This window comes from Cynocephalus volans, chromosome Y (assembly GCF_027409185.1).
Source record: "Cynocephalus volans isolate mCynVol1 chromosome Y, mCynVol1.pri, whole genome shotgun sequence".
NCBI classification, from domain to species: domain Eukaryota; kingdom Metazoa; phylum Chordata; class Mammalia; order Dermoptera; family Cynocephalidae; genus Cynocephalus; species Cynocephalus volans.
This window is the reverse complement of record NC_084479.1, coordinates 2,870,945-2,943,033: the sequence shown is the minus strand read 5'-3', so window position 1 is coordinate 2,943,033 and position 72,089 is coordinate 2,870,945. Positions and strand designations below refer to the sequence as shown.

Genomic DNA, 72,089 nt, shown 5'->3' with positions numbered 1-72,089 from the left:
CCAAATATACGTTCTACAGTCCTAGGACTGGAAACTTTAGACAAACAGAATATGTAAATAAAATTTTCATGCTCTGCATCTTTCTTATTTGAAAGTCTCTCTGCGCATGGTATTGTTTTTCTTCTTCCTTCGATTAGAATGGGCTGCACATCTTCCTGGTCTGTTCATGGGCCAATAATTTTATGACTGGATACGAACAGGGACATACTCTTCTGCTAAAATGTTTAGTTGTTCAAGCATATCCAGAATGTTAACATCACCCCTGAAGGTGCCCCAGGCCCATTGCTAATCAACCCCCACCCCAGAGACAAACACTATCTTGATGTTTCGTACCACACGTTGTTTGACCCATTCTAGAAGCCCACGTAGATGGAGCTGTGCAGCAGGTCTCGTGTGTGTCAGCCGCCTGTCACTCAGCATGATGCTCCTGAGATGCACATGTACTCCTGTGTGACTCGTAGTCCATGCCTTCCTACCCCCGAGTAGCATTCCACTGTATAAACAGACCACCGTCTGTTGCTTTATTCTCCTACTGATGAACCTTGGGGCTGTTTCCAGGTTTTGACTATGGAAATAATTAGATTGAATCACAGAACCTGCTCTCCTTTAGAGCCCAAAGTGTAAGAAGAGGCAAAACATACAAATTAAGATCTGCCCATCATAGACAGCATAGAGGGGAGGGAGTCAAAACTTATAAAACACACATATAAACCAAACCCTGTGGACAAAACCCCAGGAAAAACAACTGAAGAACTAAGAACAGCTCATCATTTTGAACAAATTGACCCAAAGGTCGTTACTGCTTCCTTCCTAGCCATGCCTGTTAAAGCACAGCAAAAGCCTCACGTCATGGTGTAGCTCACATCAAGGGCACACATCTCCGCTGAACACAGGTGGTTTCTCCATATGGGGACACCTGTGCCCCTAGCCGACAGAGGAAGATGAAGGCCGTTTCCAGGACATCTCTACGCCGGCTGTGGAGGTAGCCAGTCTTCCCACTCCTGCCATTATCTACAATGCCCCTCTATGATTCAGCTCTCTGTCATATTATCTATAATGCCCCTCTATGATTCCTCTCTCCATGATATTATCTATATTGCCCCTCTATTATTCCGCTCTCTATGATACTATCTATAATGCCCCACTCTCATACCCTCTCTATGATATTATCGAATAATGCTCCTCTATGATTCCTCTCTCTATGAAATTATGTGTAATGCTCCTCTATGATATTATGTGTAATGCTCCTCTATGAATCCTCTCTCTATGATATTATCTGTAATGCTCCTGTATGATTCTTCTCTTGATGATATTATATGTAATGCCCCTCTATGAATCCTCTGTATGGTTTTACAAATAATGCTCCTCTGTGATTCTTCTCTCTATGATAGTATGTGGAATGCCCCTCTATGATTCCACTCTCTGTGATATTATGTAAATGCCCCTCTATGATTCCGCTCTCTATGATAGTATGTAGAATGCCACTCCACCATTCCTCTCTCTATCATATTATCTATAATGCCCCTCTGTGATTCCGCTCCTTGTGATATTATCTGATAATGCCCCGCTATGATTCCTCTCTGTATGATACTATCTATAAAGCCCCTCTATGATTCCTCTCTCTATATTATCTATAACGCTCCTCTATGATTCTTGTCTCTATGATATTATCTATAATGCCCCTCTCTGATTCCTCTCTCAATGATACTATCTATTAACGCTCCTCTATGATTCCTCTACGATTTTATCTATAATGCTCCTCTATGATTCTTGTCTCTATGATATTATGTGTCATGCCCGTCTATGATTGGCTCTCTATGATATTATCTCTAATGCCCCTCTATGATTCAGCTCTCTATGATATTATCTATGATGCTTCTCTATGATACACCTCATGCTGGGTGAAGGCCCAGGTTTACCGGCTTCGTGCGGGGTGAGGCTGTGATGCCCGCGGGGGTCCTGCTCCGTGCGGGGTGAGTTCACGGGGATGAGGGGGGTGGGCGGCGGGACATGGTCCTGCAGGGTAAGAGTGTGCGGCCCTCGAAGGGGACCTGCTCAGTGCGGGGTGAGTGGGCGCAGGTCACGGGGAGTTCCTGCTCTGTGGGGGGACGGGCTCAAGAACTATCTTCTCGGGGTGAGGCGTGCGGCCTGCGTGGGAACCCGCTCCATGCGGGGTGAGGGCAGGCGACCATCGGGGGACCTGCTTTGTGCGCGGTGAGGGCTCCAGACATCGGTGTAAACGTGCGGGCTGCGGCTCGCGGCGGGGACTCGCTCCGTGCAGACTGAGCGTGCGGGTCCCGCTGGGGTGGGACATGCTCCATTTGGGGAGAGGACCGGCTGCCGAGGGGTGTCCTACTCTGTGTGGGATGAGGTCTCCAGACCTTGTCGCCTTCCGGGTGAGGGCTTGTGGCCCACGGAGGGGTAGTGCTCCACGCGGAGCGAGGGCAGGAGGCCCTCGGGGCGGGATCTGCTCCCGCGTGGTGAGGGCGTGCGGTTCACGGGGGTGACCTGGTCCGTGCGGAGTGAGGGCACGCGTCCAGAGGGGGTGGGACATGCTCCGTTCCGGAGGAGGACCCGCGGCCCGCGGAGTGTCCTGCCCTGTGTATGTTATCTATACTGTCCCTCCATGATCCCCCTCTCCACGTCATTATCTGTGATGTCCCGCTATGATACCCTCTCTCTGATGCTATTATCTATGATGCCCCTCTGTGATTCCTGTCTGTCTCTCTCTGATATTTTCTAGGATGCCCTCTATGATACCCCACTCTATGATGCTATTATCTACGATTTCCCTCTGATTCCCCTCTCCATGACATTATGTATGGTGTCCCTCTATGCCACCCCTCTCTATTGTATGATGTATAATGTCCCTTTATGACACCCTTTCTCTGCTATTATCAATGATATCCCTCTATGATGCTCCTCTCTATAATACCATCAATAATGTCCCTCTGTGAAATCCCTCTCTATGGTATTATTAATAATGTCCCTCTATGACACTTTTCTATGGTATTATAAACAGCGTCCCCCTATGATACTCCTCTCTATGATGTTATGAATGATGTTCTTCTATGACACGCCCCCATGGTAGGATCTGTGAAGTCCCTCTATAATACGGCCCTCTCAGATATTACCTATGATGTCCCTTGATGACACCCTCCTCTATGGCATTATGTATAAAGTCCCTCTATGATGCTCGTCTCTATGTTGTAACCCAGCATGTCCCTCTGTGAACCCTTCTCTGTGATGCTACTGTCTGTGATGTCCCTCTATGATACCCATCTCTGTGATGCTATGACGTCTGATGTTCCTCTTTAATTCGAGTCGTGTGGGTTGAAGGCGCGGTGGAAGGGTGCACGACCCTCGGGGTGGGAACCTGCTCTGTGCACGGTTAGGGCTCCACATCTTAGTGTCTGGGTGAGGTCGCACGGCCCGCTGTGGGCACCTTCTCCGTGAAGAGGGAGGTCGCACATCCCGTGGTGGGGGAACATGGTCCATTTTGGTGCAGGGCGTGGGGCCCGCGGGCGTTCCTGCTCTGTGCTGATGGACATGGCCACGAGGCAGGAAGAATTGCCACCTTGAGCCCTGACCAGGGGAGCTGAGGTCAGGCCAACAGGACCACTGGACAGTGAAAACAAAAGCACAACAGCCCACTGCCTCCAAAACTGAAGGTGACACTTAGAACACGCAGCCCACCATTTTTCTGAAATGCATTTGTTCTCCCAAACTTGTCAATGCACATCTCTAAGAGCGAGCCAGCAGCACTGGGCGCCTGAGGCCAGCTGAGCAGAGTTTGCCGCTGCCAGCAAAGAAAACCGTCAGGTAACTGGGACCTGTGTCATTATGTGCAGAACTGCCCGGCCACCCGTATCACTGGAACACTGCTTATCAGAACGCCACAGTGAGCTCCTTCTGCTGACGCAACCTCGAGTGCCCGAGGCCTGCTTCATGACATCAGAGGGGACAGGAGAGAAGTAAGGAATTACCCTCAAGTCCAGAAACCAGGGAAAGCCAAAGGGCCACACCTGCCTGACTTTAGGACATTGTAGCCCAGCAATCCAATCCAAGAGAAGGAGACTGCAAGGACCCAGGTCTTTCGGCTTTGCATCCTCCAAAACAGCAGCCCAGTGCCAAAGCCCGGAAACAACCTTAACTCAAAGGATCTTCTACCTCCAGGCACACATAGCCCCCTTTCCCTGGAGAGGCAGCCTCCCCACAAGCCCAGGCAATCCTGATCCCAAGACTGTGCTCTGAATCTTCACGGAAGGGCAAGTGTCTTCAGATGCCCACCCTAGACTCTGCACACCACGAAGTCAAGGATCACAGAGGTCTTGTCCCCCAGGACCTCGCACAGACCCTGGAGTGCACTTTGCTCAGATGCATGGAGGACTGGAGGAATGGGGGGAGGAAGGATGGATGGAGGGAGGGATGACAGGATGGACCGAAGGATGGATGGACTGAAGGATGGATGGAGGGATGGAGGATGAACAAAGAAACAGAGAGAGAGATGTGGAAAATGAGGAAGCTTGTTCTGGAGAGAACGCCAAGGGGGTGGCTGGACAGTCGCTCCATGAAGTGGTTCCCCATGATGTCAAGCAGCCATCTCAGCAGAAGCCAGGAATAGAGATGGGATCATACCAGCAGAGAGACTGCCAGTTTGAACTGCAGGGGACAGGGAAATTGAGACAGAATGAAAGAAGGCTGCTGGACTTCTGGGACTCTACAGGATGTGACCACAGAGATATTCAGATGAGAACATGCACTATTCTTTAGGAAAATGGAAGAATGACGCTGAAGGCGATTCAGTGACCACGGTGCTGCTACTCCTACCACAGGGCCAGGGAACAAGGCTGTTCCCTCCTCAGCTGCAGAGGGCAGGGCCCTCGCAGAGACAACGGGGGCACCCCCTAGAGCCATGAGGGTGATGCTGCGCCACCAGTGAGCCGGGAAATCTGGACATCAGGCCAGAGAGGCTTGTTCTCCAGCCTTAAGAGCTGACGGCATTTGCCTTGCTAGGTTTCGTACTCGCTTGAGACCCGCCACCCATTCCTTCTTTCCTATCCCTCCCTTTTGCAATGGGAGTGTCTATCCATGCCTGTCCCACCACTGTATTTTAAGAGCACATAATTTGTCTGGTTTTGCAGGTTCACGGAGGGAAAGGAATCTTGCCTCAGGATAAATCAAACCTCAAGTCTCACCCATATCTGATTCAGATGATATTTAGGTGAGGCTGTGGACTTTAGACTTCAGAGTTGATGCTGGAATGAGTTAAGAGTTTTGGGGCTGTCGGGATGAAATAAATACATTTTGCATGTGAGATGGTTATGAGTTGTGGCGGGCCAAAGGAGGAATGTGATGGACTGAATTGTGTCTCCCCAAAATTCATAAGCTGAAGCCCTAACCCCCAATGTGACCATACTTGGAGATAGGGCCTGTAAAGAGGTGATAAAAGTTAAATGAGGTCATAAGGGTGGGGGGCCCTAATCCAACAGGGCTAGTACCCTTATAAGAAGAGGAGGAGACACCAGAGCTCTCCTCTCCACCTTGTGAGGATGTAGCAGGGTGTGTCATCTGCAAGTCAGGAAGAGAGTCTCCATCAGAAACCAGTCCTGCCAGAACTGGACCTGGGACTTCTGGCCTCCAGAGCTGAGACAAAATAATTATCTGTTGTTGCAGCCCCAGCCTGTGGTACTATCATGGTACCCCAGGCACACACAGAAAGCACTGCAAGAGCTATGTGAGATGTTCAGTGCTAGGAGTTAATCTCAGGGGAGCCAATACATAAGAAATTGCCTCTCCCAGCAGACTCGCTCGCTGTTGGGACACAGACAGAAAGCTATGGAAACTGAGCGAAGGAAGCTATTGAACACAAATAGCAAGGATTTTTGGTCAGCAGAACATAAACCCTTACTCCCACCCCCACTCCCCACCCCACTCCAAAGGAATAACACAGGGGCATTTGTAGCTATTACACCTTTCTCTCCCCTTTACAAACCCCAACGTTTCTAGTTTGCAGGGTCAAGGTAAACTTGCCCAAGCTTCATAAAGAGGTTGAAATGATCAGCAAATATTCATTGGTTATTGTGAGCAAGATGGAGTTGTGTAAGCCAGTGTATCTCCATCCTGGCCGGGGACATCATGCAGGGATTCGGACTTAATTGGTCTATGGTGCAGCATTTCTTAAATGCTTGCTATGAGTTGAATGTATCCCCCCAAGTTTCATGTACTAGAAACTTAATCCCCACTTTGACAGTGCTAAGAGGGTAGGAAATTCAATCACGGTATTTGATAGGTGAGGCCTTTAAGAGGTGATTAGATTGTGAGGACTGTGCCCTCGTCAATAGATTGAGCCATCCGTGAGTAATGGGCTGGTTCTGATGGCTTTATCAGGAGAGTGACAGAGCAGGTTAGTTCTCTCTTGCACATGCCATGTCTCTCACCATGTGACACACTGCATTGCGCTCACCAGATGTGTTCCCTGGACTGGGGACTTCCCAGCCTCCAAAACTGTAAGAAATAAATTTTGTTTCTTTATAAATTACCTAGATTCAGGTATTTTGTTATAAGCAACAGAAAACAAACAAATGCAATGTTCTTTAGATAACATAAATTTGAAGTTGGGTTAAGAACCACTCTTATAAATGACGCTCAAAGGTAAATTTATTCATCTGTCTCCTGCATGCTGCGCATCTCATTGGAGAAGAAAGATTCAAGGTGAGCAGAGTCAGCAACTATGATATTGTGGTACATGGGGAAGTATGTATTTGGTTTCTTCCCAGATCCTGGCACAGAATTCCTTAAACCCTTGGAATTTCCCGAGCAATGGGGGTGCTAGGAGAATCTTTTGTTCTTATATTTGGTCTTTGGCCCTAGCTCCTGACACAGAGCTCCTAATCCCTTGGAAATTCCTGGCTGATGGGAGTGTCTTTTGTCCTAACAAGGCAACTCTTGGTGGGCTCCTAGATGGGGGATGGTCACCAGAAAGACGAAGCCTTGATTAGAAGCCTGGAGGGGGAGAGGGCTGGAGACTGAGATAACAAAATCATGCCTATGTGATGAAGCCCCCCTAAACATCCCCAAAGTACAGGATTCAGACAGCTTCTGCTTTGGCAAACACATCCACGTGCTGGCAGGGTGGCACACTCCAACTCCTTGTGGACAGAAGCCCCTGCACTCAGGACCCTTCCATAACTCACCTTACACATTTCTTCATCTGGCTGTTCATCCGTATTGTTCATAATATTTAATATAATCAAGTGGTAAAAGCGTTTTCTTGAGTTTTACAAGTAATTCTAACAAATTAATGAAAACTGAGAAGGGGCCATGGAGGCCCCAATTTAGAGCTGGTCGGTCAGAGGCAGAGTGACCTGGGTGACCAGGTGAGCTGGACCATGCAGCTTAACTTTTTAGCAGCAATGTTTTGCTGGGTCCAGGGTGTGCCCTTGGCTATCAAAGAAGCCTGGTCTGGTAGGGTCACATTGTAAGGTGTCATTACAGTGTCTCAAGATGGGGGATGTGGAGGCTGTCCTCACGTCCTGTAGCGCCTCGGTCACTGACAGCATTACTTTTGATGTGCAGCAGCTCGCAGGGACAGCAAAGGAGGTGGCCTGTAGGTCCAGCATATGACACCAGAGAGGCTCTCCTTGCAGTGTCCTGTCATGGATGAAGTCAGCTGAGTGTTCAGGCTACTGTTTGGCACCGGTGGTTCTTGCAGTACACCACACACATTCTTTCAGCAGCTTGCTTAAGACCACACAGCTAGTAAGCAGCAGAGTGTGAGATTTGAACCCAGGCTTTGCTGTCCCCGAGTCTGTGTTTTTAACCACTATGCAATATTGCCTCTCATGAGAAACACTCAAAATATAGAGGGAAAAAGCATAATATTTAAGAACCAGATGTATTATACCCCCAATTTGTTAAAAAATATATCTATGTAGAAAACATAGCAACAGGTTGTAGCAGTTCTCTATCTAGAGTGTGATGATGGGTAATCCTTATTTTCCTTTTGATACTTTTCTGTATTTGTCGAGATTTTTCGTAAGTTGAGTGGTTAGTTGTATTTTTCAAAAATAGCTACAAAAATATTTCTGATTTCTGGACGCTCTTCTAGAGGTTTGTCATTCTCCCATCAAGAGGTGGAGTCTACTTCCTCTCCCCTTGAACCTGGGTGAGCTTTTGTGACTGCCTCGTTGGACAGCATGTGGCAAAGAGACGCTGCCTGACTTCTGAGGCTCAGTCATGCAAGGTGACCCAGCTTCTGCCTGGTCTCTCTCTCAACGCTTGCTTTGGAGCCGAGAGCCTCCAGGTAAGAAGTCCTGCCACTCAAGGATGCCATGCTGGAGGGACCATGTGGGATGCCACATGGAGAGAGAGATGCCTGGGGAGCCCCAGCTATTCTAGTCTCTAGCTGTTGAATCTTCCAGCCCCAGCTCCTTTGAGCCCAGTCAAACCCTAGTACCAGGGGAGAGAGTGAAAAGACTATTGAAACTGTCTGAGCCATGGTGTTTTGGTGTTGGCAGCAGATAACCTGGACCTCGGTGTTATCAGCACCGTGCTCTAACCAACTGAGCTAACTGGCCAGCCCCAGGTTTCCTTTAAATGGTACAGACCCCTGCTCTGAAGGTGAGAGTTGCCTTCAGAATCAGTCACTAATTACATCATTGATGATGTCATAATAACACAGCCTTGTCATCACTGGTGCTGGCTGAAGTGGGTTTGACTGGACAGGTTCAGTCATTAGCAACTGCTGTTGAAGGCTGACCCTGGCCTCTTGGGGTCCTCGTGCTGGGAGACCAAACATACAGAGACTTTCTTGCCTTAAGGGATTGGATAAGGACCTAGGTGTCCTGCACGTCTTCCAGAATCCCTTTGTAGGCAAATGTAAATAATGGCTGTGGTAATAGAGATGTTATATTGTCAGGCAGGATGCCTCCGGTGTGGACTAGGGTGTGTTCTGGTCCATCCTATCTCTTTTGATAGCTTCGTCACCCCTTGCTACCCCACTCCTTCTACCCTGTCGTCCTTTCTCCTCTCCCAGAGCCCAAGTACGTTCTGTCTGTTGTCCATTGTTATGATGCTGCTATATAACAACTCCTTTGAAAGACTCAGTGGCTTAAAACAATAAACACTTTGTCCTCACAAGTCTGTGGGTCTGCTGTGTGGTTTGACTGGGTCAAAGCTGCGGATCTTGGCTGGGCTCACTTAGGAATCTGTGGTCAGATGGGCCGAGATGATCCGGGATGGTGTCAGGTGACGTGACCCAACTCAGATCCCTGTGGTCTCTCATCTTCCAGCCTTCTAGTGAGGCTTCTTCTCATGGTGGAGACAGAGGCCCCAGGAAAAGAGCAGAGGCTGCACCACCTGGTGGGTTCTAGGCTCAATGCATGTGTGCTGTCACTTCTATTGCATGACACGGGAGTAGAGAATAGACTCCCTCTTAATGAAGAGGAGCAGGAAAGTCGCATTGAAAAGGCAGTGGAGACAGGGAGGGCTAGAGAATATGGGCCACTTTTGTGGTCTGCTGCAGAGATCAGAAGTCAACAAACTTTTTCTGTAAAGGGCCAGGTGGTGAACATTCCAGGCTTTGTGGGTCATGTGGTCTTTGTCGTAACTACTCAACCCTGCTGTTGTAACGTGAAAGCTGCCATAGACAATATGTAAACAAGTAAAACTTTATTTACAAACCGGGCAGCAGGCTGGGTTTGGCCCACTGGCTGCAGTTTCCTGAGTCCTGACCTAGGTGATCCAGACCAAGTAGAAATCTAAGATCCAGGCTGTAGGATGCTGTTCTTCCTCGAACCCATGGCCTTGAGGACGTAAGTGGAGGTGTCATCTGCCAGCAGAAATATTCTTGTTGGAGAGAAGAAATAAAAACAGGTGGGAGGAGCAAGGGCTCCCTTGTAAGTTGCAAATGACTGTTTGCATCCATTTGGGGTTGTTCCTTGTACTTTACTGAACATACAGAGCTTCAGTTTATTTCTCATTTAGCAAATCCTTGGAGTTCCCTCCCTGTGGCTCCCCTGCCTGGATTGATTCTAGTTCCTCATCCATTTCACCTCCCAGGTGGATCCCGAATAGAGTCCTTCCCTTGTTCCCACCCGGGTGTTCTCTTCTTGCGCTGTCTCTGTTCTGGTCATCTCTTAACTCCAATTTCAGACATGACATCACCATTTCCTTCCTGGCCCCCAGGAAAGTCCCCCGAGGCTCTGCAGATTGTATCATGTTTACTTTCCTCTAGCAATTATGTGTCTAATCATCATGATCATAACATGCTCCATCAAAGTTTAAAGATGTAATTTTCTCTAGAGCGAATTTTTATCTCAAGCATTATTGCCTGGAGTAGTTGTTTGACCAGAGGTTTGGTTGAATTTCAGGCAGTAAGTAGAATATCCAGGTCTCTGCAACTATTCTATATGCCAGCTGGATTTTTCTGATGAGCGCTCCCACGGTGGGTCAATAGCCTGTCATCTTATTTTTCCCATCAGAGATTTTCTTTACCACATGTAATAGGTTATTACCATCTCGTTATTGTAGAACTGTGAATGAAATCTTTGCTCTCTAATTTGACCACTTCCCTTATATTACTGGTTCTGTTATTGGCTGCTCCTGACTTATGCAATGCGACTCTTCCCCAGATACTCATCCATGGGTGTGGTTTTGGACTTGGCACTGCTCAAACCTCAAACTTTTAAAGTTTTAAAGCAGCCGAGTTGCATGGACGGTCAATAAATCAATCACTGTGGCCATTTTATTGCTTGGAAGGTGATTACTTTGCCCATCGCGACTTTTCAATTTGATTAAAATCCAGTGTCATCAGGTCATGACTGAGTCCTCCAGATGTAGAAATACAAAAGCAATGAGAAGTCCGCACTCAGATATTTTTATAACCACCCTTCAACTTTTTAACCATCTATTTCGGCACTTTTGTGGCCTTCGTCCTATAATTCAAATTCCCGTGCTCTTTACCAAAGTAGATTTTATTTAGTGCATATTTCCAACCTCTGGTCTCTGTAAGAGCATATTATTCTTTCTGCTAACTGGTGGTGAGCACTGGCCTGCTCCAGATTAGCTCCCACGGGATCTGTAAATCAGGCTCTGAGGGCAGGAGAGCCTGAAAGATGTGTTGGTTCACTTGCAATTGTTTTCCAGGCAAGGGGAGCTGGAACAGTGCGAGTGGAATTGTGATCTCAGACAGGAAAGGAAGAGACATTCACCTTTGCTACTACCCTGGCAGCAAGAGCCCTTCTGACTGTATTTTAAGAAGAATTAAAAATAAGCATCTGTGCCTAGAGCTCCTTTCCCAGGGCAGTGTGCCTCCAGCCTTGCATGGCTCTTGGCTCGTGACGGGTTTCCCTACCTCCCTTATCCATGTCCGTGGTGGCGCCAGGGGTGCAGAGGGCCGCTGCCATCTGCAGATTGACTTGGCTCCCACCAGCGTCTTCACTCCACTGGTGCTGTGCATTATGAATATCTGCGATGATAACCACATAGACTGTCTGCCCGAGTGGTCCACTTATCTCCCAGGGGAACCGGTTACCAGTTTGGCTACAATTATTTGATTTTGAGTGGTATGTGTCAATCCTATTAGCCCTCGACCCTCTCATTTTGCTTTGCAGGATGTGTGACTTCTCAGAAATGTATCTAGTTGCTCCTCATTTTTGGATTTTGTATTTGCAAATTTGCCTGCTCTCTCAAATTTATTTGTAGCCTCCGAATCAATACTTGTAGTGCCTTCAAGGTCATTCACAGACATGTGCACGTCCACAGTGGCAAAAAATTGAGTTGCCAGAAGCACACATTCCTCGCTGAGGTCGAAGAAGGCAACACTCTACCTTCTTGTTTTCAGTCTCAAACTGTAAACAAGTGTCCTTTTTGTGTTCTACTTAGTGTCATATTTTTCACATTTTTGTGCTTTTTGCTTGGTAATCTTGCTGTTTAAAATTGCCCTGAGATTCATCCCAGGGATGCAAGGTTGGTTCAACATACGCAAATCAATAAGTGTGATGCACCATATTAATAAACTCAAACACAAGGACCATATGATCATATCTATAGATGCTGAAAAAGCATTTGATAAAGTTCAGCACTCATTCATGACAAAGACCCTCTATAAGTTAGGTATAGAGGGAAAGTATGTCAATATAATTAAACCCATATATGCCAAACCCACTGCCAATATCATCCTGAATGGGGAAAAGCTGAAAGCTTTTCCTTTAAGAACAGGAACTAGACAAGGATGCCCACTCTCACCACTCCTATTCAACATAGTGTTGGAAGTACTAGCCAGAGCAATCAGAGAAGAGAAGGAAATAAAGGGCATCCAGATTGGAAAAGATGAAGTCAAACTGTCCCTGTTTGCAGATGACATAATCCTATGTATCGAACAGCCTAAAACCTCTACAAAAAAACTGTTGGAATTGATAAATGATTTCAGCACAGTAGCAGGATACAAAATCAACACACAAAAATCAGTAGCATTTCTTTTCTCCAATAGTGAACATGCAGAAAGAGAAATCAAGAAAGCCTGCCCATTTACAATAGCCACCAAAAACATAAAATACTTAGGAATTGAGTTAACCAAGGAGGTGAAAAATCTCTATAATGAGAACTACAAACCGCTGCTGAGAGAAATTAGAGAGGATACAAGAAGATGGAGAGATATCCCATGCTCCTGGACTGGAAGAATCAACATAGTGAAAATGTCCATACTACCCAAAGTGATATACAAATTCAATGCAATCCCCCTCAAAATTCCAAAGACATTTTTATCAGAAATGGAAAAAACTATCCAGACATTTATATGGAACAATAAAAGAGCACGCATAGCCAAAGCAATGCTCAGCAAAAAAAAAAAATAAAGCTGGAGGCATAACACTACCTGACTTTAAGCTATACAACAAAGCTATAATAACCAAAACAGTATGGTACTGGCATAAAAACAGACACACTGACCAATGGAATAGAATAGAGAATCCAGAAATCAACCCACACACTTACTGCCAGCTGATCTTTGACAAAGGGCACCAAGCCTATTCACTGGCGAAGGGACTGCCTCTTCAGCAAATGGTGCTGGGATAACTGGATATCCATATGCAGGAGAATGAAACTAGATCCATACCTCTCGCCGTATACTAAAATCAACTCAAAATGGATTAAGGATTTAAATATACACCCTGAAACAATAAAACTTCTTAAAGAAAACATAGGAGAAACACTTCAGGAAATAGGACTGGGCACAGACTTCATGAATACGACCCCCAAAGCACGGGCAAACAAAGGAAAAATAAACAAATGGGATTATATCAAACTAAAAAGCTTCTGCACAGCAAAAGAAACAATTAAAAGAGTTAAGAGACAACCAACAGGGTGGGAGAAAATATTTGCAAAATATATATCTGACAAAGGATTAATATCCAGAATATATAAGGAACTCAAACAACTTTACAAGAAGAAAACAAGCAACCCAATTAAAAAATGGGCAAAAGAGCTAAATAGGAATTTCTCTAAGGAAGATATCCAAATGGCCAATAGACATATGAAAAAATGCTCAACATCACTCAGCATCCGGGAAATGCAAATCAAAACCACATTGAGATACCATCTAACCCCAGTTAGGATGGCTAAAATCCAAAAGACTCTGAACGATAAATGCTGGCGAGGCTGCGGAGAAAAAGGAACCCTCATACATGGTTGGTGGGACTGCAAAATGGTGCAGCCTCTATGGAAAATGGTATGGAGGTTCCTCAAAAAATTGCAGATAGATCTACCATACGACCCAGCTATCCCACTGTTGGGAATATACCCAGAGGAATGGAACTCATCAAGTTGAAGGTATACCTGTTTCCCAATGTTTATCGCAGCACTCTTTACAATAGCCAAGTGTTGGAACCAGCCCAAATGCCCATCATCAGATGAGTGGATACGGAAAATGTGGTACATCTACACAATGGAATACTACTCAGCTATAAAAACGAATGAAATACTGCCATTTGCAACAACATGGATGGACCTTGAAAGAATTATATTAAGTGAAACAAGTCAGGCAAAGAAAGAGAAATACCACATGTTCTCACTTATTGGTGGGAGCTAAAAATTAATATATAAATTGATACACACACACACACACACACACACAAAACGGGGGGGGAAGAAGATATAACAACCAAAATTATTTGAAGTTGATACGACAAGCAAACAGAAAGGACAGTGTTGGGGGGAGGAGGAAGGGAGGACGGAGGGAGGTTTTGGTGATGGGGAGCAATAATCAGCCACAATGTATATCGACAAAATAAAATTTAAAAAAATAAATAAATAAAAATAAAAATAAAAAAATAAAAAAATAATAAAATGGCCCTGAAACTGAGTGATGAAGTGCTGTCTAGTGTTCCCACATGCAGGAAGGCTGTGCTGTGTTTTGTGGAGAGAATACGTGTCAGAGAAGCTTCACCCAGACGTGAGTGGTAGTGCTGTTGGCCATGAGTTCAATGTTAATGACTGAGCACTATCTATTAACTACAGTGTCTGTAGACAGAAAAACGAGATACAAGGTTATGTATTGATAGCTTGACGAGAATGTGAGCAGAGGCTCTCAGGGCCCTAACCCTGTATTCTCCTAGGAGCGGTCATTCAATTTTTGCTAATGTAGCATCTGAAGTGACTTTATAGAACACATCTTCTACCTATAATGAGAATTGACTGTGTATATATGTTACTACAGCAGAGATGCCTATGCTGAGATAACTTTTTGTTGTGTAAGAAAATAGAGCCTGTGGGTTATCTTCTGCCATGTCCACGTACATGTCCTGTTCACCTTTTCCATGACCGTTTTTCTCTCTCAGGTGTAACTGGCCTGGTCAATGCAGGAGCGATGAGTGGCACTGGAAACCTGATGGATTTTCTCGATGAGCCATTCCCCGATGTGGGGACAGATGAGGACTTCCACACCATCAAATGGCTAAGCGAAAAGTCATGGGACACTGACAGTCACAGAAAGGTAGGTGGCGTTACAAAGGGACAAGCTGAAGGGGATCCCCGCAAGTGGCTGCGGCATGCTGGCATCTGGAAGTTGTTGAGTGGGGGCTCAGGTTTATGTGTCACGTACCAGGTTAGGTTCTAAAGAAGAGTGGGGCAAGGGCAGAGATGTAGCTCCGGGTGCTGGGGGTGGGAGGCTGTGTCATATAGAGGGAATGTGGTGCGAAGCACAAGGAGGGGACTCTGGAATCAGATGAATCTGGGGCACTTCCTGCCCTTGACACCTTCGGGCTAGGTGACTTTGGGGGTGCCATTTCTGGGCCCCTCATTTTCTCATCTGTGGGGACAGAGGTGATTATTCCTCAAGGGTAAGTGAGGCTGTGTGTGTGAAAGCACATGTTATGGGGCCGGGCATCTAGTTGGCAGTCGATATATATTTTAATGGTCTGCAGTGAAGCTACGTGTAAGTGCTATGGGATCCTCTAAGAGAGACGTTTAGGGAAGAGGTTCTCAGAGGCTGATATTTCAGTTGGGACTTGAAGGAAGACTAAGAGTTCACTGGGGAGACAAAGGGAAAAGCATTCTAAACACCAGAGTGGCCCTTTCTTAAGTCAGAGGCATGAAAGAACATGGCACACTTGGGAAATTCAGGGAGCTCCAGGGATCTGGTGGGGGATTCCTGGAAGGGGAAGAAAGCAGATGAGTCTAGAAACATGAGTAAGGGCTGGCCGGTTGGCTCAGTTGGTTAGAGCACAGCCTTGCAACACCAAGGTCAAGGGCTCAGATCCCCTTACCAGCCAGCTGCAAAAAGAAAAAAAAAGATTTGTAGAAACATGAGGAATGGGGCCCATTGGGAGTGACTGAGTAGGCCATGGGGAGGAGTTTGTATTTTGTGTTGCAGGCGACAGAATACAATAAAGATGCATTGCAAAGGGAGAAACAGAAGGCTTGGAGGTGAGTTCGCGAGGAAGCGGGAGGTCTGACTAAGGGCCCTGAAGTAGAGGTGGATCGATGGGAGCAGGGTCCTCAGAGAGCCATTGACAGGACTAGGGGAGGGGCTGGGGTCAGGTGGGGAGCGGAGTCAAGGAATACCGGGCTGTGGCTAGATGGGGGTGATGCCTTTGATGATGGGGAGTTGGCAGATTTCAGAGCAAAACCAGTGAGTTCTGTTTCAGATGCTTTGAATTTGAGCTGCCCACCTCGCCTGCAGCTGGGGTGGGTGGTTGGCAGGTGGAGGGAACTCTGCAGTTCCAGGGCCAGGTCAGGGCCACAGTGACGGGTCCCTGGCATGAGAGTAGGTGCGGAAGCTTTAGAGGTGGCCAGGGTGGCCGGGGAATGTGGAGGGAGATGGAAGGAGGCGGTCAGGACCCTGGGCAATGCCAGGAGTTAGGAGGCCTGGGGGAGGTAGGTGGGTGCCAGTGACAAACTCTGAGGAGAAGCAGGGAGAGGTGAGAGAGGGGACCAGCCGAGAGTAGTCCCAAGTGAGAAGAGGAGAGAGTGTTGAGGAGGGGCTGCTCCCAAGGTCAGCCTCCATGGAGAGGTAATGGTGAACCAACAACATGGGGGCTGTCGGCGACCTCAGGGAGAGCCGCTTCAGAGCAAGATGCAGAGGGATGTGGAGAGTGCGACTGTGTCACGCCATTTCATGAAGGTTGGCAGTGAAAGGAGGAAGAGCTGTGCAGGAGTGAGGTTCAGTCAAGAAGATGGCGCAGCCTCTTGTCTCCAATGTGGAGGAGCACGGGGACAGGGCAGCCTTCCCTCTAGAGCAGGGCTCAGCAAACTATGGCCCTCGGGCCAAAGCCAGCTGGCACCTCGTTTTGTAAAGTTTTGTCGGAACTTAGTCATGCCCATTCATTTACATGTTCTTTATGGCTCCTTTTGTGCACAGTGACCGAGCTGAGTAGTTGCAACAGACACCATTTGACCTGCCGAGCCCGAAATATTTACTGTCTAGTCCTATATAGAAAATGTTTGTCAACCACCGCTCAAAAGGGTTGTGAGGGGAATGGTGATCTTGGAGGATTTTGTTAACACAGGGAGGCAAAGGTGTGTTCTTACAGTGTGTATAGACGTGTCCATCTGCCATGGCAACTGTGCTCCATGCTGCTAATTCACAGTTCTTGCTCTTAAAATTAAACCTTGAAAACAAAAGTAGGAAATGCAGGCTTTGTTGAAGAGGCTTTCTAATGAACAGACCTGATAATGTAAGTTAAAACAGTAGCTCATATTCAAGATAGTGATACCCAGTCAGTGCCTCCTTCAGAATGGCTTTTAAATAATGAAAGAGCAGATCACATTCAGTATATTTTTCTAATCAAGTGCAGTTTTTGGTACTCTTGTTCCTTGGAAAATATGATGGCACCTCCATAGCTCTATGAGCTAGGAAGCCCATTGTGTCATTGTGGCACACATCTGAATGGATAATGTAACTGGGAATTTGGTTGCTGAATTACCTTCATTTTCTCTTAATTACCACGCTGTTTCCTGAGAAAACAGTTTCAAGGAGAAAAGCATGAGTTGAAAAATGTGTGCACATCACCTGCTGTGTCTGCTCTGCTTCCAGATAACCAGTGAAAGCAAGGAGTCCGTATGGGGGTTCATCAGGAGCCTGCAGGATGCCTGGTCGGGCTGGGTGGTCATGCTGCTCATCGGCCTGCTGGCAGGTACGCGCAGGGCACACAGCGCTCCCGAGCCGCTTGGGATGATGTTCGGAATGTGGAGCGTTTCCCTTTTACCCCATGCAAGAGATTTCTTACTTGAAATGTCTAAGAGCAGAATACATGACCATATAGTTTCCATCAAATGTATCATCGATTAAGCTTCTGGAGAGCTGTCATTATAGAGCTGGCTGGCCGTTTCCACATAGTGCAAAGGTTTATGACCTTGCGGGAGTGTACTGAAAGCACGCGTTCTGCATTCTGCTGTCCTTGGTTATATAGAAGCCAACGAAATATGAAAACGTTTTGAGCTGCCATAATCAAACACCACACGAGACTGGCTTTTGCTACTACTGGCAGGTCCTCGAATGACTTGTAAACACCGTAGGGCACTCAAAACCATGCTAGACACCCACAGGATCTGAGGTAGGCCCTGGGAGATCCCCAGCCCCGACATCGTTCTGACCCTCGGGGACTCCGTGTCCTTCCTTTTTATAATCCCAACACCGTGTTTGCAAGTAGTAGATGTTTCCAGAGTAAATGGAAGAATATCTGGAGGGGAAACCTGTCCTTTTAATGTCAAATGCACCAGCTCTGCATGGAAATTGTGTCCCGAAACTTACTTCCTTGGAGGAGGCTGGGAGGGTTAATGTCTAAGAATTTAAAAATTTGAGCATGCTGAAGAGATCCCCTGAACAAAAATCCCCTACATATAACAACATAAGCATTATGGCTAGAAAATTGATCAGAGAAGTGACTGTAATACAGGCAGAATATAGTAAGTGCTTTAAGAAAGAACAGTAATGAGACACATGATTTTGTGATTACAGGTGATTCCGATTTCCAGGCGATCTTTCATTTATTTCATGGATAATTGTAGGAGAGGCTCGGTGGCCAGGGAACGGCCCCATCTGCCTCGTCCGCCTCGGCATTTCAGAAAAAAGAAGCCAAGGGGAATGCTTGAGAGCAGCCCTTTCCTACTAGCCACAGCAGCTGTCTGTTCATTTCCCCAATTCTATTCTCCCTCCCCAAGCGGCGGCAACCAGGGAAGGGAATTAGTCTTGGCAGATACATGGTCTTCTGCCACCACGTTTGCTTGACCGCTTCTGTGAAGACCTTTGAAGGAGGCCGGGGCGGGGCGGGGCAGGTGGGAGGGGATGGAGTTTGCTCTGGATTTCGATGGCCCTACTTAGAATAGATTTATCAAACCTTACACTGTATCATTATTCTTGGCTCCTAGGAAGGAGAAATAAATAGGGTAAATGAAGACACTTGGAACAGATGTTCTGGTGTCTTGCTGGAATAAATGGCACAGCTTAGATTTATTTGGCTAGTGGAGGAGCCCAACTGGGCTATCTTTAGCTGACCCGATATTGACCAGCTGGTCTCACTATCAACTCAGTTGCTGTCAGTTCTGGCAGGTGGAATCACCTAGGGAGTGAAACAATATGTAGCAGTGCCTGGGCTGCAATTAAACAGCTTCTCTGGAGGGGGCGCCCTGGCATTGAGTAAAGACCCCTCTTCTCCCCTCTGTGATTCGAATATGCAGGCCGGGGTGAGAACCGCCGGAGAAAGGAAGGCCCGTGAAAAAGGAGGGCAAGAATGGGAGGACAGTGGAAAGAGAAGTGGCTCAAGTGTTCTTTTGCCCTGGACGCACCAAGTGTCTGGCTGGCTGTCCGTCCCCTCAGTGGCACCCTGGCCACTATATTCTGACCCCTGATGGAGAGGCCCAGCGGCAAATCCTCTGCAGGGCGTTTATCGGGAGCTGCCACTGGGGGTCGCTGTTGTACCGTAGAATAAAGCTGAGGCGCGGTCAGAACCAGAATCAGCATTGAGGATTGGGTGTGGGATAATGTGATTACGAATGAGTGAATAATGACGGAATTTGGGGTGATCATTGGGTCTTGCCCCTGGATATCTGCAGGACCCCTCCACCACCTTCACTGGGTCTTTGTTCAAATGTTACCTTTCATTTGAGGCCTTCCCCGACTGCCTTCTCTAAAATTACATCCTTCCCTCTGAATCTCATCCCCCTTTCCTGCTCTAGGTATGTATATATGTGTGTATGTAACAGCTTTATTGAAATATAATTCATGTGCTACACAATTCACTCATATAAAGTGTCCAGTTCAGTGGCTTTTAGTATATTCACAGAGTTGTGCAACCATCACCACGATCAATTTTACTTATATATATATTTGTCTTTTTCCTGACCGGTACTCAGCCAGTGACTGCACCGGCCATTCCTATATAGGATCCGAACCCGCGGCGGGAGCGTTGCTGCGCTCCCAGTGCCGCACTCTCCCGAGTGTGCCACGGGCTCGGCCCCACGATCGATTTTAAAACAATTTTATCACCCCCAAAGAAACCTCTGTAGTTTTTAGCTATCACAGCCGCAGCCCCCAGTACCCTCTCAGCCTCAGGTCACCACTAATCTACTTTTTGTCTCTATGGATCTGGCTGTTCTGTATATGTCTTACAAATGGAATCATACAGTACAATGTGGTCTTTTGTGATCAACTTCTTTCACTTAGCACAATGTTTTCAAGGTTCATCCACGTCGTCACAAGTATCAAGCCTTCTTCCTTTTTATTACTGAATACTACTCCATTGTATGGATAAACCACATTTTGTTTATCCAGTCATCTGTTGATGAGTATTTGGGTTGTTTCTACTCTTTGGCTGTATTGAATAATGCCACTGAGAGCAATTGTGTGCAGGTCTTTATGTGGACACTTGGTTTCGTCTTGGGTATATGCCTCGGAGTGGAGTTACTGGGCCAAATGGTAACTCTGTGTTTAACTTTTTGAGGAACTGCCAGACTGTTTTCCAAGGCGGATGTACCATTGTATCGAGCTGTATTTTCTCTCTAGCACCTATCACCTTCTAGTGCAGTCTCTGGGTACTTACTTACTTGACAAGTGTCTCTGTCCCCACCACGAGGTACAGCTCCATGAAGTCAGAGACTTCGGTCTGCTTTGTTCACTGCTGTATCCCCAGGATGTGGACTAGTGACTGGCACGTAGTAAGTAGGTGCTCAATACATATCCCTTGAGTGAACCAAGGGACCTGAGTTTTCTGATTTTTTCCTTCATTTATTTACTGCTGTCATCCACTCAATGTGGACATACAGCTCCAACTATGTACCTGACGTGGGTACAATAATGGACAAGGCAGGTAGCCTCTTTGCCCACTTACAGTGGACACAGGTTCTGGAGGCCTGATCTAACCCCCACCGTGGCATGAAAACCAGACAATGAAACATTTTTTCCGTGATTTATAGCCTGTGGAAGTACAGACATATATATACCTATATTGCTAACCATGAGATCAGGATACAGTAGGTATTGAGGTGGGGCAAGGCCCGAGAAATACACTTGGGCCAGACTTAGGAACTCAGAGAAGTCTTCCCAAAGGAGGGATATAAATGCCGGAATCTGGAAGATAAGGAGGACACTGCCCAGTGGAGGGAGGGAAATGCTTGCCGAGATGGTGCAGAGAGGAGCTCCTGGAATGTTCCAGAAACATGGAGAGGGCAGAGGGTGGGGGTTAGTGATGGAAAAAGATGAGGCTGGAGAGATACGAGGTGCCTGCCATCAGGGACAGCAATCTGTTGAGGATTTGGGCGTTCGCCCAAGAACAATGGGAAACCGTGGCAGGCTTTTCCATAGGGGCTGGCGTGGGTCGGATTGGCAGCTTTGAAAGCCTGTTTGACCACAGTGTGGAGAACCCACTGGAGGGGGGCAAGTTGGGCATGGAGATCCGAAAGGGGGCTCTGGCTGCAGCCCAGACAGAAATGATTCTGAAACGGTGGCCTGAATGGCAGCAGAGGCTGTGGGGAGGGAGGGGACTGGAGCGATTCAAGAGAGATTTGGAGGTGGAGTCGCTAGGATGTGGTGATTGCCTGGAGCGGGATGTTTACGCAGGTTTCTGGTTTGCACAAGGACCTGGATTCTGGGCCCTTCTCTCAGCTGCGAGCAAAGCTGGGCCTGGGAGCTAGATACTGTCGCTCAGCGTTGGATGCAGAGACCTGAGGTGGAGATGTCGCACAGACCCGAGAGGGCAAATAGACGTGTGTCCTTTGACAGTTGCTGCTCATTGGCTTTGGCTGCTTGGGGCTCTGTTAGAAAGGGTGTTTGAGGGTGATTCCACACGAGTCTGCCACAGTGGTTAAGTGCTGTCTGACAGGGGCATGTCAAAAGCGTTGTGAAGGCGAATCCAGTAGAGTGTGTCAGATCAATGGGTGATGTCTGCCATGGGCAGTGGAGCTGGCAGCTGCGCTCTGTAGTGACTGAGCACAGGAGACAAGAGCTCCTACGTTCCTGGAGGGCAGCGCTAGATATGCACAGCTACAGCTCAGTGACAATAGAAGGACGTGACCAAGGTGGCCAGGGTCGAGAGTGTAGTGTAAGAAGAGAGAAGGGTTTAGGGTCAAGCGTGGAGGAAATGTGCCTTTTAGAAGTAGGGTAGAGCAGAGATCAGGGAGACAGAGAAAACCAGAGAGCCAGGAGGAAAGCAGGGGAGGATGATGTTGTGGAAACGAAGGGCAGGCGTGTTTCTAGAAGGATGGAGTGGTCAGCAGTGTCAAAGGATGCTGAGAGGTCTGGAACTAGGGTCAGCACACTTTTTCTGTAAGGAGCCAGAGAGTAAATATTGTCAGCTCGGTGGGCCACCCCCTTTCTGTGTCACCTCTTCAGTTCTGCTTCTGTAGCATGAAAGCAGCCACAGATGGCACCTCATCGAGTGGCACAGCTGTGCTCCAATAAAACTAGATTTACAAAAACAGGCAGTGGCCAGATTTGGCCCGTGGGCTGTAGTTTGCTGGTCCTGTCCTGGAAGATGAGGACTGAGCAAAGGCCATTGCCTGAGCTGCGGGTCTCCAGGTGGACAGAGCGGAGTGAGGCTGAGCGGACGGAAGAGACAGGCCGGTAGCTGGATGGGAAGGTGGTGCCGGGCAGTGTTCACACTGAAGGCTGCTGGGAAGGAGCCATCAGAAAGGGGAGGTGGCAGGGATAGGAGAGAGAAAGGGGAACTGTAAGAGGGAGGGCCTGAGGATGCAGGGGGTCTGGGTCTGAGGCGGGCCGCTGCACACGGAGCACAGGACAAGGGACGGGGCGCACCGATGTGGGGGTGCGGATGCCTTTGGGGGTGATGTGGGTGTGAACCCGATACTGTCCTGAGGATTCAGTAAAAGTTTGACAAGTTAAGAAGCCGGAGAACATTCCTTGCCTTTGGAAAAGACTAGAATGAGTTATTCTGGAAAGAGAGACACAAGGCAGCCTTTTGTGGCCCTCTGAGCTGCACAGTCGATTATTTATGTTTCTGTTGGGACGTAAGTGACTGTACATGTGTGGGGGGCACAGGCTTGAATATCTGTAGCCGTATGCAACATGCGATGCTCCGACCAGGATAATTGGCACACTCGGCATGACACCATGTCATCGTTTTGGGTGGCCCTTTACCAGGCCCTCCCTTGGCCATCTCTCCTCCCCCTTTCCCACCTCGGTCCTTTTCTCTCCTTTGCAAAGTATTATTGGGATCCTTGTGTCTTTCCTTCTTTCTTTTTAAATTTATTTTCCAGCTCCCAGTTATGAGTGAGGACACGTGGTGTTTCTCTTTCTGTTGCACATTCTATTTCATCCCACTTCTATCGGCCTTTAAACTCATTATCTACTTGTATAGATCCACGATCCCTTACCCAGAATTTAAAGAATCCGGAACGTCCTAATCAGCATGGGTTTCCCAAGTTTGGTTCCCATTTGGGGGCAAAACCTTACTCATTTACGATATGAGGCCATCATAGCTGTTATGCCTCCATTTTGTCTGCATTATCGTGTTTCCCCAAGAAATGTTAATCTGCATGTGCCCAGGATCCTGCCCCAGAAGCTGCTGAGGGGGCTTTGTCTTTTACAGTGTACGTACCCTATTTCCAAAATTTGGAAAGGGATGAATTCGGAAAGTGCTTGGCCCCAGTGGCTTGAGATGAGAGTGTAAACCTGCGTGTCTCACTCTCCTACCTGGTGTAAGCCACTGAGCGCTTTGTATCTCTCCCCGGGCTGGTGCTGCCCTCACCGTATGTGTTCAGTGACTGCCAGGTTAATGAGAGAAGCTTCCTATGTAAGTGACAGCCCATGGCATGTTCGTTCCTGCTCTGGTGTTGGGGCCTGTGTGGTCACCGCGTTCCTGCGTGGCTGCTGCGTTGTGCATTCCCTTCGCAGCACGGGTGACTCCTCTTAGTGGCTTGTGCTGGTTCCTCCAGGCAGCTTAGCTGGGGTCATCGATCTTGCAGTCGAGTGGATGACAGACCTGAAAGAAGGTGTCTGCCTGTCTGCCTTCTGGTACAGCCACGAGCAGTGCTGCTGGACTTCCAATGAAACCACTTTTGAGGACAGAGACAAGTGTCCACGGTGGCAGAAATGGTCAGAGCTGCTGGTGAATCAGTCAGAGGTGGGTGCCTGGGCAGGGTCCTCCTGGGGACTCCCACCATTCCACATGCCCTTGGGACCCTGCCGGTTGATTCGTGAGTGTCATTTCACCTTCAAGTGTCTGTTGCGATGAGAGTCTATGGCGTAATACTAGTGTGACTTGCTCTTCTCTAGCTCTAATGCAGCCACCCAGACTTTAAAAGCCTTGTATTTGGCTTTATTTTTCTTACTGAACGTAGTTTGTTGATCATGCTGAAGAAATAGCGTTAATTTTTATACCTTTCAATTGAGGTGAAAATATGAATTATCTTTTTTTAGAATAACAGCTTTAGTGAGATATAATTCACATTCCATATTTAAAGTGTACAATGAACCATCATCACAATCTAACAGTAGTACATTTTCATCAACCCGAAGAAACCCTGTACCCGTTAGCCATCACTCCCATGACCCCCCAACCCACTAGCCCCTGGCAACCGCTCTTATTTCTGTCTCTATAGATTTGTCTATTCTGGAGATTTCATGTAAATGGAATCATATAGTGTGTGGCTTTTTTGTCTGGCTTCTTTCACTTAGTGCAATGTTTTCCAAGTTCCTTCATGTTGTAGCATGAATTAATACTTCATTCCTTTTTATAGCTGAATAATATTCCACTGTATGGATATACCACTTTTTTATTTTAAAATCTAATTGTTCACATTTGTGGGGGGATATACCACATTTTATTTATCACTTTATCAGCTGATGAACATGGGTTGCTTCCACCTTTTTGCTATTATGAATGATGTTGCTATGAACATTTGTGGACACATGTTTCATTTCTCTTGAGTGTATACCCAGGAGTGGAATTGCTGGGTCAGATGGCAACTCTGTGTTTGACCTTTTGAGGAGCTTCCGGACTGTTTTCCACACTGGCTGCACCATTTTACCTTCCCACCAGCAGCGCATGAGGGTTCCCATTTGCTCTCCTTCTTGCTAACACCTATTATTATCTGCTTTTGATGTTAGCCATGCTAGTGGGTATGAACTGGTACCTTATTGTGCTTTCCGTTATCTTCCACTACATTTTATGAGCGCATTACAGAGGATGTTCCGGGCCTTCTGTGAAGAGAATGTCCCAGGCACAGGGGATGTGGTGGTGAACCACAGACCTAGTGTTTGCCTTCAAGGCACCTAGAGCTTCACATCTTTATAAAAATCTTAGCTCAGGAAAGGGTTAGCTTTTACCAAATTCAGTGCTTACTACAATGACTATGGGTCATTGAACGATCAGAAAGCCAGGTGACGGGAGCTACGAGCAAAGCTTCACGATAGGGGTAATGCGAGGACCGTTCAAGCTAGAACTGTTCTTGGAAGGTACATGTAATCTGTTTATACGTCTCCTCCCTGCCCCACTGTTTTTTTGCTGGACCAACTTACCACAGCTGAAGACATTTGGAATGCACTTTGCCATTTTGTTAAACCCCTTTCTCAGTGGAATTGAAAATGAATTTCTTCAGATCTCAGAAGTAGACAGAGGTCTTGAAATCTCACACATTCTCAGTGCTCTCTGTTCTTTCCTAAAAGAAACTCTCTACCTGGGTTGATGGGCGTGGGCAGGCGGAGGTGGCTGGGTGCCGTATTTTATTTCTTCTCTCCTACTTGCAATATGTGTTTTGGGGAAATATGACCATCCATCTTTTCAACTACTTTTAATATCTATACTTTGGTTCAAAGAATTACTGTTAGTAGGAGTGAGAAGTTATTTTTAGCCTCCAAAAAATGTGCATACTTAAGTGGGTGAAAGATATTCCTCTGTCCGATTTCTCACCACATAGGGTGAGAATATATGTGCTTGTAAAGGCCAGAGCAGTCTTCTGGAACGTGTTTTGCATTTAATAGGAACACACGTGGCTGTGTCCATGGCCTGACTTGTAGGTGACCTCTCTTTCCTTCTCCCCTCACTTGTGTCATCCAGATCGTAGCAAGAAGCTGAGGCCTAAAGAAATGCGGACTCCACTCAGCAAACCAGGTCCTCAACCTAAAATACCCCAGACTATGTCTTTGGTTCAGAAAAATACTCGCACAGACCACATAATTTGGAATCAGTGAAATATTCTGAGGGAGATGATCAAGTTTCCCCTCAAGTAGTGCCTCTCAAATGGGACCCGAGACTCTGCATTTCTGGCAAGCTCCAAAGGCATGCTGAGGCCGCTGGGCCAGGCAGCTCACCTGAGTAGCAGCATTCCAAACCACAGCTCCCACCCTTGCTCATCATCAGTGCGGTTGCTTGCTGGGGTGTGAGCATGGCCTCAATGAAAGCTAGGAGAGACCAGTCCACCGCAGACAAGAAAGACAGGCCTTCCAGGCTCTGAAGACAGAATTTTGTGCATCACACCATTCATTAGCTCTAGTGCAAGTGGTGATTAAAATCGAGTGTCATTCACGGCTTCCGTTGCCTCTGAGACATCAGCCGGTGGAAGGTGCACGTGAACAGCTCCTGGAGGAACACCGGTGCTGGGTGGTGTGTTCCCATTTCAGCGATGGCGACAGCCGATAAAACCGACTCTGGCCTTTTTGTTTTTACAAGACAGGGACTGGGCCTGCCCGATCCCATCAAAGCGTCTGCTCTCCCGACAGAGGGGTGGCTTTGGTATGTTGCTCAGGTTTGCCATGGCTCATGTCCTCTTTCTTTGTGTCTGTTTAGGGTGCCAGTGCTTACATTCTGAATTACTTAATGTACATCCTGTGGGCATTGCTGTTTGCATTTCTGGCCATCTCCCTGATGTGCGTGTTTGTGCCATATGCCTGTGGCTCTGGCATACCTCAGGTGAGTCGTGGCTGAATTTCTTTTGTACCAATAATAAGAATAGCAAAGACTTCCATAGCACTGTTGTGCCAAGCACAGTTCTGAGCATGAACTCATTTTACTACCGCATTTACTCCTCACAGTAGACTATGAGGCAGGTCCTATTATTGTGCATTTGGTAGCTGAAGAAATTAGCACAGAGAGGTTAAGGAACTTGCCCAAGGCCAACAAGCTGGTCAACTGTGAGTTCAGGATTCATACTCTGTATCCAAGATTTCTGCTTTATCGCTTCTCAGATGATTAAACCATTGTTGTAGTAAACCAGGCATAACTCTTAAGGCCTGTGGAATCAGAGTTCATTAACCACGCGCATAAATAGGCACTGGGATGACTTGGAAATGCGCCTATGATATAATGTGAAAAAAGGGCAATAGCGGAGGTTTGTTGCTGAGAAAGTTTACTGATGATTAAACTCCTTTGCCACATTCTGCTCTTCTGATGACCAGGTAATAGCAATCTTTACAAAACTTAATTTCACTTCTACTGCATGCACTGTGAATTTACCCTTGTGAATTTAGTGTTCTTATAAATAGTTTTCCACACTTTCATGTAACCAAAGAATGAGGGAAGTGACCTCATCAATCAAGGGGAGTGCCTGAGACTGAACTTGAAACCTACAAGGATCTACTGGGCAGAATAATGTTAAATTGAGCTGATTCGCAAAGAGCCCAGACAGTGAAAATTTTAGCCAGAAATAATTTTAAAAATTCTCGTTTTATCCCTCGAATCAATGCAATTCAGTTCTTCAAGTTGGTGCTGCAGCAAGGCCCACAGGCGGTAGAGATGGTGAGTATGAAGATGTAGTTGTGCACCAGTTGTGGCGACACGTCCCAACCCTTGGGTGGTGCCCTCCACCACTGACGCTGGTCCAGGCAGTTACAGGAAGCGCTGAGTCATTGAAAGATGGTCAAAAGAAGAATTCAATATGGTCTTGTGTCAGGAAAGTTAGGGGAAAATTCTTAATATGTCATGCTGAATTTTTGATGGTTTATATTAACAAATTGCTTCAGGAACCCAAAAATCAAGCCGTATAACCATCCTATTTTCTCAATACAGCCAGTTCTGCTATAGTGTGACATATACATTCCTAAACATCACCATGCCATGCAAAATCACGCAATTTAAAAAAAAAAGAGGACTTATGGAGAAAATGGGTTAGGAACACAATACTCAAAAACTTCATCAGTGATACATATAAAAAAATAGGCTAGGAAAAACAGCAGCACAGTTTTACACATTAAATGGCCAAGAAATATGTCAATACTACAATAAGTATCTTTCTTCTTGAAAAAACTTGAAGTTGGCTGTGGAAGTGGGCATCAGAAGGGCTGCAGCTTGTGAGTTACTGTGAAGGGGCTGCAGGAGGGTTATCTGGACCTGGATGGGAAGCTGTGACAGCGGCGTGCACGGGTGTGGCTCCCCACACATGTGTGGACTGGTTGATGTTTGAGGCATGTGCGTATATGTATGTTTTGTGTTTTCCTACATAGCTCGGTTCAGCTGGGTATGGTGTTCTGCATTCACCTCATATTTCTCCCAGAGCAAATTGTGCATAAACAGACATGAAATTTGTGTTATGCTCAAATTCTTCCCTAATGTATAGATGGCATTGGAACAAATATGCATTTTCTAAACAAGTATTATAGCAGAGCTGACTGGGTAAGAGTCTCTCTTTCTGCTTCTGTTCGCTTTATCAGTAGAACCACTATCAACTATGCAAGGACTTCAAGAAAGTCGTGGAAATATAGACTTAAAATACAAATCTTTACACGAACTTTTCGAAGTATCCTCGTATATGAAATCATGTCTTCCCAGAATTTACTCTGAGTTGATGTTTCCGTTCTTTGCAAGAAATGAACACTCTTCCAAATATTTACTTACCAGGAAGTGTTCTGGTTTTAAAGTTAAAAATACCAAGTCACAAATCCACTGCAATACACCTTGTGAAAGCCCTGCTTGCTTCAGTCTCAATGAATCCAAGTTAAAGCAAGTCATTGGATTTTGGCATCTATTGGGAATGAATTTGCCCTCTTTAGTCCCTAATTTGATCATGAGAATTTTGTCAAATCATTTTAGAGAATTACAAAATACATATTACACTGTTCAATTCACCACATGTCATGGCTGGCAAAGGCTCAGGTAATTTAGATGCTTGTAATTTTCTAAGTGGTATTACACTTTTAAACTGTACCCTGGGGTCCAAATCCACATTAACTAACTGAAACAAATTATAGAGAATTTTATTCAAGGCAACACAAAAGGGCAGGATTGTGGCAGGCATAATAAAACATCCCTTAAATAAAGGGATCTGAGATCCCCAGAGCACAGGATCCATTAGGCCAACTACCACCTGTTAAGGCCTGGTTTCACCACCACTAATTTGCCATCAGTTAAAGGCTCATTCAAGAAACACCAGCTGACTGCGCAGCTAGGAGGCCTCTGGTGTGTCCTGCAGGGAGGAGCTCATAGAATTCTTCAGGAAGACACGCACGACCTGCTCTGCTCGCATGGGCTCTTTCCCTCACCTGCTCCCTCTCCTTGAATTAGGATACGGATCTGTCCGTAGTTCCTGAGATGAAAATGGTCCTGTGCACACCCCTTTAACAATCTGAAGATTCGCTGACTTCATGACCTTCCCCAAGTCAGCACAGGTGACACGACGCTCAGTAGCAGGAATTCGTGAAAGGACCAAGAGTGTTTCAGGTCCGTCTCTTAAATATTGAGAAATTAGGGCTATCTGTGCTACATTTTCCTGGAATGGAGCAGTGGTTGTCCACCTGGGCTGCATTGTAGATTCACCTGGGGAGGCTGTGCAACTCCTCATACCCTGGATGCACCCGAGGCCAATTACATCAAATCTCTCTGGGGAGAGCCAGTTCTCAATATTTCCCGATTCCCAGTGATTCTGATGAGCGCTGAGGTTGTGAAGGGCTGTAATAGCTACTTGAGAAATTGATTACTTGGCAGAGCAGTGTCCACAAGGAGGCATTTTGAAGTTATGTAAATGGCACTGACAAGCGATCACACTGTCCCGTTATGTATTACACAATGGGAAAACAAATCGACCACAAACTACATGGAGTGACTCACTTGGTGTCTAGTTAATCTGTGATTTCAGGCATGTAAATTGCCAGCTTGGTGGTAAACATTCACTCCATTTTAGCCAATTGTGGGAGAGGTTGGAGGCAGAAGTTATGTAGCCATGGTAATGTTTCTGTATCCTAAAGGACACCGTTTTGGGGGAGAGGACCACAGTATATGAAGTTAGTCACTGAGATTGGCACTGAGTTGAATTCTCAAAGCCTTAGGCAATATGCTCAAGCACGCCTTTAGGAAGAAAGCCATTACTTGGCATTTACAAAATGCGGCAGGTCTGAAAATGGAGCAAGATAATGCTCCCTGTAGTCAAAGTCCTTTTCAATACAAGAGATATGATTAGGTGAAAGAAAAGGGGTTGCCATGGATTCAAACATCTGTATATCCCCCAAAGGTGCATTATTAGAACGCTGAGCATCTTCCTTTTCCAACGTTGTGTTAAGAATATTTTCAAACATATAGAAAAGTTGGAGAAAGTGGACAGTAAACACCCATTTTACCTATCGCCTCCAGCAGGGGCCAGCAAACTTTTCCTATAAAGGATAGAGAATCAGTATTTTAGGCCTATGGGCCAAGAGGCAGGATGGGGAAACTATTCTCACTGAAAGGCTAGTAATTTTTTTCTTACTTTATTTGATATTTCTATTACTATTTATATTACTTTAAATAATGTTAAAACCATTCTTAGCTTGTGGGTCATATAAAAATAGGCAACAAGCTGGATTTGGCCCATGGGCTATAGTTTGCCAACCCTTGACCTAAAGTTCAACTGACGTTTTGCTCTTGTAGGGGAGGCAGGATTTTACCTCGACCCTTTTAGGGGTTTTTGGCTGTGCCTGAGAATTAAATTGATGTAAGACAGATCCATAGGAGAAAAACATACAAATTTATTTAACATGTTTTATATGACATGGGACCCTTCATAAGGAAATGAAGACCTGAAGACGCAGTTAGAGTTGTGCACTCATATGCTGCATTGGACAAAGAGTAGTCAACTATGAAAATGTGACAGGGTAAAGGGGCTTGGGCTCGGGTAGTGACAGAGACGTGACTAGGAGGATAAGGGCTAGTCTAACAACGTTGGTTTGTACAGAATTCCTTCGGCCTCAACTTCCCATCCTTGATGATAAGAATGATGCTGTCCTACTCGTACAGGAAGGGCATCTTTCACATGTGAATTTCATCTCCTTCTTTTAAGAAACAAAATGAAGGTCAGAGCGAACTTGCACCTGCTGTTTTCTGAGTGCCTGTAACTCAAATAGTAAATCTGCCAGAGTGGCATACTCTGGGTGGCGTATTCTAAACTCCTTCACTCTGTTTGCTCTGTCAGGTAGCTGGCCAGCTCTCCCTGTCGTTTCTCTGGGATATCTTCCAAGAGTCAAAAGGTAGCAGTTAAAATCAGAGGTATATGAGGATACTTCAAAAAGTTTGTGGAAAAATGGAATTAAAGATAATACGAATCTTTTCATGAACTTTTTGAAGACCCCTTGTATGTCTCTTCTCAACACAGCAAAAGGTAATGTGAACAAGACAAAACATCATGAGTAAAATGAGACGTTAGAAGTGACTTATTCAGTCCTGTGATCTTTTAGTACTTTGGGAATTCTTAAGGTTTACTTGCATTGAATTTTTCAATGTTTCTCTTAATATAAAATTATATATTCATGTAAGTTTCTGTTAATACGATATAGACAAATGGAAAACTAAAAGAGCCTGTCTTCCACATGACTTTGTGAATCGAAACTTTAAAAGTGCCTCCCAGAGGAATTACAGCTATTTTCCTGGCCATGCATTGAAACAGTTCATTCCCTCTCATTCGCGATCCTCTGTTTCAGATCAAGACGATTCTGAGCAGCTTCATCATCAGGGTCTACTTGGGGAAGTGGACCCTGCTAATTAAGACGGTCACCCTGGTGCTGGTAGTGACATCCGGCCTGAGCCTTGGGAAAGAAGGGCCGCTGGTGCACGTGGCTTGTTGCTGCAGCAACTTCTTCAGCAGCCTTTTCTCCAAGTACAGCAAGAATGAGGGCAAGAGGCGTGAGGTGAGCCGGCCAGCTACCGCTGCAGGAAAGCGTTCTGCCCGCAGCCCCTCCATGGTCTCGCCTGCACACGCTGGTGTTCACGGAGGGCCCGGAGCTCATACATAACTGTTTGCCTTGCAGGTGCTTTCAGCGGCGGCTGCGGCTGGAGTCTCCGTGGCCTTTGGTGCTCCGATCGGGGGTGTGCTTTTCAGTCTGGAAGAGGTGAGAAGGGGCAGCGGAGGGAATGCGTGGGGCTGAGAGGCAAGGACCCGTGGATGACTGGCACAGCAGTGAGCCTTCGTCTCCTGCCCTGTGAGGAGTACATTCAAAGAAGTTGCATAAGATTCCTGCAGTTAATTTAGGAGCTACAATTTCTGCCATTTAAAAATATTGTTTTAAAAATTGCCAACATGACTTGTTTTTGAAGATTTATAGTGACTCCTCTGTTTCTCAGAGCCTATTGAATTAAGCATTTTTCGTTTTGGTAACGCTAACGGATCATTCCAGAGGTTGGCTGGTTGGCAAACGATTTCCGTAAAGGGCCAAATGGGAAATATTTCAGGCACTGTGGGCCACACAGTTTCTGCTGCAACTGCCCAACTTGGCCATGTGGCATGAAAACAGCCATAGAAAACACATAGTTTGGGATTGGGCATGGCTATGTTCCAGGGGCACTGAAATTAGAATTTTCTTTTCTTAATATCCTATATGTGTGTGTGTATGTGTGTGTTTGTGTGTGTGTGTGTGTGTGTGTGTTCATCATTATGCAATTTTAACTTTCTTTGTGGCCTTTTACTGTGAAATTAGAATTTTCCAGTTTTCACATGTCACAAAATATTGTTCTTCTGAGTAGTTCAACTCAAAAAAACCTTTTTTTCTCCTCCAACCATTTAAAAATGTAAAAACCATTGTTAGCTCGTGTGCCTTACGAATACTTTTGCTGGGTCGGAGTTGACCTGTGGGCCAGAGTTTTCCCACCCCTGAATCAAATCCAGAGGTTTATTTGCTTTTAGGAGAGTCTCTGTGCTATGAACAGAATTATGATTAACTATTTTTCTCTTAAAATAAGTGGCTTAAGCCACCTTGCTCAGTATCCATTTTACTTTTAGACACAATTAGATCACTTTGGTATCTTCGTTGGTGCATTTTGTCATAGTCAAGCCTGGACTGACTGATGAAGTGAGTGCCGTTCGTCCATGTTTGGTCCCAGTGTGTCTCACGGTGGGCACCAGCAGGTGACTGCTGACCAAATTGGCTGAACTCTGAGCAGCTCTTTCTCTGGCCAGTCTCTAATTTGTGACTTCTTCATCCCAGATCAGTTACTACTTTCTCTTGGAGACATTGTGGAGGTCATTTTTCACGGCCCTGGTGGCGGCCTTCACGTTGCGATCCGTCAAACACTTTGGGAACAGCTACCTTGTTCTCTTTTATGTGGAATATCACATGCCCTGGTACATGGCTGAACTCTTCCCCTTCATCCTGCTTGGGGTGTTTGGGGGCTTGTGGGGAACGCTCTTCATCCACTGCAACATCGCCTGGTGCAGGAGGCGCAAGACCACCTGGCTGGGGAAGTACCCGGTGCTGGAGGTCATTGTGGTGACTGCCATCACCACTGTCATTGCCTACCGCAGTTCCAACACATTGCAGAGCATCAGTGAGCTCATTTTTGAGCTGTTCTATGACTGTGGGGCCCTTGAGTCCTCGCAGCTGTGTGACTACATCAACGGCCCCAACATGACCCGGCCTGTGGATGACATTCCAGACCGGCCAGCTGGGTTTGGCGTTTACATGGCCATGTGGCAGCTGGCCCTGGCGCTGATCTTCAAAATCGACATCACCATATTTACCTTTGGCATGAAGGTAAGTGAAGGGGAAGAAAGTGAGGGCAGGTGCTGGTGGGGAGAGGAGCCCATGTCCTTCTGGGGACAGCACCCTACTCTCCTGAACAAAATTGTCATGGGAGGAAAAGGGGATCCAACCTTTCTTGAATGTTCTCATGTGCTGGGAACTTGACATTCTTTCAATGATCAGGACACAATTCTTTAATAACCAACAAGCCTGCGAAATGAGGTTTTAATCCCATTTTACAAGTGAGGAAGCTGAGGCTCAGAGACCCGGAGTGGCCTAATCAGACCCACAGCACATGGGAGACAGAGCTGGGCATGGAGCTCACTTCATCCCACTCCCAGACCAGGGGTGATCACAGATTTGCCTGCTGGCAGGGTGATGCCAGGTGGTGGGACAAGCACGTGTGTGGCCCAGTTTGGATCGATGAGCATGCACTGAGCATCCACTGTATCTAGGCACTGTACTAAGTCCAAGGTGTACAGCACTCGAAACAGAATGCTGCCCCTAAAGAGCACCTGCCTCTGGGAGAGACAGATGCAAACCCAGAGTTCTGAGACTGTGTGGCAGCACCCTACGCTGCACACCACGTGATGGCCTCCCAGTCTGGGTGTGGCTGGGGCCACGACGGGGGCTCTTTGCACACATCGTCTCCTGATGAGGAGTGTCCTCAAGAGCTGTGGATGACACCGTGTGCTTTCCTCATTTTTGTTCCTGAAGCCGGAGAAGAGACAGCTTCTTTCTTCTTGCTTTTAAACACTGCGTTAAAGTCAGACATACTTTGAAAGCCCTTCCTAAAGAGCTTTCTTTTATGGAAACTGACATTAAGTTGTTATTGCTTTTTTCAAAACAAATTGAGGTAAAGTTTACATAACCTGAAATTGGTCATTTTAAAGTGTACATGTTAGTGGTATTAAGTACATTCACAATGTTGTGCAAACGTCACCTCGGTCTAGTTTCTGAACGTTTTCATCCCCTTCATAGGAGACCCCATGTCCATTAGCAGTCCCTCCTGTTCTCCGCCCCAGCAGCCCCTGGCAACCACCGATCTGCTTTCTGTCTCTATAGGTTTGCCTATTTCGGACAGTTCATTTTAATTAAATTAATTCATTTCGGACTGTCCTTGTGGGACTGGCTTTTTTCACTTAGCACAGTGTTTTCAAGGGTTATCCACATTGTAGCACGTGTCAGCCCTTCATTCCTTTTCTGGCTGCAGAGTGTTCCGATCTGTAGATTCCCCCACACGTGGTTTATCCACTCATCCTTGGATGGACATTTGCGTTGTTTCCACCTTTTGGCTATTGTGAATAGTGCTGCTATTGCTTACTTAAAAATAAAATGAAACTTTTATTAGAGTGTTAGAGTGTGATAAAAGAGTATCATATAGAGATGCATACAGCTTAATGAATTTTCACAAAACCCACATGCTTGTGTAACCAGCACCCAGGACCAGAAGCACAACATTTCCCACCCCTCAGAGCCCCTGATGTGTTCCATTACTTTTGTGTTCTGTGTGGTTTTTCTATGAGTTGTCTTGTTTTTAAAAGTCTAAGAAACGGTGTCTCTGGGTATATACTAGTCAAACACAAACCCGAATCTGTGCCTTAAGAGGAAGGATGGGTATACTTTATTAAACAGCTGACTGTCTCTGATCCATCATCTCCTTGCAAAGGAATTTATTTTTGTGTCCAAGGAAGATGCTGGAGCATCTTTTGGTGCTTACTGAGAGTTTACTTTGAAGTTACTGGGGATTAAATGGCTGTGGACTAAGGGGGAGCCCATACAGGAGCTATTTCCTGAGGAATATTCCAAACTCTAGAAATCACACCCAAGGATCTGAACTTCAGTTCACCTGGCATCCTCAGACTGATGACCACCCGGGGCGACATAAATGCAGCTGTGGCTCAGGGTCTGCGTTCACGTCTCAATGAACACAGAGCAGTTGGGAGTGTCCTATAGCACGTGTACGGTCACCAGACAAACTAAAATGCATTTGCAGTCAGCAAAGTAGGCAACACGCTACTTCTAAGATCATTCAGTTTCCATAGTCTGTTTCTTTGCTGCCGCTAACGTGGCTAGAATATATTCAGGATACTTCTCGGAAGATGTAGTTGGTTAGGAAGATGGAACTGCCTCCCTCGTCTCTCTCTGACTGGTATCCACTGTCTATAAACAGAGCGGGAAGCCTTCAAAAGCTTTTTGGAAGATCGGGGGCAGCTGCGATGGTGCGTTCAACTTCTTTATTTTACCAGGGAGCAGTTGCAGTCCCTTCTTTTCCGTTTTCATGCTGTGGCTTGACATTTAATTTTAAAAGCCAACCTGAATGACATGGCAAGGGGAGAGAGAAAGTCACGAGTGTCTCAAGTGACAGATGTTCACTTTGAATGCTATTTGCACTGGGGCTTATCATTCTTTACTCCGTAGCAGGCAAACAGGGCCAGACATTGCAGGGGAAGAAATGAAAGTGTAAAAGGGTATTCTCTCCAAGTCGCAGTAGATGCGACCGACTAAGGAGGTCAAATCACTTGTCCCACCTTTTCCCAGCTGACTGATTTTGAAGAACGGTGCCTCCTTTGACGACTGAGCAAAATGCAAGCTTGTCGAGGGGGTACCGTGGTTCCTGGGGATTGGGAAGGGGGACTCAGCTGCCTTCCCTCATGCCGCTTTTCTCTGTGCTCCCTCAAGTTCCCGTCGGGCCTCTTCATCCCCAGCATGGCCTTGGGAGCAATGGCGGGCAGGATGGTGGGCATCGGCGTGGAGCAGCTGGCTTACCATCACCGTGCCTGGATCATCTTCCGGAACTGATGCCGGCCCGGAGCAGACTGCGTCAAACCAGGGCTTTACGCACTGGTGGGAGCTGCAGCCTGCCTAGGTACAACCACGGGTGGGGCAGGGAGGGGGTGGGGGCACTGAGCTGGCTTAGAGGACTGGCAAGGAGGAAGGCATGGACTTGAACATTTGCCTTACTCAGGATAGGCTAGGTTGTGCTGCTATAAAGAGTATCCCCCCAAATCTCGGTGGCTCACACACCAAGGCTTATATCTTGCTCACTATACACACACACACACACACACACACACACATATATATATGTCAAAAACATGGGTGAACAGAAGATTCTTCCCACCCAGTCATTTAGGGGCCCAGGCTGATGGAGTCTCCACCATCGTACAGCCATACCACCTAGAACAGTAGTTCTTAACCAGGAGTGATTCTGCCTTTCAGGGACACTTGGCAGTATCTGAAGACACTTTAGGTTGTCACACCTGGGGAGGGAGGTGCACAAGCCAGGGTCCCCCATTGGAGCAGAGCCCCCAGCCAGGTGTGACTTACACCACCCTGATGCGATGCCACGTTGAACAGAACCTGGCATCTGTTCCTGAGGCCTGAGCATGGGCGGCATGTGGGAATGTCCCCTTGGAACACGTGTGAGGAGCATTTACAGCCCTCTATCCATTTCCACACATCGTGCCCCCCCCGAGTGTCCGGGGTCGGGCTTCGGAATCTCACTGGTGTCTTGTGTTGCAGGTGGAGTTTCCAGGATGACAGTGTCGTTGGTGGTCATCATGTTCTAGTTCACGGGTGGTCTGGAGTACATTGTGCCCGTCATGGCGGCGGCTGTGACCAGCAAGTTGGCGGCCGATGCCTTTGGGAAGGAAGGCATCAACGAGGCCCACATCCACTTGAACGGCTACCCCTTCCTGGATGTGAAGGACGAGTTCACCCACCACACGCTGGCCACCGATGTCATGCTGCCCCGGCGGGGAGAGCCGCCGCTGTCGGTGCTCCCCCAGGACCGCATGACCGTGGAGGATGTGGAGACGCTCATCAAGGACACCGACTACAACGGCTTCCCCGTGGTGGTCTCCAGAGACTCTGAGCGCCTCATTGGATTTGCCCAGCGGAGGGAGCTGATTCTCGCAATAAGTGAGTAAAGAAGCAAGCTCCCCTTCGTCAGGAGCCAAGAGGCAGCTCTGTGCCCCCCAGTGATCAGAGAGGTGCGAGAGAATGTGCGTCACGCCAGGGGCTCGCAAGCGTTCGTGTGTGCGCGGTCACCCGGGGATCTGGTGGAAATGCAGACGCTGATGGAGCAGGTCTGGAGCGGGGCCCAGACTGCGCTCCTCACAGGCTCTCCATTGATGCCGATGCTGCTGGCCCCCAAGTCACTCTGTGAAGCACAAGGGCTCAGACCCAAGTCTTGTGTGGATGGAAAGGGACCACGTGTTTGCAAGCAGCCCCCTGGGCCCGCTCCTCTGGGAGGCAAGCTGCAGACGCTGCCTTTTTGGGGAAGTGCTGGATGAAGCTCAGGAGGAGATGTGAGTAGCCCGGGCCGAGCTGCTTTCAGAGAAACTTTCAGGTGGGCTGTGCAGCCGCTGCAGCTTGTGAGGTCTCTGCCCTGCCACCTCCCTGCCACTGCACAGGCTTTCCTTCACTTCATGGCATCACATGTGATCCGGCTGTTAGCGGCCACATGGGTAAATGATATCGCTCGAGTCCGCTCTGTGATTATTTTCCTCCTCGTGTTCCAACTGAAATCAGCTGCACTGAGGGGCGGGCTGTTGAGTTGGGGGAGGAGAGAAGGGGTGATGCCCACGTGGGGGCACTTCAGAGTAGGAAGCCTGTGGGACCCAGCAACCTAGGGCCGGCTGCTTTGGAAGGGGAGCAGGAGGAAGGATTCAGCAGACAGAGGGCACTGAGGGCCAGAGGCCTGGGCGTGAGTGGTTGGAAGCCCCGGGCAGGGAGGAGCAGTGAGCCTCAGAGATGCAGCCCTGCTGGACTTCAAGATGCAGCAGGGGCGGAGGCCAGCATAGCCCTTGCAGCGGCACGTGGCCAATGCCATCCACTCAGCATCCTCGCTCCGCGATCTGCACGGCATCCAGCATCCTGTGGTAGTAGGGGGCCCATGGCCGGCTTCCGTGTGCATGTGACAATTTTTACTGTGCGTGCCGTCTTCCCGAATATTCGTGACGCTCATCAACGGGACTTGCCCTGGTCTCGTTGCCAATTGCCTCACTGCGAGCATGTCTTCACCAGACGAAACTGCTTGCTTCTCCCTGCTCTCTGTTTTTTATTTCTAAGGTGCTTCCCTTCAACTGCTAAATCCTCTTCCCAATGTTAAGTAGCTTTTAAAATATCTTTAACATATCTCCATCAAAGGCTTTATAGGATAAGCATAAGCTATTGCCTCTAATTTAGCTTGCTGTTGAAACATTTTTACCTCCCCCAAAGTAAAAATTGATTTTGTATTTTAGACACTATAGCAAGTTTGTGCTTCACTGTTCGGTTTGTGTTCACTGTTTGTTGCTTTAATATAAGTCCTGTCCCTTAGCAGGTAGGTGCTTTTAGGTGGAAATATTGCCTTATAAATAATGAGTTTTTTAAAGTTGTTTAAGTAGGGATGGGTTTCATTTAAAGTAATGTAATCAGCAGCCTTTAAAAAATGTATTCAGTCCCTGACATCCTTTAAGCAAAGGTTGAAACTTGAAAACTAAAGTAATAAATATCACAGCATCCACTATCTATTGTGTGGTTGCAGGCACAGCTGCTAAGAGAAAGCTGACTAATTTCGCTGAAACCCATTACTGTAGTCAAGGGGGAAGCTCTAACTGTCCTCAAGTGGTTAAGGAAGACCCTTAGGCTTGCCCACCATGCGCTCTCCTAGAAGCTGTGTTTGGAGCATCTGAAGAGGCACCACGCGGTATCAATAGTACCTGTTTGCTTTCAGTCAGACCCATAGTAGTACAGAAGCAGCTATCTACACAGTTTGCACCAAAGCAAGGAGTGTGTTGCTCTGAGGAATCACAAGAGCTGTTTTCCTGGTCTGTGGAAAGAGAAGAGTCCCTGTACTCTAGGGGAGAAATTCATGACCTGTACTTGAGGAATTATCTGCCCTTTTATGAGGATAGAAATGTGACGTTCACATTTAGCTGGTGTCACTCTTAGGGGAATTGGGAGCAAAGATTACAGACAGATGCAAGATAGTTGCGATAAGAAAAGAGTGGTGAATGAGGTGAATGAGGATTTTTCTTACACATCATGTTTACAATTGTAACAACCGCTCACATGAAGCTGAAAATGTTTTATTTTCAATCCATCTCTGGAATACCAAAGCACAGCTACGTCTCTGCCAGAGGGGGATTAGTTAGCACTGCCCGGGCAATGTGGCCATCTTCATCACCACATGTTAACACATGGGGCCGTATGTGACCTGTGTTCCAATTCCTGGTGAGTGGGAATTGGCCTCTCGTTTCTCTTTGCAAGTATGAGGCTCTTTCTGTACTCAGCGGGGCTCAGGGTGTTCTAGTCTTGAGTTGTGCATTTAAGCCAGGAAGGCTTCAGAGAGGCCTCAGTGGGAGCCACAGAGGTGATGAAAGGAGGGAAGAGTAGGGTGGCGGGGAAGAGTGGAGGGACCTCATCTCCTCGTCTGGTGGATGATTGAATGATGACTCTTCAGCACGTGGAAGATGCTCACTTGCAGAAAGGGGTCCACATCCAGGACTGAACAAGAGGATAAGTGTCACATCTGTTGGACAAGCTATTCAGAAGTACAGAGGTGTCTCCCTGAGAGGGCTGTTAATGATTGGACTAGATCATGGGGAACAGTAGGGCCATCTACTTCTTTCTGCTGCGGATGTTAATATGTACATATATGTAAATATGTAGATATAGATACAGATATACAGATGGATGTGCAGGGGGACTTTTCCATGCTTTGGTAGACAATAACCTGTCATAAGATAATATGCTTTTTCTTCTATATAGTGTTTACTTTTTTATCCTATCATCTACGTACCGACCACTACTGTGGTTGCTCCCAAGTTTTTATTTTAATCTTTTACATTAATTACATCTGTTTTATGGAAGCATTTTTAATTAACAAGATGGTAGATTATTACCTCCCTAAACACATAATTACTCTAAAGTAGGGGTTCTCAACCTTAGCATGATGGACATTTGGGGCTGGATCGTTCTCTGTGTTGGGAACTGTCCTATGCACTGTAGGATGTTTAGCAGCATCCCTGGCCTCCACCCACCAGATGCCAGGAGCACCTCCCCTTCCCAATTATGACAACCAAAAATGTCTCCAGGCATTGCCAAATGTCACCTGGGGGTGGTTTGTGGGGGCAAAATTGCTCCCAGTTGAGAACTGTTGCTCTAAAGCCACTTAATAACTTACCAGATGTGTGATTATTTCTAGTCTTTTAAAATTTCTTGGCCTATCACAGTTTGTAAAATTCATCTTACAAACGGTATTGATTACGCCCTCTGTGTACAAGGGTACTTCAAAAAGTTCATGGGGAAATAGAATTAAAGGTTTTATGAATCTTTCCATGAACTTTTGAAGTATTTTTATATTGCTGCTAGAAAGTAGAATGTCAAGTTGAATAACCTCAGCGGCTGCTCATAAAAAGTACGTCATATTTCAGGGGACGTGGTCACTGAGAGTAGCTCTAGTAGAATATATGACAAACCTCCTATGTTAAAGACAGTTATAAAAACATTTTAACTACTTTAACTTTAAAACATTTAAAAATAAGGACTATTAGGTTTTTTTAAAAGTAAAAGTAATACACACTCATAGAATATTGGGGAAATTAGAAAAAAAAGGAAAAATTTTAAAAGGCATCCACTTTCTTTAATATTTAAAGAAAGTTAATATTTACTGCATTTAGAGCATTTCCTTCCTGGCTCTTAAAAAGTATGTTCATTTTGGGCCATATTTTTTTGGTTTCTTCCCCAACATGGGCTCCCAAGAGTCCCTGGGGTCTGTGAGTCTATTCTTTCCTACCACTAGCTCATCCCCTGGGTGAGGAGTTGGTTTATTCTTTCATACAGAAATATTTCTTGAGCGTCTAGCATGTGTTGGTGCTATCCAGGGAGCGGTGGGTCTGTGGATGACAATAAACAGTCTCTGTCCTCTGTGAACTTATGTGCTATAGTTTTGTTGCAGGCATTTTGGTGACTGACAAAGATTTCTGGTCCAAACTGGGAGTAGGTCGTTCACTCTAGTAGAGAGTTGCAAAAAGTTTTCTTGCTGGTTCTTCTTCCATTCACCAGCTTTTGGCCTATACATAGCACCTGTAACCCCAAAGTTAATATACGTGCTTATAAAAGAGTTCCAAAGTGGCCTAGCAGAGCCCTTCTGGAGAGAGCAGCAGTTGCCAGTGTTGGAGCACAAGCTCAGATCTCTGGCTCAGACCCTAGCCGATGCCTACGATTCTTGCTTGGCAGTGAATAGCTCATGGGCTTTCCTTCCTAATGCCTCCCACGTGAAATAGGCTCTGTTCTACATGGCAGGCAGAACCAGATACACTGTCATTTGGTAGACCTACCATTCATTCATGCGTGCATTTAGCAAATTTCTGTTTTGTGTCTACTGTGTGCTAGGCATTGTCCAGGCACTAGGAGTGCAGTTGAGAGAATGAGTTCATTGAGGTAGTGGCTGTTAGAATCAGGGCTTTAAACCCAATCAGCAAATTCAGAGGAAATATAAGCTTGTTATTTATTTTAGGAAGTGGATTGATGGTTCACTAAGTCATATTGGGTTTTATAAGAGGATCGGCAAATCCATGTGATCAGTTCTTAATTGGGGTCAGTGGCTTGATTCAATCCTGACATTCAACCTGTTAAAATAGATGGAAATCTTGCTATGTGGGACATTATATGAGTCAGTGGTCTACAAAAATGAGCAAGTATGTGTTGACCACTGCTTCCCTGACATAGTGCTTAAAGATGGAAGCATCTTGGTTTAGGAGAGAGGTACACAGTGTGTATCATGCACGATCTACATTTGAAAACATGTGCATCAGTGTCGTCTGGTGTTTGTGGTTGAATCATATTCCATTTGATGTAACTGGATTTCACCTGACCTGTATAATGTGCAGGCATTTGCCCAGCAGGCCCACTGTTCTGCTTTTAAACAGAGACCCCCTTTCAGACTCAGCCTGACCCCAAACACTGCCAGATTTCCATTAAAGTACTCTATTGTACTAAATGGCCTTAGAGGAGGCAGTTAGAATTTTATTTTTGAAAGAACAATATAGGTGAATAGTAGTCTTGAGAAGGCAAGAAATTTTATTACAGAAACCAGGATCCATTCTAAGGCTAGCCTTGCTGTACATTTTCCCTAAGATTTTCTCATGAACCAAAAGAAAGATTAAAATTCCAACAGAAGGAAAATCGCCTTGGAGAAATATCTTGAGACAGATGGATTTATTTCATGCATGACTTAAAATAGTCCGGGTTTCTAGCACTGCATTAAGCTGTGTTTCTAATGAGTTCCTGTTACCCTACTCTTCTTCAGCTTTCTTTCACATGGCCTTGCCTACACACAGAAACAGGCTAATTGCTACCATAACAGTTTTACTGAGTTTCAAGATGGCGGCAGCTGCGGCGGCTGGCACGGAGTAGCTGAGGTGGAAAAGGTGGCCACTGGGCCTCGGGCAGCCGGGAAACTTGTGGACCTTCCTCTGGCCATCTCTTAAGGGAGGATTGCTGCTGCTGGCCGGTCGTGGGGGCTCAACGCCACTTTGCCCCCGGCAGGAGAGGCTGCCTCATTTACAGGCAACAGCTTTGAAGTGTGGAGCAGGAAAAGAACTGATTCTTAGCTGCAAAAGTGAGTCTTGAAACAGGGAACACGGCACCAGGGCTGCTGTGGATGCAGCCAGGATCCCAGAGGCTGGGGCCGCACTGAAGGCGGCCAGCTGCCCTATCCAGGATTCGAGGTTTCAGGCCGGCATTAAAGAAGACTCCTGGGAGCACCTGAGCGGCGCCGCGACTGAACAGCCCAAGGCGGCAGCGCCGAGAACACGGAAGGCAACAAACCAGAGACAGAGCGAGCGCCCGACCTGGCACAGCACTGTGAGTGATCCCTGGCACAGCTCTGTTCGGGGGGTGGATGCCCACGCGGCTCCCCGCCTGCAGCACCAGGCCACTCACTGCCCCGGTGCTGCCTCCATTTTCCCAGGTGCGGGCAGCTCCTCCCTGCTCGGCCATCACTGAGCCCATTTGCTTGGCCTGGCGCGGGGCTTTCCGGACCCTGCGGGCCGGCCTCCTCTACCACTCCCTCCACGGTTCTCTGGCAGGGCTGGGGGTGTGGGGCGTCCCGACCAGTTTTGGGAGGGCTAGGAAGTACGGGCGGGCCGACTGTCACTCAACCACACCCTGGACTCCGGCCCCGGTAAACTTCCTGTTACTGGGAGGCAGATACCATCTCTGCGACCACCAGTTTGGAAAAAAGCCTAATGAATTTCTGGTTGGGAATAGTGTGGTAGGAGAGTTCCCAGGTCCGCTTGAACCTGCCGGAGAGCAGGCTGCAGGCGGGCACTAGACTCGGTTTATACCGGGGGGGATACAAAGGTGAACAAGACCCGAGAAAGATCTACACAGTGCTACAAAGGCACCCAGAGAGACCGGTCGTCTGTGCCTAGCAGAAACCTGGTAGACTTCCTGGACGAGGCGGTGCTGAGCAGGGTCTTGAAGGCCCAGCTGATAGACGAGGGGTGCAGAAGACACGCCCCAACCCAGCACAGTGTGCACAGAGGGGGGAGACGTGCGGCCAGGGAGGCGGAGACTCAACAGAAACCATACACCCGGTGGGGTCGCCACTGCACGATCTAACAGCCTGGGCCAGAGCACACGGAACGGGGAGAAGTCCTGTACAGAAAGTGAAAGCTCAACAGAGATCACACACCCTGTGGTACATGATCCACCAGCCCAGCAGAGTACAAGCTGACCAGAAAGGTGGATCCCCGGAGAAGCCCAAGACCTGAGGCAACCACACACACAAGACACTAGAGGCCAACTGAGCAGTCACGGCGGGAGCCATACCAAATTGGCAACCACAGCAACATCCTAGTTAGTCATTAGTCTTAAACCGGTGGACTGTGAAACCCCCTGCCACAATGAATAAACACCAAAAAACAGACACCAGAAATACAAAAAATCAAGAAAGTACACCACCAAAAGTTAATAAATCTCATACTCTAGATCCTATAGAACAAGAAGCCCTTGAAATAACTGACAAGGAATTTCGAGTGATAATTCTAAGGAAACTGAATGAGATACAAGAAAACTCAGCTAGACATCATGAAGAAATGAGGAAAAGTATACAGGATCTGAAAGAGGAAATATACAAGGAAATCAATGTCCTGAAAAAAAATGTAGCAGAACTTGCTGAACTGAAGAAGTTATTCAGCAAAATAAAAAACACAACGGAGAGTTTAACCAGCAGGCTTGTCGAAGTTGAAGAGAGAACCTCTGAACTTGAAGATGGGCTGTTTGAAATAACACAAGCAGACAAAAAGAAAGAAAAAAGAATCAAGGACATGGAAGAAAATCTGAGAAGATATCAGACAACCTCAAGCGCTCAAATATCCGAGTCATGGGTATTCCAGAAGGGGAGGAAAATGGAGATTCCATTGAAAACATATTCAACAAAATAGTGGCAGAAAACTTCCCAGGTATAGGAAAAATCACAGATCTTCAGATCCAGGAAGCTCAACGATCTCCAAACGTATTCAACCCAAAAAGGCCTTCTCCAAGACATGTCATAGTCAAATTGGCAAAACTCAGAGACAAAGAGAGAATCTTAAAAGCTGCAAGAGAGAAGCGTCAAATCACCTATAAGGGAGCCCCAATCAGGTTAACATCAGACTTTTCATCACAAACCCTAAAAGCTAGAAAGGAATGGGATGATATTTTCAAAATACTAAAAGACAAAGATTGCCAGCCAAGAATACTCTACCCTGCAAGGCTATCCTTCCGAAATGAGGGGCAAATAGTATATTTCTCAGACAAACAAAAACTGCGGGAGTTCACTACCACAAGACCACCCTTACAAGAAATCCTCAAGGGAGTACTGGGTTTGGTTCCTGAAAAATAACTACCACTGCCATAAAAACCTAAGAAAAATCTAAACCCGCTAGTACAATAAAAATGGCATTCATGAAGAGAAAACAAGCTAACAAAAACACTATCTACAACCTAAGGAACCAACAAAAAAAGAAACCAAACAGTAAATCAGAAAGCAAGGAACAAAAGACACCTAAGACAACCAAACAACCAATAAAATGCTAAGAATAAATCAACACCTTTCAATAACAACTCTTAATGTTAAAGGCTTAAATTCCCCAATTAAAAGACACAGACTGGCTGACTGGATCAAAAAGCAGGACCCAACTATATACTGCCTGCAAGAGACCCACCTCACCCATAAAGATTCACACAGACTAAGAGTGAAAGGATGGAAAAAGATTTACCATGCAAACAGAAAAGAAAAACGAGCTGGAGTGGCTATTCTTATATCTGACAAAATAGACTTTAAACTAAAAACCATAAAAAGAGACAATGAGGGACACTACTTAATGATAAAAGGACTGACCCATCAAGAAGACATAACAATCATAAATATGTACGCACCCAATGTTGGAGCAGCCAGATTTATAAAACAAACTCTATTAGACCTAAAGAAGGAAATAGACACTAATACCATAATAGCAGGGGACCTGAACACTCCACTGTCAATATTAGACAGATCATCTAGGCAAAGAATCAGTAGAGAAACACAAGATCTAAACAAGACTCTAGACCAATTGGAATTGGCAGATATCTACAGAACATTCCACCCAACAACCTCAGAATATTCATTCTTCTCATCAGCACATGGATCATTCTCCAGGATAGATCACATATTAGGTCACAAATCAAGTCTCAATAAATTCAAAACAATTGGAATTATCCCATGTATCTTCTCAGACCACAATGGATTAAAACTAGAAATTAATAACAAACAAAACTCTGGAAACTATACAAACACATGGAAATTAAACAGCATTCTACTTAATGACATATGGGTCCAAGAAGAAATCAAGCAGGAAATCAAAAAGTTTATTGAAACTAATGAAAACAATGATACATCATACCAAAACCTGTGGGATACTGCAAAAGCAGTATTGAGGGGAAAATTTATTGCATTAAATGCTCACTTCAGAAGAATGGAAAGATGGCAAGTGAACAACCTAACACTTCATCTTAAAGAACTAGAAAAACAAGAACAATCCAATCCTAAAGTTAGCAGACGGAAAGAAATCATTAAGATCAGAGCAGAACTGAATGAAATTGAAAACCAAAAAACAATTCAAAAGATCAACGAATCAAAAAGTTGGTTTTTTGAAAAGATAAATAAAATTGACAAACAATTAGCATGGCTAACAAAAAAAAGAAGAGAGAAGACTCAAATAACAAAAATTAGAAATGAAAAAGGCGATATTACAACTGATTCATCTGAAATACAAGGAATCATTCGAGACTACTATAAACAACTATACGCCAACAAATTTGAAAATCTGGAGGAAATGGATAAATTTCTGGACACACACAAGCTCCCAAAACTGAACCATGAAGACGTAGAAAATTTGAACAGACCAATAACAATAAAGGAGATTGAAGCTGTTATCAGAAGGCTCCCAACAAAGAAAAGCCCAGGACCAGATGGATTCACAGCAGAATTTTACCAAACATTCAAAGAGGAATTGACACCGATTCTTTACAAACTATTCCAAAAGATTGAAAAGGACGCAAATCTCCCAAACTCATTCTATGAAGCAAACATCATCCTGATACCAAAACCAGGTAAAGATATAACCAAAAAAGAAAACTACAGGCCGATATCCTTGATGAATATAGATGCAAAAATCCTCACTAAAATACTAGCAAACAGAATACAGCAACACATACGAAAAATTATTCATCACGATCAAGTGGGATTCATCCCAGGGATGCAAGGTTGGTTCAACATACGCAAATCAATAAATGTGATACACCATATTAATAAACTCAAACACAAGGACCATATGATCATCTCTATAGATGCTGAAAAAGCATTTGATAAAGTTCAGCACTCATTCATGACAAAGACCCTCTATAAGTTAGGTATAGAGGGAAAGTATCTCAACATAATTAAAGCCATATATGACAAACCCACTGCCAATATCATCCTGAATGGGGAGAAGCTGAAAGCTTTTCCTTTAAGAACAGGCACTAGACAAGGATGCCCACTCTCACCACTCCTATTCAACATAGTGTTGGAAGTACTAGCCAGAGTAATCAGAGAAGAGAAGGAAATAAAGGGCATCCAGATTGGAAAAGATGAAGTCAAACTGTCCCTGTTTGCAGATGACATGATCCTATATATCGAACAGCCTAAAACCTCTACAAAAAAACTGTTGGAATTGATAAATGATTTCAGCACAGTAGCAGGATACAAAATCAACACACAAAAATCAGTAGCATTTCTTTTCTCCAATAGTGAACATGCAGAAGGAGAAATCAAGAAAGCCTGCCCATTTACAATAGCCACCAAAAAAATAAAATACTTAGGAATTGAGTTAACCAAGGAGGTGAAAAATCTCTATAGTGAGAACTACAAACCACTGCTGAGAGAAATTAGAGAGGATACAAGAAGATGGAAAGATATTCCATGCTCTTGGATTGGAAGAATCAACATAGTGAAAATGTCCATACTACCCAAAGTGATATACAAATTCAATGCAATCCCCATGAAAATTCCAAAGACATTTTTCTCAGAAATGGAAAAATCTATTCAGACATTTATATGGAACAATAAAAGACCACAAATAGCCAAAGCAATGCTCAGCAAAAAAAATAAAGCTGGAGGCATAACACTACCTGACTTTAAGCTATACTACAAAGCTATAATAACCAAAACAGTATGGTACTGGCATAAAAACAGACACAGTGACCAATGGAATAGAATAGAGAATCCAGAAATCAACCCTCACACTTACTGCCATCTGATCTTTGACAAAGGCACCAAGCCTATTCACTGGGGAAGGGACTGCCTCTTCAGCAAGTGGTGCTGGGATAACTGGATATCGATATGCAGGAGAATGAAACTAGATCCATACCTCTCACCGTATACTAAAATCAACTCAAAATGGATTAAGGATTTAAATATACACCCTGAGACAATAAAACTTCTTAAAGAAAACATAGGAGAAACACTTCAGGAAATAGGACTGGGCACAGACTTCATGAATACGACCCCAAAAGCACGGGCAACCAAAGGAAAAATAAACAAATGGGATTATATCAAACTAAAAAGCTTCTGCACAGCAAAAGAAACAATTAAAAGAGTTAAAAGACAACCAACAGAGTGGGAGAAAATATTTGCAAAATATACATCTGACAAAGGATTAATATCCAGAATATATAAGGAACTCAAACAACTTTACAAGAAGAAAACAAGCAACCCAATTAAAAAATGGGCAAAAGAGCTAAGTAGGCATTTCTCTAAGGAAGATATCCAAATGGCCAACAGACATATGAAAAAATGCTCAACATCACTCAGCATCCGGGAAATGCAAATCAAAACCACATTGAGATACCATCTAACCCCAGTTAGGATGGCTAAAATCCAAAAGACTATGAACGATAAATGCTGGCGAGGCTGCGGAGAAAAAGGAACTCTCATACATTGTTGGTGGGACTGCAAAATGGTGCAGCCTCTATGGAAAATGGTATGGAGGTTCCTTAAACAATTGCAAATAGATCTACCATACGACCCAGCCATCCCACTGTTGGGAATATACCCAGAGGAATGGAAATCATCAAGTCGAAGGTATACCTGTTCCCCAATGTTCATCGCAGCACTCTTTACAATAGCCAAGAGTTGGAACCAGCCCAAATGCCCATCATCAGATGAGTGGATACGGAAAATGTGGTACATCTACACAATGGAATACTACTCAGCTATAAAAACGAATGAAATACTGCCATTTGCAACAACATGGATGGACCTCGAGAGAATTATATTAAGTGAAACAAGTCAGGCACAGAAAGAGAAATACCACATGTTCTCACTTATTGGTGGGAGCTAAAAATTAATATATAAATTCACACACACACATACACACATACACACACAAACCGGGGGGGGGGGAAGAAGATATAACAACCACAATTATTTGAAGTTGATACAACAAGCAAACAGAAAGGACATTGTTGGGGGGGAGGGAGGGAGGGAGAAGGGAGGGAGGTTTTGGTGATGGGGAGCATTAATCAGCTACAATGTATATCGACAAAATAAAATTAAAAAAAAAATAACAGTTTTACTATCTTTCTTTGAGAAATCCACAAAATGGCCCATTTTTAAGACAGGAGATCCAAGGGGAGGGGGGATGTAGCTTTTCTGAGGTCGTTTCTTTGCACCCAAGGGCCATATTTGGGATTGAGCTGCATTTCTGGGCTGTGAGCCTGGGCTGGTCTTATTGGTTCCTTCTTCCTCTCAAGATTCATTATGCCATTTGGGCCAGTTATGACTGATTTTGTAAAAAAAAAAAAAAATGAAAAAAAACCAATGTATTAATGTTATTGGGCAGCTAAGTGAGGTTTCTTGTCCCGTCAACTTCAGCCTCTGAGCAGGTGGAGGAGTGTTAGGAAAGCAAGAGTGGAGGGCCCTTGGCCATTAGGGGTGGCCTGGAGTCCAGGGGGAAGCATTGAATATCCCCAAAGGAGCTGTCTTGATCAGGCCCATTTTGCAAGACTTTGGCAACCAAAGATCTGGTCACAGCATGGGGACACTGGCATAGCATAGCTTAAGAGAGATGCCAGTTTCACAGATCTTTAGCTGAAGCCCCTCATTAAAAATGTGCAGTTTGTCCTCTAAACCCCTTTTCTGTAGGATTCGAGGATGACGTGTGGGGCTATAGGGTGGAGTTTCTCGGCCAGGATTTTTGTGTGGCTTATTGTTCCTGCTTGTCCCCGTTCTAGAGAATGCCAGACAGAGGCAGGAGGGCATCGTGAGCAATTCCATCACGTACTTCACAGAGGAGCCCCCTGAGCTGCCAGCCAACAGCCTGCACCCCCTGAAGCTGCGGTGCATCCTCAACCTCAGCCCTTTCACGGTCACGGACCACACCCCCATGGAGACGGTGGTGGACATCTTCCAGCAACTGGGGCTCCGGGAGTGCCTGGTGACACAGAGTGGGTGAGTGGCGGGACAAGTGTGGACAGAATGTGTACTGTGGCTAGACTCGGGAGAAAAAGATGCATCGTCAGCCCTTAGGGAACTCACGGTCTGCTGGGGTGGACCAGTGCTTGCCAGGTGATGTCAGGGAGTCGTGGTGAGTGTATTGAGAAGGAAATGTACAAGGAGCTTTGGGACCTGGAGCCGGGATGGCCAGTGCAGCTCAGGAAGGCGGGAGACGCTTGCAGGCTACACTCCTGTCTGGGCCGAGTCTGAGGGTGGAGTCAAAAACGGGAGGAGCCAGAGGAGAGGGGCTGGGTGCTGCTTTTCTATCACCCGGATGGTACTTGGCTCAGGGAGAAAGTATGTCCAATTCTGTCCTAACGCAACATAGGCGTTCCTCAAAATCACAGCGCTCTGCAAACATGAGCAGTGAAGACCACAGGACTTATGGGGAAAATGCGGTTAGGCGCAAAACACTGAAAAACTTCATCAGTGACACGTTTAAAGAAGCGATGGAAACATAATACAAATGGTAGTGTCATTTTATACATATTAAATGGTCAAGATATACATGAATATGCCAATAAATATGTCACTTCTTGAGAAGACCTGAAGTTGGCCGTGGTGTGGGCATCAGAAAGGCTGCAGCCTGTGTCACTGTGAAGGGCTGGCAGAAGAGCTCTCTGAAATCGGAGGGGAGGTTGTCCCAGCAGGTGTGGACCCATCAGCTGGAGTAGCTCATAGATGTTTGAGGGGTGCGTGTGTGCGCATTTGCATATTCCAGTGCCACTGGGTTCAGCTAGGTGCAGTTTTCTGCATTCACCTGGAGTTTCTTGTGGATAAAATCTTGCATAAGTGAGGTGGTATTCATATTATGCTCCGACTGTTCCTTAATATATCAGTGTCTGAAACAACTTCAGGTATTCCAAACAAACATCGTCAGAGAATTGAGAGGTTTTCAACCCCGTGGCATTGTCTCTGCCGCCATATTACTTTTGCTTTGTGTCATCACAAACCAGGAAACCAGTGACAGAAAGATCAAGGGTCCATGACAGTACCACAGGTGCAGTTCCCTGAAGGTCATTCTTTGTGCTCTGAGGTGTGCCACAGGTTCCATGGCTCAGAAGCTTGGGTAGAGGAGGGAACTTGCTCAGTCAGGGTGGGCTGGAACCTATGCTGATCTGTCCATTTTATTCCTTTATATGCTGGGGTATGTGGTTGGGGGTGGGTTGTGGAGACATTCGTACCTGATGTAGTTTAGGCCTTCACAGAATCCATTTGGGGTGTCACAACTGGAGGCCAGGGCTGATGCTTAACATCCTGCAACGTACAGGACAGCCCCCCAATAAAACATTTGGCCCAAAATGTCACTTGTCCTGCAGTCAAGTGACACTGGACTGGATGTCCATGTATAGCCAGATGAGCAATTCTATTCATATGTCTTTCTTCCTGCTGTCCTGCTAACAGGGACACAGTCTCTGCAAAGGGTTAGATTTGCACATATACTCAGAGAACTCAGCCAGCAGGATGAGCATCCTCCTTAGGTCTGACTGCAGCCAGAGGTGTGTCTTGCACATGGGAGGTGCAGTCAGCAGGGAACAAATCAATGAATCCTGTGTTTGAGGATTGAGATCATTTCTGCTGCTGAATTTTAAAGGATGCCCCAGAGGGTTAAACCTCCAGGTTAAAACCCACCACAGAGCTACTGATTCCTGAGGGCTGGGGCGAGGCCTGAGAATTTACATTTCTACCAAGCTCCCAGTGAGGCTCCTGCTGCTGCTCTGGGGACCCCACTTTGAGAAACCCTGAAGTCAGCTTATGCACTTGAGTTTCCAGCGCTTGGCACAAATACCACTGTGATCACCCGTGTCGTTTCAAGTATATAATAGTTTCTCCTTTCCTTTAAAACAATAATCCAATGTCGTTTATCATCAGAATTTCCAATCCAGGCAGGAAATTCTGCCCTTAACGCCGGCTCACACCTCATGGAGCCCCATGAGATTTTCCTGTGAAGATCTGGGTGCCGAAATTGGCTCTGAATGTTCTGCAAGAAAACAAAATTGCACTCTCTCTCATTCTAAATGTTTTAAACAAACACAGATGCTGATACGTTGGTGCTGGCAAGGGATCCTTGTTTGTGGGGCATTTCATCTCCTTGGGTTCACAGCCCGGGCAGGAGTCTCAAGCCGGCTTGCGTTTCTGGTGCGCGCCCCTGCCATGTGCCTTCCTGGCTTGAGACGGCCGGGAGCCGAGCCCATCATGCCCACCTGGATCATCTGCAGGATTCCTCAGGGCCTGGGGCCCAAGGTAACCTTGAAACCAGACCAGGAACTGTAGAAGTCATTGTCCCCAGGATGTCAGAGTCTAGGAAGCCTCTGTTGGCTAAGAGTGAGATTTTTCCCTAGGAAGGTTCTAGAAAAGAAAAGTGAGTAGGGGAGATGATGTCAGATTTCCTCCAAGGCCTGCTAGGTGGTTCACAGGGACCTGGGCGGGGCAGCTTTCTCAGAAGAGCCCAGCTGCTCGAATCTGAGTTATGTTCTTGGTCATAGATCCAGCATTTATAATTCACTAGATTCGCTCAAACTGCTACCCAAATGGGCCTGGAAGTTCAAAACCTTGATTTAAATCAAATAGGACATTTCGTGCCACTAATGAAGACTGCTGGATTTGATGTCGTCTCCTTCTGGGCTGATGTTCAGCTTTCTTTCAGTGTATGCATGAACTCAAGGCAGCTCCTGAACTATCTCCCCAGCGCCCTTGGAACCAACTGAACTTTTTCAGTCATGGGCTTTTTAAGAGGAGGTTTCCAGAACTGCAAGTGCCTGATCTTTTGATACTGTCTCCTGGGTGAAGATAAGGAAACAAAAACCAGGCTTTATAGATATGGGAGGGGTGTGTGTGTGTGTGTGTGTGTGTGTGTGTGTGTGTATTATAATGGAGTTCTCATCACTTTGCAAACACTAACAAGTCATATTTTTTTCAATGCAACACTGGTTTAATCAACATCTTAATGAGCATCTATGAGTATTTTGGCTGAGAACTGAAGAAAGGTCAAAAAATGTTAAAAAAAAAAAAAAAGCTGAGGAGCTTGTCATGCACTAAGGAACATGGACATAATCCAGTTTAAGTGCTGTTATCCAAGGCTGGTGTTCTAGAGGGGAACGTCCTGAACTAGGCTTTCCGATAGAAAATAAATGTCAGAGGATGACAGCTGGTTAAGTTGAGGGACTGTCGCTAGTTGGTGGTCGTCAGCAGCAGAGCTCTTGCCTACTGCATAAGAGCCCCTTTAGGTGTCCCACCCTGGTGGATGGAACTGCTCACACCTGCTCTCATCTTCCTTCTGATCAGGGCTTTCCTTGTGGGCTATTACAGGTAAACACTGCCGGCCTTACAACTATTCATTTTTCATTATGAATGGATAGTTGGAATCCCAACACTTACAAATGCTCCTTTTAAAAAAACTTCCATCTCCTGTTCCTTTGCGCTTTGTTTTACAATGATACTTTCTGAGGGAGAGGTCAGTGAGAGAATTCCTCACCTGCCCTTCGCTCCTAGCTGTAGATTCTTGGCATCTGAGTGGTGGGTGGGACTTTGCATCACATATGCCTTTATTTATCTATCTGGATGTCTATTTATTTAATAGTTTTATCAGAACTCACATACTGTACAATTCATACCCTTAAAATGTACAATTCAGTGATTTTTAGTAGAAAATGAATTGTGCATCCATCTCAACAGTTTTAGAACATTTTAGTATCCCAAAAAGAAACTCCACACCCCTTAGCTATCACCTCTTATATCACAGCCCTAAGGCAATCACTAATCTACCTTCTGTCTCTGGGGATTTGCCTATTCTGGACATTTTACATAAATGGAATCATACAATATGTGGCCTTTTGTGACTGGTTTCTTTCACTTAGCACAATGTTTTCAAGGTTCATCCATGTTGTAGCAAGTGTCAGTACTTCATTTCTTTTTCTGGCTAAACAATTCTCCGTTGTATGGATAGACCACATTTTGTTGATCATTTCATTAGGTGACGGACATTTGGCTTCTCTTTATTTTTCAAATGAGGATATGGGACGTTAAGAGTTAAAACACTTTGATCAAGCTTGAAGGGAATCGGTTGCACAGCCAGTCCTACCTGGGCTGCTTCCATGTATCCTATTTCCTGAGGCACCATGAGCTACCAGGCACTGGGGCAAAGCTGTGCAGATACGGTGCCATCAAGGGCCTTTGGTAGAGGACCCTGCCAGCTGACCCTGACCCCAGAGGACATCAGTGCCCTTCATCAGCAGCTTTGGGGGTCAACAACAATGGGGAGTGGACCTGGGGGCAGTTGGAAATATGCAGCAGCACCTTCAATATTCAAGATAACTGGAATATTGGAATATCTGGTCAATAAGATACTGAGCATGTGGGGCCAGGTAGTGGGATTTCCATGTTCCATGCTGACGGTGCACTATACATTCACCTACAGAGGTCCACTCTTGCTTGAAAACTCCCAGGCAGGAGGGATTTTGCAAGTATTTTAGAGCTGCTGCCAGATAATAACCCTTTAGTTATGAATTGTGGGGAGATAAGTGGGGTTCTAGAAGTAATACAAGGGCAGCAGGGACATTTCAGGGTGTCCAGCTCAGCAGCTATAAACCAACTGGTCTAGAAATATTTAGTACTTTCCATCTGGGCAGTGGTTCTCCAGCAGGGGCATTCCCATCCTCAGACATTTGACATTTGGCAAGGCCTAGAGACATTTTTCATTGTCACAATGAGGGGGGTTGGGGGTGGTGGTGGGAGTGGTGCTTCTGGCACCTAGTGGGTAGAGGCCTGGGATGCAGCTGTATGTTCTACAGTGCATAAAACAGGTCCCCCACAACAAAGAATTATCCAGCCTTAAATGTCTAGTGCCAAAGAGGAGAAACCCTGAGTAAAGCCTTCGTGGGGCATGGAGGAGTAGAGGGAGACCTGGAGACCCAGACTGCGACTCATATTGCTGTTACTGCACAGGAGAGGGACTCACTGAGGACTCCTTCCTGCCCTTATATAGTGGCCTCTCCCAGTGACAAAGCCACCTCTCCTTGTCATCCCTTGAAATTAATTAGAATCATCAGAGCTAGAACAAAATTGATCTGACCCCAGGAGGAAGCCTCCTTTTCTTACCGGGGACACCAAGCCTCTGACATGGATAAGACAGGGGCTCACTGAAGCTTCTGTGACTGTAGAAGCAGGGTTTTTTGGCAAAGCAGTGGGTAATAGTGCCCTTGAGGAAATGTTTACCTTTAATCAAATGAATGCAATGGGCCTTTGTTATGGCAGATGACCCCCAACCTCCTAAGACAAATCAGGATGGAAAGAAGGTGTTCCAGGAGCTGCCAGCTGGACCAGTACCATTCCTGTGTGGGGAGCCCTTGTTGGGTTCTGATCCCATCAGCCAGGGTAATACTTACACACGGCTTTTCCTGGAGAACCCAGCATCGTGTGCAAGGAAGAGAGAGGATGTTTGTTTCCTTTAGGTGTCTTGTTTCAGGATTAAACCAGCACAAGCCAGGTGCACCTACATCAGTTCCATACACCTTGTTATCAATTTTAGAATTCCGCATGGTGTAGGAAGGAAAGCATTCAGAGGGGATTACTTTACTACAACTGTTCAATGAAGAGGAAGTTGAAGGATTCTTATGGACTGAAACATGGCCCCATCCAAATTACTGTGCTGAAGCCCTAACCCCCAATGTGACTGTATTTGGAGATAGGGCCTTTAGGATGTAATTAAGGTTAAATGAGGTCAGAAGGGTGGGGCCCTCATTCTATAGTACTGGTGTCCTTATAAGAAGAGGAAGAGACACCATGGGTGTATACTCACAGAGGAAAGGCCATGTGAGCACTCAGGGAGAAGGTGGTCATCTGCAAACCAAGGAGATGTCTCAAGAGAAACCAGCCCTGCCCTCACACTGATCTTGGACTTCCAGCCTCCAGAACTGTGAGAAGTAAATAGCTGTTGTTTAAGCCCCCCAGTCTGTGGTATTTTGTTAAGGCAGCCCAAGCCGACTAATACAAGGACTTGGCAGGTTTAGAAAAGCAGCATCTTGTTTTATGGGACATCTTTAATTTTACTGCACTTTGATAAGTTTCACAGATGTATTTAAAGTAGTACACGAACATGGTGAAAGTTGAGTGGTCCTAAACAGCTTGAGTGAACAACAGTTCCAGCTGTATCCCTCTTCGCCACCTGCCTCTCCTTTCAGGCAACCACTTTTCCCCCCAAGGTTTTGTTTTTGTTTGTTTGCTTGTTTCTTTTAATTAATAGACTATTTTTAGAGAAGTTTTAGGTTTACAGAAAAATTGAGCAAAAAGTACAGAGTTGCCATATTCCCCCTCCTCGTCCCTCCCGTTTTCCCTATTGTTAACATCTCGCATTAGTGTGTTCTATTTCTTGATGGAGCAATACTGATACATTCTTATGAACTGAAGTCCACAGTTTACATTAGGGTACACTCTCTGTATTGTACATTTCTATGGATTTTGACAAATGCAAAATGTCATGTATCCACCATGATAGTGCCATACGGAATAGTTTCACTGCCCCGTATGCATCTCTCTCGCTCTCCTCCCACCTCCTGGAAACCAAAGATCTTTTTACTGTCTCCATAGTTTTGCCTTTTCCAGAGTGTCACATACTTGGAATCGGACAGTGTGTAGCTTTTTCAGACTGGCTTCTTTCATTTAGCCGTAGGCATTTAAGGTTCTTCTGTGTCTTTTTGTGACTTGATAGCTTGTTTCTTTTTATTGCTGAGTAGTATTCGATTGTATGGGTGTACCACGGTTTATTCATTCATTGAAAGACATGTTGCTGGCTTCCAAGTATTGGCAATTAGGAATGAAGCATGAAGCATACATCCTCTAAGGATAACGGTATTTTTTACAAAATCATCAAACCGTAATTACACAAAATTAACAATAATTCAATATATCATTCAATATCCAGTCCATATTCAAATTTCAATCCAGAATCCCATCAAGGTTCACACATTGTATTTGGTTCTGTTGCCTCTTTGGTCTTTTGTCTAGAACAGTTCCCTGCCTTGTTTGTTTGTTTGTATGTTTTTTATGGCATGGATTTTCTTTGACAAGTCCAGACCAGTAGTCTCTTTTTATATTTACCTGATTCCTTCCTCATGATTCAATTTGGTTTCAGTAGTTTTGGGCAGCATTCCAACACAGGTGATGCTGTAACGTCAGCTTTTCTGACTTGGTTGATGTTAAGCTCAACACCTGGATGAAGTGGTGATGATCAGAGTCTTCTGTTGTAAAGGGACATTTCGATCCTTGCACATAATCAGTATAACAGTACTTGAGACCATGTGAATTTTCTGTTTTTAAGCAACATTTACCCAATGGTTTTGCTATCCATTGATAATTATTGACTAAACTAATTATTATGTTGGGGCTTGTAAAGTGCTGACCATCTAACTCTGTCCTGCTTTCTCGATTTATCAAGTGTTCCTCTCCAGTTTTTTGGTTGTTTGTTTTCATCACTATAGAGTCATGACATTTTCTTTCCGTGTTTTTGTAATCCATGTCATCATTATTATTTTTGTTTAGAATGCTTTTAAAGGCCCCTTTGCTATTTTTCTCTTTCCTGATGATGTTTCTGAGAGATGGAGGGAAAGGGGCATATTTGCTGTCTCCCCGGGTGTGATAGATGGGGAAACTAACGCAAGAAATAAATCACATTTTTCAAGGATGTTTAAGGTGCAGTGTGGTCAGAGATAAAGTAGTTAGAATTCTGGTCTGATAGTTTCATTGATCAGTGTCCATTTCACTAGATGTAACTGATTTGAATACCTGCATGCCCTCTTCTTATTCACTATTTGTTAGTAAGAGATGAGTTTGGCTAATTTGGCTTTAATTAAATAAACAGCAGTGTATTACAGTGGTGTTTTCTGATTGTTGTTGTTTTTGGTATGGCATCATTTTACATAAACACAGAGTAGAAACCTGTTATTTTTAATAGCTATACAGTATTCCAGTACGAGACTGCCATAGTTTGCTTCCCATTTTCCCTTTTCTTGGGTAAGATGGAGATATAGTGATCAGTATTTGGTAAACTTATTTGGCAATGGAACTTTTTTCCCAAAGAAGTCGTGCATGTCCCCTTCTTTCAAACCTTCTGTTTTACCCAGAGGGCATGATTTATTCCCACAGGTGGTCATTTAAGTATTCAGTAAAATGATGAACTGAGGGTTTCTGTGAACAGTTGAGCAGATGTTCACTGCACAATCCAAGGAGCAGTGTTTTAGTCCGTTTCTGTTGCTTATGACAGAAATACCCGAGACTGGATAATTTGTAAAAGAAACAATATTTATTGCTCACCATTTGGGAGGCTGGGAAGTCCAAAGTCCAGGGAACACATCTGGTGAGGACCTTGTTCTTGGTGGCGACTCTACTGCAAAGCAAGATATGACATGGTGAATATGGCAGGCGTAAGAGAGAGACTAACCTCCCCACTGGCTCTCTTTTAAAGCCATCAGGACCATGCCAATGATCACCCTTAAACGATCAACAGATTAATCCATTCACTAGGGCATGGTTCTCACAATCTAATCATCTCCCAAAGGTCCCATCTTTCAATGACCATAATAGGACTTCCTACCCTCTTAACACTGTCACAGTGAGGATTAAGTTTCTAATACATGGGACTTTCGGGGACACAATCCAATCCACAGGAAGCACTGTAGTATTTGTGAACAGTATTTCCTGGAGTTATGTAATGTACAGTCTAGGAGGTCCTATACAAAGAACCTTGATAAGTGGCATTGTTTTTTGTTTTTTGGGTTTTTTTGGCAGCTCGCCAGTATGGGAATCCAAACCCTTGACTGACCTTGCTGTTATTCTATATACATATTTTTAGATGTTAACTTTTTTTTTTGGTGGCTGGCCAGTATGGGAATCTGAACACTTGACCTCAGGCATTGTTTTTATAAGTTGAAAACAACGGAATTTTGAAAGGGGAGGGAATTTAATTTACAGATATGGTCAGAGATGAATGTCAAACTTTACCCCTCCGGTAAGATAGAATTGAAAATAGAATCCATTTTTTATCTTATACTTTAAATTCTTTATACTTAAAATACCTTATACTTGGAATTTCTGTGGTGTGATCAAGTTTCTGACAATGGCTTTCATAAGCCCTTTTTTAATTGATTATAGTCTTGAAATTTAAGAGAGTATTTCACTCATTGTAGGTTTGCTGCCATAATAAACAAGCTTGCAATCTCAGTGGCTTAAAGTAGTAAAGGTTTATTTTTCATACACATCACATCCACTGTGGGTTGCAGCGTGTGTGGGCTGTAGACCACACAGTCATTCAGGGATCCAGGTCTTTGAATCTGTTGGCTCCTAAGTCAGTCTTCTGTTACTCAGAGTCCTTCACTAGCTCCTCTGCCTCTGACTGCCAGATGAGGAGAGAGAGTGGGGAAATGTGCAGAGACCTGGGAGTGGTGTCTGTCATCTACACCAACAGGCCATCGCCCAGAGCTCGCTGCATTGGGCTGCCCAACTGCAAAGGAGGCTTGGAAACATTGTCTATCCCTGTGCCCAGGTAGAAAGGCACTGGGGTTTAGGGACAGGGTTGAATCAATATTGCAAGGCTGACCTTTTTTTTCTATTTTGTTTCTTCTGCAGGAGACTTCTTGGCATCATCACAAAAAAGGACGTGCTGAGACATATGGCCCAGATGGCAAACCATGACCCGGAATCCATCATGTTTAATTAGCGACAAGGTGGCAATTATTTTGAGAAAAACACTGACTGTATTATTTTAAAATAAATAAATAAATGATACATTATTATCCCAGGGAAAGATCGTGCATGCACTGGAGGCAGCTGAAACAAAAGCTTTATTTGAAAGGAGGGCAAGAAGGATGAAACCTTTTTGTAAAAAAAAAACAAAACAAAACATCAATGAGTAGGCATTTTATAGCTTTAACCCTGTATGCGTTTCAAGCTGTGTTTCTTAATGAGTTTACTAACTGCTGTGGGGGCATGTGGGTGGGTGTAACTGATGTGGTTTGTACAAGGACATGGAACACCAATGCCAAACCAAGAAACGTTCACCCCTTCTGCTCAAGGCTGATGTTTCTCACTTATGAAAGCACGTGAAACTTTGAGTCCAAAAGGCAAAGGGGTGTTGGCAAGTCAGTGTCCTTGCTTATTGGTTCCCAAAGTTTTTTCTGCTGTGTTACTGCATCATACGAAAGACATTTGCACTTACTTTGTTGGAAAAGAAAAAGAAACTAAATTTGAACCCAGTGAAAACTGCGAGTATGCCAGTGGTCCACTTACAACCAGCACATCTCTTGCTGCTATTTTTAGACTGTTATTTTGCTTATCAATCAGTTTCTTAACCAAAATCAGGGCACCCACCATGATGAGTGTGAAGAAATCATTTCTCCACGCAAGACTAGCACCATGGGTGTTTTAGTCCGTTTTGTGTTGCTATAACAGAATACCTGAAACTGGATAATTTATAAAGGAAAGAGGTTTATTTGGCTTACAATGCTGGGACAGCTGCATCTGGCATGAGCCTCAGGCTGCTTCTACTCGTGGCAGAAAAGTGGTAGGCAGCCAGCAGGTACAAGCAGATCACATGGATACAGGAAGCAAGAGAGGGAAAGAGGAGGCGCCAGGGTCTTTTCAAGCAACGAGCTTTTGCGGGAACCAATAGAGTGAGAACTCACTCATTAATCCCTCGTTCCCCAGGGAGAGCATTAATCCATTCATGAGGGATCCACCTCCATGACTCAATCAGTTTCCAACACTGCCACATGAGTTTTGGAGGGGACAACACATCCAAACTCCATCATTCCGACCATGGCCCCCAAATCTCATGTCACTCTCACATACAAAATACAATCATTCTATCCCATCAGTCCCAAAAGTCTTTGCTTGCTCCAGCACCAGTTTAAAAGTCCAAAGTCCAAAGTCTCATCTGAGACCAAAAGCAAAAGTCCTTCAAGCTGTGAACCTGAAGAACAAAACCAAATTTATCTACTGCCAAGATACAATGGTAGAACAGAAACTGGGTATACATTTCCATTACAAAAGGGAGGAATAGGCCAGAAGAAAGGAGAAACAGGCCCCAAACAAGTCTGAAATCCAGCAGGGCAGACATTATGTCTTCAAGCCCCAAAATAATGTCCTTTGACTCCAAGTCCTGCATTCTGGGCACATTTGGGCATCTGGGCCCCCAAAGCATTAGGCAGCCTCATTCCCACAGCTCTGCCAGGTGCAGCCCAGTGGGCTGCACTGGTGCCTGCAACTTTTCCAGGCTGGTGTTCCACTCCGGTAGCTCCATAAGTCTGGGGTGTCCATGGTGGTCCCGCTGCCTTGGCTCTACTAGACATTTCCCTGGTGGGGGCTCTCCATGAGGGCTCCAACCCCACTTTCCTGCTTGGCATTGCTCTAATAGATGGCCTCTGCAGTGGCTTGTCCCCTGCAGCAGGTCTCTGCCTGGGCCCCCAGGCTTTTCCATACTTTATCAAACATGGTTTTGCAGAGGGTGAAGCATATGAGTTCTCATTGGGAACTCCTCCAAATGGATTGCAAGGGAAATACTAAATTGATTCTAAATCTGTTCCATTCTCTGCTCTGTAGGATGCAAAATTTTCAGTTTTAATGTATAAGCATGCACTTTCATACTAGCAATCACAGCACAGAAAGACAGAGTTAAATTTCAGATGGCCAATTTCAACATTGGGCATCTTCATACTTGAATGTAATGACACATTTATTCTTTTAGTCAGGACTTCTGTTTTTTTCTGCAGGGAGGAATTAAGCTGTGTTTTAGGGGCACTCTACAATCTGTGTAAGATTGATCCCACTTGCCCTTTCACTTTAGTCTTTGTCCCTTCCTTTTCACTGAATCATCCTCATCCTTTCAATCTCATTGTCATTGGACATTGATGTATCAGTTAGTTGTGCGTTTGGCTGCAAATAACAGAAAACCCAACATAAAGTGAAGGGCGAAATAAGAAACGTAGGAGGTGGGCACTCCGGGACTGTCTCCACAATATCATCAAGGATCCACACTTCTGGATTTTTCCTACCATCCTTACCCTTCGTAATTTGGCTTATTGCCTCCTACTTGCTGCACCTCCAGGTATCCTGTCTGCTTTCTAAGAGGGAAGACAAAGGAAGAAGCAGTGTGTATATGAAAAAGGCAGAGCTTTCCCAGAGATGCCTGGCTTACTTACACCCACTGGCCGGAATTCCATCACACGGCTCCCCACCAGAGAGTGGGAGGGAATATTTTTAATTAGGCACATTACTCTCTGAACAAAATTCAGATTCTTTTAATAAGGAAGGGGGATTGGTCCTTGGGAGGGGCTGATGTCTGCTGTATGGGATGCCATCATCATGTCCGTTATCGTCCTTCTTGTCCTCTTTACTCCAAATGCTTTTCGAACCTTCCTGCTGCCCACCCCTGGTCTCCGATTTGACATTGAAGCTCCCAATTAGAATCCATCGTTTCTTTTTTTTAAAAGATAGTTTATTATACATACACGTGTGGTACAAGATTGATTTTCTATAATTGTGCACATTGTGTGATGGTTAGATCAGGTTAGTTAGCTTATTCATCGTAACAATACACAATTATTCTTTGGGTCCATTAATCAATTCCTTGTTAGCCTCCCCTGCCTCCCCTCCCCTTTTCCACCTCTACTAACCACGGTCCTTTTCTCTCTAAAAGTTCAGTGTATTACTGTGATGGTTGTTTCTTTTTCTCTTTCTCTGTCTCTCTTTATTTTTTATTTGTTTTTTTATGGATTCCTCCCAGTTATGAGTGAGAACATGTGATATTTCTTTTTCTGTACCTGGGTTGTTTCACTTAGAACAATTTTCTCCAGGATCATCCACATTGCTGCAAATGGCAGAATTTCATTCTCTTTTATGGCTGAGTAGTATTCCATTGTGTATATGTACCACAATGTCCTTATCCAGCCATCCATCAATTGATATTCAGGTTGGTTCCATCGCCTAGGTATTGTAAATAGAGCTGCAATAAACAAGGGAGTGCAGGTATCCCTTCAACCTGATGATTTCCAATCCTCTGGATATATCCCCAGTTGTGAGATTGCTGGATTCTATGGCAGTTCTATCTGTAGTTTGAGGAACGGCCATACTGTTCTCCGTAAGCGCTGCACTAATTTGCATGCCCACCAACAGTGCAGGAGGGTTCCTCTTTCTCCACATCCTCATCAGCATTTGTTATTCTCTGTCTTTTTTATAATTGCCAGTCTGACTGGGATGAGGTGATACCTTAAAGTGGTTTGGATTTGCATTTCCCTGACGATTAGTGATGCTGAGCACTTTTTCTTATACCTGTCGGCCGTTTGTATGTCTTCCTTTGAGAAATGTCTATTCAACTCCTTTGCCCATTTTTTTACTTGGTAGAATCCATCATTTCTTAAACCTAATGAGAATTTTCATTTTGGATAAAAATCTAGCTACAAGTGGGTTTCTGTGAAAGTTCTAGTTAATGTAGGAAAATATATTTTCCCTTGATTAAAATATTTTAAGTCAGATCATGCTGACATGCTATGGAAAAATTGTTTCCGTGTTTAACTGGCCCCCTCCAAAGTAACATCACATAGCACTTCTGTGTGGAAATATCCAGCCAATAGTAGAGAATTTAATCTTTGATCCTTTAATAGAATGAAATTCATTGTCTCATTCACAGCACTTAAGTATTGAGTAACAGATCCTGATGTTAGTGTTGTCGGGGTTTCCACGGAATATTTGCAAGTGAAGTTGGAGTCTCCTGGACTTTAAGTGTTAAAGATTGCTTCCTGCAGTTCTCTCTCATTCCCACGTGGGCCTGTAATGGGAGAGTGCTGGTCATAGCCTGGCTTTACAGAATCCAGGACGTCCTTCCAGCTGAAACAAGTAGCTTCAAAAGGGAACATGAAAACAGTGAAAAGATAGCCAAAGGTCAGTGAAACCACAGACTTTTCTCCTAATCCAGCTGAAGCCATGGAGAAGCACCGAGAGGAGAAGCACGAGAAGCACTGGCAGGGGCTCAGACCGACTCCGTGGGGAACTTAGAGCTGCAAACCTGCCCCTCATCCTCCTGAGAGTGTGCAGGTAGAGAGTCTGAGGGTACTTGCTGTGTCCAAATGCACAGCTTTAATCCATTTTACCTGATGATCTGATGAGCAGAACGGGGATGTGGAGGGGAAATAATCGTCTTTTGGGAATAATGTTTGATTTTTTTCCCCTTCTTTTCCAGAACCAAAGGCTTTAGACATTTGCAGAACTTGCTGGCTTGTTTCTGAATCAGTTTTTAATGTAAAAAACCATAAATGCATAGTGGAAACGGTATTCTGTAATGATGCACAACACCTCTTACCCTCCCTCTGTTATTACTAAAGAACTGTGTGGCAGGAAGACACCAAATAAAGGGTATACTGAAAGTGACGAGTGCATTTCTTCTCAGTGTTTTTTCAGTGCATCCCCTGGGAATGCCGATGTTTGTGTGGCTTTTAGGGAAAGGTAAATGCACTGGAGGTAAATCAGGCAATACTCTGCACTTGCTGTTACTTAGAACCAGACAGCCTCAAAGTTCTCTATTCGGTGCTTCCTAAAGACCTCACAAAGGAGAAGACATGGAAATAGCTATATTTTGAATCCTAATAAGTCACAGAAACTGAAAATGTTAGTTTGTTTCACTTGGGTGAGAATTGATTTCTTTGAATTATCAACAGGTGGAAATTCTGCTCAGTGTTCATTATCAGATGCTGAGTTGGAAAAGATGAGAAACCCAAGGAGGACAACTATTGGATTACCACGGAGTTGTCATACTATGCTTTCATTTTAATTTCACATGGGCAGCGTTTTATCAGACTCAGCTTAAAACCTTTGAACTGAGCTGCATGAGGAAAAAGTCTGGGTACGACTTGGGAAACATTAACCAGACCCCATTTTCACTGGCACGGTAATAACTATTTATTGGCCACCCTAGGTGTGCTGGGAACGAGCCTACATGAGACTTTTATGAAATATATTCGCATTTGGTGTTGGAATGACCACATAGCAACGTGTTGTTTTTTTAAATCCTAACACTCTGTGTAAACATTGGCATCTTATTAAAAATTAAATGTTTGAACTCTATTTTAAAAAATAAAATAAGCACAGAGTCCTCAACAAGCATGTTGTAAATAGAAGAGATACTGAATACACAGTATGTTTCTACCCCTCTGAACCTCTGGAAAACTGGTCCTGGTGACTTTGCTCAAGTATTCAGGAAAGTAGAAGACCCATCCTTAAGACTGTTGCACAGAATGTGATGTTGACTTCGTTGACGTCAAATCCTTTGTTCTTGACTGGCTAAGCCACGACCAAATAAAAATTAAGACTGGGACTATAAATTTCCAAGGATGGGGTAGGACCATTGTCCCCAGGCCATCTGTGTGTCTGCCCTGTGCGAGGATCCTGCGGGGCATGGCTTGGGCAGTTGTCTAACATTCATTCATTTTTAACATCCTTTCATTCAACAAAATTCTCTATTACCATGGCCCTGGCTGATGGCAGTCCAGTTATTTCTGGATTAACTGCTGCTTTTGATTACCCACGCTATTTTTTGTGGGCAATCCTTCATCCAGATAATTGAAAATTTTCTGCCCAAACACGCTGTGTTTTGGGGCAACCAAAATCCTAAGATTTTGCATCTCTGCTCCTCTAGTAGTGCCTTCAAAGCCCAGTAACTTCTATGTTCTCAGCAAGTGCACTGGCTAATTGCCAAATGCGCTTCAATCTGAATCATGACAGTAAAGATTTCTCCACACCTTACTATGCCAGCCAAGGTCTAGGCCGCACACGTTTTATGTTCGTTGTGTCTCTGAATGCTCACTCGGAGCTGAGTCCACCGTGGACTTACATGAGGGCTGGACAGGTGTGGGGGCTTGAGGAAGCTCCCACAGGAATTGCACGGCAGAGCTCTACTCCCAAACCAGGTGGCCTACTTCTCAAGCCCATGCTTCCAACCAGTGATGACACTGTCCACTGTTTTTGGAAATGGCCCAAGTTTGTTCCCAGAAGTAGAGCTGAAGTTGGCATCTCATTTTAACTGGTAGTGGAAGAGGCCGAGAGTCAGGAGGCAAGAACAGCCCCTTTATTCACTGATGGACTTTGTCCTGGTCACATGCCTCCGTGACAGGAGGGACTTCCTGTGTGTGTGATGGTCGCTGGGCTCCTTTCTATCTCCAGGAAGCGGGACCTCACTTCCACCTTGCAAAGAAGCAAAGATTATAATTCTTTTATTGTTCAGTGATCAAAATGAATTGAAAAGTGCTCCCGCTTGTGTCCGATGGTGGTGTAGACAGAATGTCTAACAAACAAGAACAAAATGAAAAAGAACGTTGCTGCTTATTTCTGCATTTCTCCCTCATCTAGTCTCATTCCTCATTTGTCCTGCATGTCGACAGCCTTCGTGTGCTGTTGTGTGTGTGTGAGGCTGGGCAGCCTTTACAAAGTTCAGGGATTCCTTCCCTTCCTAGTGGAGGGCATCATGCTAACACAGTGGTTCTCAACCAGGGGTCATTTTGCTCCTCGGGGGACATCTGGCAATATCTGGAGACATTTTGTTTGTCCAAATGGGGGAAGGATGCTATGGCATCTAGTGGGTTATGTTAGTTTCCTGATGTTGCTGCATGTATCAAACTGCCATAGACTTAGTGCTTAAAATAACAGCTGTGTGTTCTCTCTCAGTTTCGGAGGCCAGAAGTCCAAAATCAAGGTGTCAGCAGGGCTGGGCCCTTCTGGAGTCTTCTTTCCGTGCCTCTCTCCCAGGTTCTGGTGGCGGCCGGCGATCCTTGACATTCAGTGGCTTGTGCCAGCATCGCTCCCATTTCTGCCTCTGACTTCACATTGCCTTCCCCTCCATGTCCCTGCGTCTTAAATTTCCCTCTCATTTCTCTGGTATGGACACCTGTTATTGGACTTAGGGCCCACCATATATCCAGGATGATCTCGCCCTGAGATTAACTTAGTTACATCTGCAAAGACGGATGCTATTCCAAACAAGGTCACATTCACAGGTACTAAGAGTTAGAATTTGAACGTATATTTTGGGGGGACACTATTCAGCCTGCTACATGAGTGGAGCCAGGATGCTGACAAACATCCTTCAGTGCACAGGGCAGCCGCCTAACAAGGAGGCTGGGAAATGCTGCTCTGTCATGAGTGAGAAATTTGACTGCAGCAGACAAAACCTCTCACTGTACTGCAAGCCCTTCAGCCAGCTGTGGCGTGCTGTGCGACCCAGTGCAAGCAATGTTGTCACATGCCAGCTGTCACCTCCATTTTTCTGGAGTGGGAACAATTGTTGCCAATGAGAGGAGACCCCCTGTGCCCAGTAGGTGGCATTCAAATACCCCTTATAACCAAGGCTGATGTGCAGATAACCCAAAAGTTAAGAAATAAATGCAACTTCCAGAAGTGTGCAGGTTCAGGTACATGAATATACAGTCTATATCTCTCTCCTAAGGGCATATTAAGAATCTCTGATTTCCCAGTATAGGTTGGGGCTTGGCTCCAGGAAGGGGGGCAGGATGTCGGGGAGGGGATGGAGGGGTGGGGTAGGGTGAGGCTCACCACTTTGATGAGTTTTACTCTGCCCCTGTGACACCCAGGTCCTGGCACACCCTCTCACCCTCCTGGGGAGCTGGGCTACCTCAACTTGGGCAGATGGCTGGAGGGTCCTGGACTGCTCAGCACCCAGTACTTGCTGACAGCAGAGGCTGCAGCATGTAGGTGGCAACCAGTATGGGCCCTCAGCAGCGGCCACTGTCTCAGGAGGCAGGTTGTGGGAGCAGAGGGGAAAAGAGAGGTGAAGGGCGATATCCAGGCTGGTCTCATGTCCCAGAGTGCCAATCTGTTCCAGCAATGTCTGTGGGCCATACAAACACTGGTGGTGGCTGGATCTGGCCTGCGGGCCAGTTTGCCTGTGCCTGGTTTGACCATATAACAAAGTGCCCAATTAGTCCTTTTTGGCCTGACAAACTGCCCATCTCATTTGCAAAAGCACCGTTTTGAAAGAGGTAAGAACCATCTGACACACCTGTGCTAAGTTAGTCTGTAGGTTTTTATCAATAATATATTGAGGCTTAGAAAAATGTGGGCTGCAAAGCTTCTCTTTGCAAATTAATATGCGGGCCAAAGAAACACCCAGGATCAGGGAGCTGAAAGGACTGTTCTTGCCCTTTGCATTTTGAAGTTTAGCTCCTCTCCTCCTTCCACACCCCCAACCATCTTACTGCAATATATAATCCCTCAAAAATGCAGATTCCAGGGATCAGATTCTATTTGTACCTGCGATATATGGTTTAGTTTTGGGAAATTGATGTTTCTTGTCTTTTACTATGTCATCCTTGAAGACATGTTAGAAGCAGTATGTTTGAGATGAAGAAAAGAGCAACAAACGCCAGTCTAATGTCATGAGCCATGTGCCGCAGGCACCACCCTTTGGCACTTGCAATATGGACGCATTGGTTAAGACAGCATGTCTTCTGAGTCAAAGCCCAAGAAAATTGTCTGGGGGCACATTAGTGACTGCTGTCTGTCAGTAAGTATTCTTTTCTTGCTTACAAACTTCATTTTAATGCTGCAGACATTGCAGGAGCATTAAAATGCATTCTCAAAATCCAGCTGTAACCTTCCTTTTTTTTTTTTGTCCAGCTAACCTCATATATCCTCCTTTGGATGCCCACCTGGCAGTCCTTGCTGAGCCAAGTTGGATCAGGTTTGTGGAATGCCAGCTCTTGCCCCTCCCCTTTAAAGTCCCTCCTGGTGCAGCTTGAGCATGATCTTAAAGCCTGGGGAACCTTTCCCGAGTCCTTAATACTGCACAAATTCAGAACTAGATAAACGTCAGGTCTGCTGCTCTGCCATAAAAGTGACCAATAACCACCAGAAATAGAGGTTTTGAATGGAAAAATGGGAAATCTAAGGTAACAAATGAGAGATTCGAGTCTAGGAAAGAGGGCAGAAATTGGTTTTCAGACCTCCAAACCCGGGTTCCTGCCTCAGTCAATAAGAGCCTTCAGTGATGCGATTGGTGCTGACAATGGAAATATCTCAGAAGGGAATATCCTGGAGCTTGATGCTCAGAGATGTGGCAGAAGGTGATAAAATGACCTGCTGGCCCGCCAGATCCAGCTCCTCGCCAGTGCGAGGCAGAGGGAGTCTGTGGGTGCAGAAAGGGGCACCCAGTGAGGATCTTGCCACCTTCTGGATCCTCCGTCACCTTCAGTAGCAGCAGATATTCTGCTGCTGAGGTTTCTTCCTAGCGTGTGTGACATGCCTGTAACTTTGGGGAGAGTAACAATGAGCGAGGTCCTCCTCCCCCCCCCAAAAATATGGGCCTTGCAGGGCTCCAGGCTTGGCCTTCTCATCTCTACAAACTCTCAGTTTTGACCATCACTCCGCAATCTCTGGCCTTGGTCTGTGTCCAAGAATTCCAGGCTGGCTTCTCTCATCTCCTGTTTGGATTCAGTGGAAGGTCCCTCAGGCAATTCAGGCTCAGTGTGCTGTCTACAAGAGACGAGCTGCAAGTTCAAAGACACCAATAGGTTGAAAGATCTGGTATCTATATGGAGATTTGTCACCTGCCAGAGATTTGGGAGCCCGTCCATGTGGGAGGAGATGGATGATGAGGAGCCAGTGATGATGTGTCATCTTCCTGGGGCTTACAGGGGTGTGGAGAGGGACTGGGAAGACAGAGCTGGTGGCGCTAGTGACAGGGGGAAGTGGCCACTTAGAGGAGGAAAATGGGATTGTGTTTGGTGAGTTTTTTGGTTGCAGATCACAAAGTCCCAACTCAAACCACCTTACACATACACGTATACACACACACACACACACACACACACACACACACACACACACACAAGAAAAGGGAAAAAAGAGACTCTAATTTTATTGGGTCAAAGAGCTAAAAAGTTGAAGGAAGTAGTTTCAGAAACGGCTGGATCCAGGTGTTGAAATGGTGCTGTCTGTCACTGACTAGTTTCCTCCATAAAGGAGGCTGAGACAAAGGATTGTGCGTGGGCAGTTTATTTGGGAGTTACACCGGGAAGGGGATGTGGGAGAGTTAAGAGAAGGGTGCGAAAATGAGTTGGCTGGCACCAAGGGAAACTGGATCACGCTGCTGAAGCATCTTCAGGAGAGCCTATGGAACAAATCTCAGGAGACGAAACGAGGAAGCATTTGCTCATCAGCTCTGTCCCCTGTCCATCTAGTGTGGCTGTGGGTGTTGATGTCCCCCACATTGATGTGTTGTGCGTGTGAGTGCTGAGCAGCTTCCACAGGCGTTTCACAAGAGAGAAGTCTCAGGGTGGAGAGCGAACAATGGCAGCCTCACAGAAGTCTTAGGGAGGGTGGAACACGCTGCCATTTGCACGTGCGAGAGGCTGGTCAAAGCGTGCACGGAACTGATCTTAGCAGCAGTGGGCGGAGTAAGGGCAGAAGCCAAGAGGTTCTGAGGTGGCCATAAAGCTGTCTTATCTATCATCAGCATGTCTCTGGCTCCATCTCTTGAGTCTGCTCACCTCTGTGTGATTCTCGTACGGCTTTATCTACATGGTGACAAGACATCCCCAGGAAGCTCCAAGCTTATATGAGGCTACTTCAAAATATTCATGGAAAAATTGAATTAAAAGAAAATATGGATATTTCCATAATCTTCTTGAGGACACCTCATATTTTCTTTAGTTCATCATCACAGAGAAAGAGAGACCCTGGCCACCCCATGCTTAATGTTCAAAATTGATTCTCATGGTCCTTCCTTGGGACATATGCTCAGCCTGTGACCAGAAAAGCAAGGGGTCTTGTCTCTTTGCCCAGCTAGAATTACTTGCAACTGGGAGTGGGGCTATTTCCAAATGAAAGAGTGGCTAGCTGTGGCAGACACGAAGATGTGCCACTCAGATCCTCCTTCAAGCTTCCAGAAAAAACTTGGAGCGGAGCTTCGAGGAGTATGTTTGGCCAACTGCCTTGGCCTTAGAGCCATGGTCATGCTCCTCTTAGAGTAGTCCCGGCCAGGACTGAACAAGGCAATGCTACAAAGGTTCTAGCTATTCCTGCCCTCTTCTAACGGCCATCTTTGTTCTGGAGCTTTCTGTTGGGCTGATAGAGAAATTGCCAGGTCAGCATCAGTCTGGAAGCTTCCTCTGTCCAATCCTT

The 72,089-nt window shown here is 45.6% G+C and overlaps 1 protein-coding gene across 1 annotated transcript; it reads left to right on the top strand.

Moving 5' to 3' along the window:
• The first annotated feature begins 14,854 nt into the window (after nt 1-14,854).
• LOC134368926 (H(+)/Cl(-) exchange transporter 4-like) lies at nt 14,855-60,624 on the top strand. The gene is given in 11 exon segments (XM_063085164.1): nt 14,855-14,992; nt 17,534-17,633; nt 23,887-24,074; nt 26,739-26,861; nt 31,832-32,038; nt 32,159-32,239; nt 33,332-33,877; nt 36,548-36,734; nt 37,391-37,789; nt 50,654-50,870; nt 60,534-60,624. Coding segments are annotated over 11 exon segments (2,265 nt in total). The 5' UTR covers nt 14,855-14,866.
• Nucleotides 60,625-72,089: the final 11,465 nt, after the last annotated feature.